General features: G+C 37.2%; 4 protein-coding genes across 6 annotated transcripts; 1 reads left to right on the top strand and 3 right to left on the bottom strand.

The window, feature by feature from the left end:
• Positions 1-5,760: 5,760 nt before the first annotated feature.
• LOC130047201 (uncharacterized) lies at positions 5,761-6,552 on the bottom strand. The gene has a single exon (XM_056141809.1). The coding sequence runs from the start codon at positions 6,550-6,552 to the stop codon at positions 5,761-5,763; it is 792 nt and encodes a 263-aa protein (XP_055997784.1).
• Positions 6,553-16,839: 10,287 nt separating this feature from the next.
• On the bottom strand, positions 16,840-22,571 carry LOC125645818 (asialoglycoprotein receptor 1-like). The gene is made up of 5 exons (XM_048871671.2): positions 22,499-22,571; positions 22,188-22,291; positions 21,838-21,934; positions 18,452-18,659; positions 16,840-16,963 (listed from the first exon to the last, which is right to left on the bottom strand). Exons 1-5 carry the CDS (start codon positions 22,530-22,532, stop codon positions 16,930-16,932), a joined length of 477 nt encoding a protein of 158 aa, XP_048727628.2. The 5' UTR covers positions 22,533-22,571; the 3' UTR covers positions 16,840-16,929.
• A 9,118-nt stretch (positions 22,572-31,689) lies between these two features.
• LOC125645819 (asialoglycoprotein receptor 1-like) lies at positions 31,690-40,083 on the bottom strand. The gene is made up of 5 exons (XM_048871672.2): positions 39,987-40,083; positions 39,676-39,779; positions 38,661-38,757; positions 33,417-33,624; positions 31,690-31,773 (listed from the first exon to the last, which is right to left on the bottom strand). The coding sequence occupies exons 1-5, from the start codon at positions 40,018-40,020 to the stop codon at positions 31,740-31,742; spliced, it is 477 nt and encodes a 158-aa protein (XP_048727629.1). The 5' UTR covers positions 40,021-40,083; the 3' UTR covers positions 31,690-31,739.
• On the top strand, positions 36,271-66,592 carry LOC125645813 (perlucin-like). Of its 3 annotated transcripts, XM_048871663.2 has the most exons (7): positions 36,271-36,416; positions 37,814-37,890; positions 44,692-44,735; positions 44,919-45,028; positions 52,183-52,279; positions 56,396-56,603; positions 66,506-66,592. In XM_048871663.2, the coding sequence occupies exons 3-7, from the start codon at positions 44,696-44,698 to the stop codon at positions 66,534-66,536; spliced, it is 486 nt and encodes a 161-aa protein (XP_048727620.2). In that variant the 5' UTR covers positions 36,271-36,416; positions 37,814-37,890; positions 44,692-44,695; the 3' UTR covers positions 66,537-66,592. The 3 variants fall into 3 exon arrangements, with proteins under 3 accessions (XP_048727620.2, XP_048727621.2, XP_048727619.2); XM_048871664.2 differs by lacking the exon at positions 37,814-37,890 and having other exon boundaries at positions 36,279-36,416; XM_048871662.2 differs by lacking the exons at positions 36,271-36,416; positions 37,814-37,890 and having other exon boundaries at positions 44,565-44,735.
• The last annotated feature ends 5,497 nt before the right edge of the window (positions 66,593-72,089 follow it).

The following is a 72,089-nucleotide window of genomic DNA, read 5'->3' as shown; positions in this document are numbered from 1 at the left end:
TCCACGGCTTTAATCGATGAAATCAATGAAGCCTTGTACAGAACATTCAAAAAGATATGGAAAACACTCGGCGATCCGCGAGAAGAGAATTCTATGAAATTAGTGTACTTCGAGAAATATGATCGAGTCATGTATCAGTTTCATGGTAGTTTACTTAAAAAAAAACAGCCTTAGCCATCCGTTTTCCCACTGGCTTAGCTTACAAACTCGGAATAGGGAGTGAGAAACTCATCATTCCCAATGAACCTATGACTACGTGGTTGAACGTGACTTACTTAGCTAACCATACCATGGATTTGTACGAAAATCTGAAATCCATGTACGTGTATTGCGATGTGGTGGATCCGCAGGTGGTGGGGTCCAACGAATTGAAATTATTAAGAGTGGTTCCTTGTACCTTTCATCAAGATGATAGACAACAAGCCAAATGGGAACCTATCCGAGCAGAATATTTGAAACTGAGTAAAAAACATTTCGATACCATCGATATTCACATCATGACCTCTCTCGAGACCCCCATGCCCTTTTTAAATGGAAGAACGATCGTGAAACTTCATTTCCGAAAAGTGTATTGAAGAGAAAAGTCGTGTGACGATGAAGTATCATCGCGGAGTCAGACGACAGAAAGGACACGGACTATTTTCCATTCTCCTTCCCATGCTGGTTACGGCCATAGCCGGCGCCGTTCAAGGAGGCAAAGGCATGAAAAGAAAAAAGAGGGGTCGCAAAAAGTATAAAAAGCGGGTAAGGCTCTGAAAGGGGTCAGTCTCGACAAAGATGCAGTATCAACGAGGTTTATTACACCAGCGGGGTCATGGGTGGGGTAGTCTCTTAGAAACAGTCGGTAAACTAGCGGCTCCCGTGATCGGTCAGGTCGTTGGGGGGTTACTGGGAGGGAGCCCCGCACCACAAACAGGCGATGGATATTTTGGAGATTGGTCCAAAAATTTCGCTCATGGGATTGTTAACACGGCCGGTAAACTCATCGGAGGATTTCTCACGGTGCCCAATGTAATACCGCCACCACAAGGGGGAAAAAGTTACATCGATTTCCTCAAAAAGGTTAACCCCACGCAATGGGGAAAAGGTTTATCCACCGATTTGCTCAAATCGGGAGCTAATAGTGCTTTATCAGCAGTCGCTAAAACGGGGTTAGATGTCTTAGAAAATAAACGGTCTCTCAAAGATGCCATCAAGACACACGGAGTACAAGCCATCAAAAATACGGGTCGTATGGCCATGCCGAGAATTCAACAAAAATTAAGATCCCGTCAAGGGGATAGTGTTTTAGCAGGGATGGTGAAACGAGGAGCACGACAATCCATGAAAGCCGGGTACCGGACGGGTTTAGATGTCTTAGAAAATAAACGATCTCTCAAACAAGCGCTCAGAACTCACGGAAGGCAGGCGTTAGCAACCACTATGAGGAGAAAGAAAAGAAGAAAACAGAAAGGAAAAGGCTTTTTTACCGATTTACTCAAAACGGGTGCTAAACAAGCTTTGACGGCCGCCGCAAAGACGGGGTTAGATGTTTTAGAAAATAAGAGATCTCTCAAAGACGCTCTTAAGACACATGGTATACGAGCCGCTAAGAATACAGCCGGTATGGCCAAACATCGTCTCTTAGCAAGAGGGGGACCCCGTAAAAGACAGGCCGGTGCACGAGGGCATCGTAAGAGACAGTCCAAAAACCCCTCTCAACAACGTCTCTTAGGAGGACCGCGTAAAAGAAAGCCCCATGCACCGGTCCGGGGTAAGAAGAAGCGATCTCTCGACATTTTCGACTGAACCTATAAAAAGGGGATGTGAGAGAGGGGTGAACCCATTTGATTACTAACAACGATCAGTAACACATCGTTCAAAAATGATGCACAGAGAATCCTGCGCGTGTGGGACCGACAGTTTGGAACTGTTTAAAGTTCCCCCGACAAACGTCACTTTAGAAGACTCTAAATGGATGGAATATTATCCTATTTCCAGTACGTTAAATTCGGATACGGCTCCCATTGAATTTGAAATCAAAGGCCAAGGAGATGAATATCTAGATTTATCTCAATCGTATCTCCAGATGGTCTGTAAATTCACCAAAGCAGACGGGACTCCCGGCTCTCACGGGAGCGGGTTCTACTTCCACCCCGGTCAATAACATCTTACATTCCTTATTCAGTGAAATCGATGTGAGTCTCAATGGCAAAGTCATTACCCCCGGAACGGATACTTATCTGTACAAAGCCTACTTGGAAAAATTACTGTCTTATGCCCCCAAAACTCAGAAAACTCAGATGAGAACCTGTACCTTGTGGGAAAAAGATACCGCCGGTCAAATGGAGGATCGAGAGTATTCTGGTCTGGTTCAACCTCCAAAGGAATTTAACGTAGTTGGTGATAAAGTCACCATCAATGCAATGCTACCGACCCCAATATATCCCGACGATTCTCAGAATGTGGGGTTGAGAAAACGTCACCACAAAATAAATAACAGTAAGGAAATTGTCTTGATGGACCGTTTACATCTGGATTTGTTTCAGCAAGAGAAATGTCTGCCGAACGGAGTAGACGTACGTCTCCGATTCAATCGTGCCAGACCGCAATTCTACATGATGACCGATGTCGGAAGTAGTGGGAAAGTAGTCACTCAAAGTATGATCTTGTGGGTGAGAAAAGTCAAACCGACTCCAACGATCATCAATCTGATCAATCAACAGCTGAGTACTCAAACAGCTAAATATCCATTGAGAAGAGTGGAAGTGAAAACGTTCACGATCCCCACCGGGACCCAATCGAAAATCACCTATTCCAAGACCAGATGCCCAAACTCATCCTCTTGGGGTTTGTGGAAAACGCCGCCTTTAACGGGGATGATGCTAAAAATCCGTTTAATTTCCAAAATCAGAAAATCAAAAAATTAGAAGTCAGTATCAATGGAGACATGATGGAAACTCGTCCCCTGGAACCGAATTTCACGGCCGATCAGTATCTGAGATCGTATTTAAGTCTGTACAAAGGATTGGGAAAATTAGGACAAGATTGGGCTCCCGACATTACTCTGGAAGAGTATAAAAACGGTTACACCCTATGGTGTATGGATTTCATCAAAGATCAAGAAGCTCAGGCGGATAAATTTCATCTCATACAGAGTAGAAGTGAGAGTAGAAGTACAATTTGCCGACAGCATAGCGACGACCTTAAACTGCGTGGTGTATGCCGTCTTTGACAATTTGCTAGAAATCAACAAACAACGAGAAGTCAGCATCGATTACTGATGGACACGTATCAATTGAGAGACGTCTTATCTCGAGATTTAGGCCCTGCGTTTGGAGGTGTGTATCCTAGAGATGTATTACCGGATATCTTACCCCACCAAAAAGCGATCGTGATCAATACAGACCCTCATCATCGCCCTGGAGCCCACTGGGTCTGTTTGTATTTGAACAGTCCCATCATAGAATATTTTGATTCTTACGGATTACCCCCGATGCATCAAGAAATCAAAGAGTTTATGCGACGCCACGGAGACACTTGGATTCATAACACAAATTGTTATCAAACTTTGAACACGGATGTCTGTGGACAATATTGTGTGTATTATCTACATCAACGTCATCGTAAAAGAAAAACGGTTCAAGATTGGTTACTTCCTTGGAAAGGCACGGCGTTACAACGAGATCGTTATGTAGCCCAATGGTTTAAAGAGACATTTCGTAAACCTAGAACCCATAAAGGACAAAGTTGTCAATGTCATGGTATTAACTTGTCACTGATGTAATTGTTCAAATGTTTAATTGTTTACAAAATAAAAATTAAAAAAAAAAAAATCTGTGTTGTGTGTACCTATATAAGACGGGTTTGCCACAATAAAAAATCAGTCTGCCAAAAGATGGAATACGTGCCAGTTTATAGAAGAGTCAAACTAGTGAAAGAAGTTTATAAAGGATATCCTAAAACTAGGAAATGGACTTTTATCTTAGACAATGCAGGACCAGAGGATATTGTTAAAATCGTTCAGAGTGAATACCAGTATTTGATCATGACCCGAGATCAACAAACGTTAAGAGGATTGATTCAAATGAAACACGAAAAAATATATCCTAACATGAGGTCTCTCGTTCATCCCCTACGATGTTGGAAAGTATGTGAGAATAGTCTCGCATCCGAAAGACTACGTTACATGACGGGAGACTATGAAGAACACGGCAAGTTATTAACTATCAAAACTAACTTTATCGAGTTTCTTAATAAAAAATAAAACTGCATCTGGTGTTAGTTTTTGTTTCTCTCAAGCATTGTCATATACAGCCTCTTTTCATAAGATGTGGGTGGCCCTGAAAAGGGCCGGGGTGTGTAAGAGGTAAACCCCTTATTTCTTTGCCTTCTTGTTTCGGTGGCGCCTCTTCAATGGCTTCTTGGGGGGCATCTGGCACTCCTTCATAGAAGAAGTGCCACTCAAACTCCCCATCTGGCCGGAACACAATGCGCCCCGGGGGCCGCTCCACCAGGCGAAGTTCTGCATCCCAGTCTTCCTTAAGGTGTTCTGGGATCACGTTGTGGTTCGTGATGGGTGGACTCGGTACTCGGCTCATCTTCTATCTTCAATTCTTCTTTCTTCAAAAATCTTCTACAACAGTGCTGGATCACCAGTGAAGCGAACTGGCGAGCGCGCCGGTATATATCAGAAAAGCGCGGACCTCCTCGAAAACATCCCTCGCTTCGGAGACGAAGCCAAGATGGTGGCCGTCAAAATGGCGGATTTGTGCTTTCGAGAAGAGAGTTTTTTCTCATTTTCTTTTTCTAGACATTCAATTTCTGTGCATGGTGGATTTAATCTGATAGATTCTGGGACGCGGAATTCGTTAAGCTTATTTTTATTTTGCTACGTCGCATGGTATATAAATAATCAAAGGTCAAAGAGGTCGAGTCGAGGGCAAACGCACTTTCCCGACCTCTTTAAAACTTCATTTCTCACGTCTGTGAGGCAGTAGAAACCTCAATGATAGTTAGATCGATAGAGAAAAACCTATTTCATCCTATTTTAATGCCACTTTGAATGGGGTGGTGAACCCTTATCAAAGAAACCCCATGATTGACACTCAACAAACACACCTCGTGAATGTGACTTATAAAAACGAAAGCTGCAGTCTCGACACGCATCATTCACAGCATGAGTGTGACTTATTTGCAGGGAGATTTACTCACTATGAAAGTCGATGTAATTGTTTAACGGTAAAACCTCATGGATTAAGTCAAAGTATTGTTGACAAATATCCGTGGGGTAACTTGTATGCTACTCGGAGACCCTTAGGCCATAGAAATCTAGCCATAGAAGTTGATCGAGGAATACCTGGCACGTTACGCATCTTATCAAATGCTACAGAGCCTGATGTGATTTGTTTCTTAGCCCAGTGGGATTACGGAAAAGAAACTCAACGTATTCCCCGTTATCGAGATACACCCGAACAGCGAGAACTATGGTTTCAACAATGTTTACGTGAATTGGGCACATTATCGTACAAGACTTTAGCCTTCCCTTATAAGATTGGGTGTGGCTTAGCGGGAAGAAATTGGACTCATTACAGACAATGTATTCATGATTTTGCTTGTAGGTATGATCAACAAGTGTATATTGTCATTAAAACATGTATTTGTTAATAAAGTGCAACTGGTGTATTTTTTGTTTCTCAATCATTGCCATAAATGCATCTTTTCGTAACATGTGGGGTGGCCCTAAAAAGGGCCGTTTGGTCCTAAGGACCGACTTTTTGATCAATGCCTGGCTCTGGTAAACCGACATAACGGGCACCGTCCTCGGGTCTGTCTCCTCTCTTCTATACGCTCCACACACATGCAGCAAGGTGGGCGCTGCCCACATCCCCCACACGTAATACCGGAGTGTACCCTGTCTTGCCAGCAGACAGGGCATTTAAACCAGATAGGAACCGCCCTATCTGCCCAGCCAGGGACAGTCATAGGGTGGTTCCTCGGGGGATGACTTGCCACAGGTGCGTGGGCTGGTCTCGATGGCGGAGTCCTCCCTGCAGACCGGATGGTAGGTGGTGGGGGTCTTGCCGGGGCTGCTGGTCTTGGTGGTGATGGTGGCGGCGTGTCTGGGACCAACAGCGACGGACTCTGGGCCGGGCTTGGAGGTGGTGCCGGGGACGGTGACCTCGGTGAATACTCCACCGGTGACGCTGGCGACTCGTTCATCGGCACCGGGCTGTATTCCTCCGGTGCCGATGGGATCGCTGGTGGTGGTGATGCAGGTGTCGCCGGGGAGTAAGGTGGGGGTGGTGATGGTGGCTGTGGGGCCCGTCGTCGTGGTCTTGTAGCCGTAGACATCCGAGCAGTGCGGCGGCGGCCCCTCCCTTCATACTCTTGCCGCACTCGGTCGATGATCTCACGGGCCCCATTGCGGTCGAAAGGGGAGAAGGTGCTCAGGTCGTTCTGAGAACGCACGACCCAATTCTCCCCTACCCGTTCCTCAGCCACCACTACCAGCCGGTATCGGAATCCAGGCAAGGTCTGGAAATTGTAGATCGGTTCTCTTCTTGCAGCCATCTTCAATAATCTTCTATAACTTCTTTCTTCTTAAATCTTCTAATCTTCACAAAAGCAGTGCTGGATCACCAGTGAAGCGAACTGGCGAGCGCGCCGGTATATATCAGGAAAGCACGGACCTCCTAGAAAACATCCCTCGCTTCGGAGACGAAGCCAAGATGGCGGCCGTCAAAATGGCGGATTTGTGCTTTCGAGAAGAGTTTTTTCTCATTTTCTTTTTCTAGACATACGATGTTTGTGCATGGTAGATTTAATCTGATAGATTCTAGGGCGCGGAATTCATTAAACTTATTTTTATTTTGCTACGTCGCATGGTATATAAATAATCGAAGATCAAAGAGGTCTAATCGAGACCCGATGTTTCTTCTTCCCCTCTTTAAAAATTTATTTCTCGACCATGTACATCCATAAAAACATCTCATAAGGTCTATTCGATAGAAAACACTTTATTTGATTCGATTTTCACTCTACCTTTAGGATTTTCTGGATTCCTCAGCAAATAAACCCTTCTCTGAGAGACTCAACTAAACACAACTTTCGTGTAAACAATTTTATTCATGTCACATATTTCAAATACATAACTCCCACACACAACACCAATACACATATCTTTTTAAAATAGGGTCCAACATTTTTTCCATTTCTCGAATCCTGCGTTGAAATCGATATCGATCAGCGGCTACAGTCATCCAGATACTTTTCCGGTTTTCTTCGGGTAACAGATACACTTCATTGTTGTCCATATTAAAGGTTACACATTTTCTTGTATTTTGTTGTACATATGGTGAAGATACTGCACTCGAAGGGTCTCGATCACTCCACTGATGTGCGGCTTTGTTCTCTTTAATTCCTCGGCTACTAAATGAATCAACACCAATGACTCGGTGTTGATACGATTCTCGATCAAATGTCTGCATATCCACCATTATTCGTCTAAAGTGATTGGAAATAATACCGAACGAAGATAGGATTTCAATTTTTGAAAATCTGGCAAGTTTTCTATTTCCTCAATACACTGTAGGACAAATGTTTTTTCGATGTTATCCCTGGCAGTCATGATCCCGCAATGAAAAAATCAAGCTGATGAAAGTTCTTTATCTTTTATGTACACTTCTCGAATACTTTCAATCTCGGCGGGTTTTTTCTGGCATGCGTTTCTTGAATTCCTCCCCCACGACATAAATTGACATCAACCCCGCAACGTTATAGAGATCGATGCACACCTGGTTCCGTAGATCTGTATATTGCTCCAGAGTCATTGGAAACACTCCCGATATCAGATTTTTTTTTTTTAGCAAATTGAAACACCACATCGTCTTGCATTTTCTCGACCCATTCTAATGCATACTTATGCGCTTTTTCTGCGATGTTGTCACTTTCATCCATGATTTGTAAATGACTAAAATGAATACAAGTATCCGCTTTTTCTACGATGTTGTCACTTTCACCCATGATTCGATAATGAAGGAAAACTAGTTAAAAGGGATCATTTCCATGAATCCTTCTTGTAAACATTCTCGTAGAATGATCTCGATGTCTCGGATTTGATCGGGGATGATTTTCTTCAGTTCCTCGGCATACAAATAGATCATGATCAATCGCCCGGGATTTGTGTCTTTAACTAACGAGCTACCAATCCTCTGAAAACTGTCAAGACTCCCCACCTCGTGTATCGCCGATTGTACATAGGCTTTAGCAGATTTATACCAAGACGAATTTTCAACAATCTTGACAAAATCTATAATACAAGTATGACCGTCTAACCTAGTGTTGGAAGTTCCACCCATAGTGAATAAAAAAGCTAAGAAAACAATCGTATTTATAGGGAAAAGGTCGTGGAGTGCAGAGAATATTCTAGATTTGATACAATAGGGTTTTTCAAGTTCAATTAGTGCACTAGCACGCGCTGGTCGCAAGATGTTCTAGATGAAACCGGTTTTTCCAGAAAAAGATGATGCAATAGAGCGTTGTACAGTAGCACGCGCTAACATTCTCGACCATTACACTGTTAGTCATGGACGACAACGTATGGGAAGAATTGAAAGAGAAACGTCGAATGAGCATTCGTAGGAGAAAATATAAAAATTGGTGTTTTGAATATGTCTTGCAAGAGAGGGAAACGGAACATGCCATTCTGATAGATTTGGAAGATTGCTACCGCGACAATACTGTAATACAGTTTATGATTGCCCAGTTTTACACGCTGTCTAACGGAACCAGAAAAGTATCGGAATTCATGCGTTTGAAAAAACGTCGTAACAGAGGCGGTGCATGGCGGCAGCTTTTTTGTGCAAACATTTATTGGCTGGAAACAATCAACGTGATGAATTTCCGAGGTAGCAGAGCTCAAAAAATAGAAAACGCCATTACTTCAGCAGATCACAGTTATAACTTTTATGATGTAGATTATCCCTACGAATTTGGCCTAAGAGATTATTAAAAACACACACACAAAACAGCCCTTTTCAGGGCTATTTTAAGCACCAATATAAGTTCCACTGCACTAAAGTCAATGTGTATCAATGTCCACTAGCACGCGCTGGTCGCGAGATGTTCTAGATGTTTCTATCACCGGTTTTTCAAGTTCAATTAGTGCACTAGCACGCGCTGGTCGCGAGATGTTCTAGATGAAACCGGTTTTTCCAGAAAAGATGCTGCAACCACGTGCTCCCACGAGACAGAATATTCTAGACATTTTGCTGGCTATAAAAGCGGAGCCCAAGTGTCAGTCTTCATTCGATCTTCAATCACCTTCCAGAAGACATGGCTCAGAAACAAATAGAATTTGTGGACAAAGCTCAGAAGAAAGTAGATCAGATGGTACAGAACCAGATAGCGCCACAGAAAGACTACATTGCTCTGAAGAAAGCTATGGCTGACGATCAGGAGCCCGAAATGGGGAAGACCTCGAGCTTCTATCTCCCGCCTCCGAAAGACTACATTGCTCAACAAGTGAAGATGGCCCAGACCTCGGATTTCCTACCTAGCCAGAATCCGACAGACCCGGGATTAGGCTTCTATTTTCCCGATTCACAGGACGCTACGGGACTAGAGTTGGGATTATACAATAAACCACCCTTTGGTGGAGAAGATTCCCGCATGACCAGGACCGATTTCGCCATCATTACGACCACACTGGACGGTATTGTTAACCGGATCAACGTGCTGGCCGACGAAATCACCAATCACACGGGGGTCTTGATGAAAAAAATCGAAGAATTAGCTGCAACCAGAACCCGTAAGGACTTCACCACCAGAGCTAGGAAGGACCCAGCCACTAACCCCTGTTTCACGTGTGGGGAAACGGGACATTGGTCGCCAGATTGCCCCCAGAAAGTCAAGAAAACTGTGGAAAAGGACCCTTGTTACAAGTGTGGGAAATTAGGCCACTGGATCAGCGACTGCCCAAGAGATGAAGACGAATTGATGACTATGATTGGTGAGGTACCCGGCACAAAACCTCCGGTCATAAGAGAGTACACCCCATCGGAGATGTGGAACCCACCACCCCCTAAGAAAACGAGTAAAGAGATGAGTGAAGGAGAACCCCCTAAAAAGAAGAGAAAGCTGAGCCGAAAGAATAAAGAATGAACGTGTGTGATAAAACTGGTGTGGACTTTATTCTGACAATTTTAATATTTAACTGTATAAAATTGTGTTCAATTGTTATTCAAATTGTTTATTTAATAAATGTGTAAACTTCACATCATGCGTTTTTTTATTCATACCACTGTGAATTTTAAAGGATTAACACACCGATAAAACACAGACCTCGTCGTCATAGCGACTTTACCCCTACTGTTACGTCATAGCGCTATCGACCCATTGTTGCGTCATAGCACGCGCTCCTGTCTCATAGCGCTCTAGATCATACCCACCCGGCCGTCCTAGCACGCGCTACCTCAGCACGCGCAACCCTAGCCCCCTCTCCAGTGCGTTCTAAAACTTGACCTTTTGACCTCAAAAGTGCACTCAGTTGAACTCCCTATCGGGGGGGGGGGGGGGGGGGGGGGGCGTTATACTACTGATGTATCTCTGCTGATGAATACTCTGTCCTCGAGGATACTTGTTGCTCGATATATGTTCCTCCATGAAAATAAACAATATGAGATTGATAACTGTTGGTTATCTTCACCTTTCATTTTAACATTTTATTAACATTAATACCAACTACCATTTCCAATAAAATTTATTTGTGTTGCCATATCTCTGAAGTTTTATATTTATTTTGACTGGCTTAGAAACCAGATTTCAAACAAGAGGTACTGTGAGCAATGCTCACTAAGAATACCCCCCGCTTACCCCAATCTCCCAAAGGGTGTTGGTAATTCACGCTTCCACGTCCCGCCCACCGATGACAACGAACGTCACATGTTTTCAGACTTCGTCAACTTGTGTAAACAACATGGCGGACGATTTAGATCTTATACAGGATACCTTTTCAATCGCCTCGTTTACTCGTGAATGTTCACAGAAAAGTCCGTCAAAGGGTCTGACATACTTCAGAGAAGGTTATGTTCACATAATTTCAGTGAGTAAAAACGCGGACGAAACAGTAATTATATTATAACTTATTTGTTAGCGATAGATGCTTTCGCTGCATTTCAAGTAAAGAATTCGAAACACCACATCGTCTAACCATCGAATAGCAGGATCGGCTGTCATCGATGCTTACTGTTCGTGCACAGCTAGGTTAATTACGAAACGTTTTCCGAGTTTTGAATAATTGTTTTGTTACGGAATTGACGATGTTTGTTGTCCGGTTGAAACTGATTAACTATATCATATATGCTGAGTTGACCGGTTCAATAAAATGTTTCATCTGCTTGCTTGCTTTTGCATCTATTATTTTACTATTATTTATGATTTACTTATTTACCTATTTTTGTACATTTCTTGCAAAGATAAAGATAAATTAAGTCTTTTCATTATATGGGTTAATATTTTTCATTAGATAATCAAATGTAATTTCATAAGTTTAATATATTTGGTTTGCTGAAACTGACCGAAATATCTTCAGTACCTACCAGAGGGTCACAGTTCTATAGCATAGCTTGACAATTTGAGACAGACCTATCAATACATGTACCTGGGCAGATTAAGAGTAAAGGGTAGCTGGACATTACCTGAGCACCGGAAGCAGAGTTGACAGGTGTTAATAAGCATAGGCTGGGACCAGAGATGACCAGTGTGCCTGTTATTGTTATGAAAACATCAACCAACCTCCTCAAATGTTTATTCAACAGTTAAAATGAAGATTAATGAAACAATATTTATAGGTAGTTCTTGTTAAACTAAGGAATTTGAACAGAAACTTTTACATCATCCCCAATTCAACAGTCATTGTATACATTATTTATTTAATATTATGACTTATAAGTATATGATAAACTGATAGTGCATGTTATGAATTACAGTATTTACCCAGGGACCTATATACTAACTAGTTAGTATATAGGTCCCTGATTTACCATAATGGTCACTTGAACATTTAAAATGAATAACACAGACTATAATGACCAAATAATTTTCAATCGACCAGTATTAACCACTATTGACCGGTTTTAACCAGTATTGACCACTGGCCCGGTCAATACTCATATTGACCACTTTTTTGCCAACCCTGCACCATCAGTTAACAAAGTAGTTTGTAAAATCCACTATTCTCAGTAACAGCGACATCTGAAATTGATCCAGTAAATAATTCACTAACAAATATGATAATAATAATAGCCTTTATTTATCCAGGATAACACAAATTATCATACAGCTGGTTTCCATTGTGTCCCCTAAAGGATCACAATCCACAAGTCCCCTTTAGGTTGTAACTGATTTGTAGTCAGAATGTATAATTTGTAACTGTAGTTTTAAAGAAGATGGTTTCTGTGATTTCCGTTCTGCACAATCAATGATAGCGATGGTTGTTGGGAAATGAGCTTTTATTCAGTTGTCATGCTGTTAATATCATTCCAATAGGGCTATATTGAAACACAATATAAGGTCAAATCAGGCACAGAATATATCACTGATACACTATGTTGAAATACAAAATCTTGATGCCAAGTCCTTGATTTCAAAATTATGTCTCAGCCTCATCAGTGTAACAACTGAGATTGTTTTGTCATATTTGTTATGTCCCTCCTTTTTTACACACTGGGGAATTTGCTCAGATGTATATATAAAAAAACCTCTTAACAAAGTACAAAATATGGCATGCCTCAAATTGATATAATATAAAAACAACCCTGGTTTATTTTTCTCTTGCTGTAGAGTACTGTTAATGTCAAAAGGGGTGGCCTGTTGGTGGAGTTAATCTTGGGCTTCCATTGATAACTGGAGTTGCAGATGATGATTAAGTATGCTCTGTTGATGAAAGACATTTTCTGCTGTTGTTAACTGGTCTTGTAAATTCTCTGACTCGTGCTGCTGTTACAAGTATATGCAAGGTGAAGATAACGAACAGTGATCAATCTCATAACTCCTACAAGCAATACAAAATAGATAGTTGGGCAAACACGGACCCCTGGACACACCAGAGGTGGGATCAGGTGCCTAGGAGGAGTAAGCATCCCCTGTTGACCGGTCACACCCGCCGTGAGCCCCATATCCTGATCAGGTAAACGGAGTTATCCGCAGTTAAAATCAGTGTGTCAAGAACGGCTTAACAATCGGTATGAAACACGTCAGACAGCATTTGACCCAATGCGAGGTTGTATTGACGAACTAGATCGTTATAGATACATATATCCAATGAATCTATAAAGAAACAATTTTTTTTTTAGCATTTGGAAGTAAAACATAGATGCTGAAAGGGGCCATGGAATTTTTAAAAGGTGACCTGACCTATTATATGAAAGTTCCTATGCACATATTACACCCAACAATTTATTAACTACTTATTTCAGTTTGCTCTAATTATTATGAAATCTACATTCTTATTTAAAACCATTTACATGTATTATAAAATATATATGGACATAAATTCTATTGATATTTAAAAACTTTGACCACTGAATCAGTCTGATTACTGAAACTTTAGAACTTTATTCCCTGGTATGATCTATTGTAGGAATCATGGAAAGAAAACCTTGAATATGGCGCTCTTACAGTCATGTTATGATATACATGGCTGAGCAAGGAAAATTTAAGACACCAGACCAGAAACTGCATATATATTGGTGTAAACATTAAATGAATTGACCCTAGATATGAAAATAGTTTAGATATGGGATTCTTTTTAATAGATAATATTATAGTAGAAAAAAAATAGTATTGTGTAGCTCTTAGCACAGGTGCTTGGGTTCATGACACCCCCCCCCTCCCTTGAATAACCTAGCTACACGAATTGTTATATCCAGTGGGGGTAATTTAAAAAAAAAGAAAAAAAAAGAGCTATTTTGGGGTATGCAAGACATTGTTGACATGCATTAGTTAGATTTTCAACAAGAAATAATTTAAATCAAGTCGTGCAGGTTATTCGGGAGAAGGGGGGTGTCTGTAAACCCAAGCACCTGTAGCTCTTAGTACATTTATACACATGACATGGGCATGTATTATTATCAGTCCCTGATTTAACTATTACTATTAACTAATACATAAGTGTCTGCTAAGACTAACTTTGTGTGCCGGTCCATTCTGCTCTTACTGTGGGGCCTACCGCACGCCTTTATCCAACGTAAACATTAATATTTTTGTGATTTTGGCTTTGGAAATGGGATAAACATCACTTTTAGTATCCTTTCTGGGTAACGTGAATCACTGTTGTATTTCCCCGACGCACAAAATTCCACCAATTTTATGAGAACTCGAAGTTAATCAGGCTAAAACATTTGTACCTCAAAACCTCCGTCATCACAAGTTTTGACGGATGTAATGGCGGACAATTCTTCCGCGATTCTGATTGGCTGTGCGGAGATGATAACCGCACCTCCCCTGACGACAGTGGAAGCGTGAATAGGTATAAACTACCTCTTTTCTGAGTGTAAAAAAGAAATGGCATGCCAAACCAAACCATATTGCTACTTCGATGTCCAGTGCATGTGACCTTTTACCTTTGGACCCCAAAATCGATAGGGAACACCTTCATCCCATGGGTAGTCCATATATATGATATGGTGACTGTAGGTGGAAAGGATAACGCTTTAGAGCCCGGAAACCATATAGCTACTTCGATGTCCAGTGCGCTAGACCTTTGACCTTTTGACCCTAAAATCGATAGGGAACATCTTCATTCCATGGGTAGTCCATATATATGATATGGTGACGGTAGGTGGAAAGGATAATGCTTTAGAGCCCGGAAACCATTGCGTCTACAGACAGACGGACAACCCGATTCCAGTATACCCCCCCCCCCTCTCACAACTTGTTGCGGGAGGTATAATAAGCCACGCCTTCTTGACGTTGAAACATCTTCTTCATCTTTATATTCAGAATCTTACAAGCAAATTCATTTTCACAGTCGACTTGTGAATGGAATATGGTGGTAATGTCATTGATCATATCTTCCACATCAGAATTTTTGCGTTTTGTTTCTCTTCTTCCAGCTTGTTCTTTACAGTTGGTATAAACACTTGTAACTGAATTGAAGTTTTGCTTATGTATTAATAATGATGGCAATTCATCAGTTCAAAGCTTGGGTTTTTGCGAGGATCGACACGTGTATGGATCTTGATATCACGGTACCCCCCCCCTTAAAAAAAAAACAACAACAAAAAAACCCAAATCAAATGAAGTAGGAAATCAACGCACTCACTGTTTCATCAGGGCTAAAATTATTCCATCACTACCAGCCGACTCTTTCAAAAACAAACCAGATTGCAATGTTTGGGCAACTCTCCAAAGTAACTGGACGTGTCCACGCTTTTTTTTTTTTTTTTTTTACAGATCATTTGTACATGTGCAACATGCAGTTGGGATTGTTTATCTGATATATTCAAAATGCAGAAAAATAGGTAACAAAATCAAAATGAATTTTCAGTTGTTAAATATTGCTCGATTGATATAAATTATTTTTCATAGACCGAGGGGGAGGGTCGTACGTGCAACTCTCAGATGTACTCTTTGGGGGATAAGTTTGAACCCCCGATAGAATGCTTTTGACTTCTCTGTAGCTTCTCTTTTCCTCATTTACTCGTTTTTGACTATGTAGGCACGTATCGTGTCATAACAGAAAATGCAATAACAGATTTAGAGGGAACACCCCCCCCCCCTTTTCGCCACAAATTTACAAAATGCGAGTAAAACTCCAAATATTTTACCTGAAATGGCTGTATTTACAGGTACATACTCTTGCCGACTTATTTAATGTATTACTACTAATTCAGGGGGTTCAAGTATAGTTATGTTATTTTCAAAACTGTCAGTTTAAAGATGGTTTGTGATGATAAATTTCTATATACTTGTATTTGAAATTGTATTTGTGAGTAGTCAGCTGGAAATCTGCCGTTGGCCTCTCATTTACAAGTACAGGCTAGGTTAAATTTTACTCGCCAATCGAAGGAGGTGAACATTTCCAGAATCCAGAAGTGACATTCCGACATACCTAGACGTACATCGTGACATTCCGACATACCTAGACGTACATCGTGACATACCTAGACGTACATCGTGACATTCCGACATACCTAGACGTACATCGTGACATTCCGACATACCTAGACGTACATCGTGACATTCCGACATACCTAGACGTACATCGTGACATTCCGACATACCTAGACGTACATCGTGTCATCTTCATCTGAAACTTTTATCGCTGAATGTACTACATTGACATTGAACAAGCAACCTCTGATATTATATCATAAATCTGCCTGTGTCAAAACACAGGGTTCTAAGTTAAAGTTCAGGGTAAAGATCCCGATGAAATATGCAATATTTTCAGTCATAAAACAAGTGAAATTCTGGAAAGTGGGGGAGGGGGGAATAAGAATATTCTAACTGTCTCGGGAAAATACATCACTTTAACGGTAGAACATTCTATCTGGGGGTGGGGGTCCTCCTCTACCTCATTAATTTATCATTATTGTACATGCAAAGTTGGCTATGTTCACGTGTATGAAGGAAACCTACGTGTATGCATTGTAAGTTTTTATTAGCGTTAACATATTTGTTGGCGTGATTGCTGTAAAATTATACAGCAATATCTTTGCGGCCTTTTGCACTGTTGATAATGACGCTTCTCGAATATACTACCCAGAAGACTTAAACTACTGTTACACAAGCGCACGAGTTCCGAATCAAGGAAAGATAAGTCATGTTTTCGGATTGGCCTATGGTGTCAAAAAGTTTAGTAATAATAAAATTTATATAGTGATAGATATTTTCCATGATTTGCAGTATGATTAGAGATCATCTTTATTTAGGTAGTTAAAGACATCATCCTACTACATCCACCGAATGCCCACCGCCCCTAAAAAGAAAAATAAAGTTTCTGTATTGAACAACATTAATACGAGATCGTACAACGCTGAAATGAAAAGCTCCCATTCTGTCTGAATGAATTTACTAAGATTTAATATCTAATTCTTTGATTTGTAAATCTTATTCAAGGGATATGGTGACGACTTTTCATCGATTGAAATTCAGTTGTTAAAGATATTTTAGAAATAAGTGGCTTAAAAATATTTCAGCACAAGGTATATTTTGTATTTACATGGAGTCTGTCTCCCAAAGTCGTGTTTGTCAATATGCATGTCATATCTACGTGAGAAATCATATTAAAAAAACACAACAACATCCCTAAACCACATTGTATATCAGTTAGAATGTTATTAGTTTCAAGAAACCATACCAAGCGTTCATTGATCATCCGTTCCATGGTTTTACATACACAGGTCGTTACATGTGTAAGGCTATTAATGTATAATTATTAAGATCTCAATTATCCTTTCCATGATTTGGAATAGAATTTAAAGGGAAAGGCAACCCTAACCACATAATTGCTTTTATGAATAGAGTATCACTTACTGATATCGTAATTGACAGTCTTTAACTATAAAAATCCTTGCTTAACAATTAAACCAATATTAATCTATCATGTATTTTAAATTACCCGCCACTAAGACAGTGGCCATTGGAGTTTAATTTATTACGTCGCACCGTCTATTCCGGTTTATTTCATCAGCAGCACTGTAAACATGACAAGTCACGAACAGTTAAGTTTGGAGCCGTATAGATTTGAGCCCGTTCTTTCGCAAGAAGAATCTGAGAAAAGAAGACTTTCAGTCGAGTCGCAGACCAGGCAGACGGTACACGTTCTTCACAAATGTCTCGAACCTCAACTCGTCATTACGCAAATGATGGATCCACAGTTTACGTATTCTTTTCTTTTCAAATGACTTGGTTGAGTCGGGAATTTCGAAGAAAAAAAAACAACAACCTTTTTTCACATCTGCTCTTCGCATTAGTGTAATTAACTGCTTGCCAGGAAGGCATCACCCTAATTATTCTGAAGATCTACCACATGCACATATTTGATGATCTCGCAGGTGCTTGGGTTCAGCCCCCACCCCCCACCCCACCCCCACCCCCGAATAAGCTACATGAGTTGATTTAATCAATTTTTTGTTGAAAATATTTCTAATGCATGTCAACAACGTCTTGCATACCCATAAAGTCCAAGAAAGTTAGGGGGCGTGTTGCATGAACCACCACCATGCCTTAAGTGCCTGTATATACATGTATATTAAAACTACCCCTATTGTGACCTCACCACTTGAGACTTCGGGGAAATATCGAGCCCGAAACGTACGATTAAAACTAAGTGATAAACTTTCTTCAGAAAAATTTTGGCGCGCTAAATACAACTAGCCTTAGTAATATCTGTGTTACAGAACTGATGACGACCTTCAGTAATCTCTGTGTTACAGAACTGATGACGACCTTTAGTGCTACTCACTCTTTTTCACAGATAAAGTAGAACGACCTGTCACACTGGTCGTCATTCCAATGATAATTTGCTTGATGGAACAAAACGGCACAGTCCTCATTATGACCATTGTCCGGCTGTCCTGGGGCCCAGTCCGTGAACCACGAAGTCTCGCCCGACGGCAACCATTTCCACTGGCCCTCCCTGGAATCGTCACTCAGACCAATCCAGAAGTCGGCTGCAAATATCAAACATGTTTAATGAAACACCACTGCCAGTCAAATGTTCCCAAGTTATTTGAGATCTTGCTGATCGTAACCTCTAACGTTTTTCATGTTCCTCGGATGGGACGTTAAAGGGTGCCCCGTGTCAAGGATGGTGTTATCGGTTCACGATCCCCTGGAATGTAACAAGATCGTTTCACTGATTTTTGAAAAAAGAGGCTCACTGGGGACCGTCAGGGAATCTTACTACCGAATATATTTCAATTATTTAACCACCGTAAAATGACTGAAGTATTGCCAACACGGCGTAAAACCACAATCATCTTCTCTTACAGTATGACCTAGACAAATATTTTTAATGGGTGGTCGTATGTTTGGTGAAATGACTTTGGTACATGGTCGTAACTGTGTTCCGTGGGGATCCCGGTTAGAATAGGTCCTCGGTACCCCCTTGCTTGTAGAAGGCGACTGAATGAGGCCGTCCTTCGGATGTGACCGCAAAAACCGAAGTCCCGTGTCACAGCAGGTGTGGCAAAATGAAGGCCATAAGCGCCGAGCATCTGTCCTAGCGGGACGAATACATGTATCCCCGCGTGGTACATTGGATGGTGGTAAACAGATAAAATACATATCATCTCGTGTATATAAACAGGTGCATTATAAAAGTATTCAAATTTTTCTCTAAACATCGCATTCTTGTAATTATTGTAAAATAAAATGATTGCTAGTCTCGTTGAAAGTCAGCATTTCGCAAATTCTATGGTTGTTATGAAGATCTAGTTTGCCAATACAACTTATCATTGAGTCAAGTGTTTCATATCGATTGTTAGGCCGTTCTTGACACTGAGTTTGACTACCGATTAAGATACAGGGCTCACCGCAGGTGTGACCGGTCGACAAGGAATACTTATTCCTCCTAGGCACCTGATCCCACCTCTGATATATCCAGGGGTTCATGTTTGCCCAACTCTGTGTTTTGTATTCCTTATAAGAGTTATGAGGTTGATCACTGTTCGTTATCTTCACCTTTCATTTGTAAAAAAAAAAAAAAAAAAAGTTCTTGCATTCGAAAAACTCGTGAATCTCAATCTAATTAAAATTAGAGATTTTGATCCGCTCACGCTACACAAGGATCTAACGAAATCGCATACCGAGGTCAAATCTAGTGACCTTTTAATCATGCATATTCATCGATACGTTCATCCAATCACAGAACTCTTAATATTTACATTTTGTAACCAAAAAATTCGGAATAACAACAAATATATACCGAATATTGGCGAACGTTTTGAGTTTTGAATGATTGCAAGATTCAATCTTTAAACGAGGAACAAGAAAGATGTGTTGATAGCTGTGCTGAATAATGACATGTATGGCAGTTTTTCCTACCCTCCGCGTGCTGCGGTAAATTAATCACCTGTCGAATCACATTAACCTTTTCCTTTGTTAGTTTTAATTTTAATTTATATAACATCTTGATTTTGAAGTTCCATTCATCGTCGGTCTCTCTTAAAACAAATGAAATATTTGTCAAACTACACACTCTTTGAGGTGTCCTCGGCGTGTCTGGCACGTTGCTATTACCGGAATACTTTGGCAGCTATTAGTAAGATTTCAGTGATTCGAATGACATGCGTTTATACCGTCGATTTCATAGCCAATGCGCTGATTGGTTAGACTAGAAGGTCACTAGATTTGAACTCCTTATGCGGTTTCGTTAGATCCTTGTGTAGCGATATACGTGAGCGGATCAAAGGATCTAATTTTAATTAGATTGATGAAATAGCGTCTAGCAGTGATCAAATAAGATATATAAAAAAAAAATTAAGGAATATCTCTCCCACGCATAGCTCTTATCATTAGACGAATTTGACTGCACTTTTTTGGCACACTGTTTTTCCCTATAATAGCTCTAAAACTTCATTGTTATTTCGGATTTCAAACATTTCGGTTCAGCATCACTGAAGAGACATTATTTGTCGAAATTCGCATCTGGTGCATCAAAATTGGTACCGTATAAGTTTTACATTGAAGATGTACAAAGTGCTTCTGTTTAAAAAAAAAAAACAATCTACGTTTAAAATTTCATCTTTAGCATGTATTCTACTGCTATCTCCATGACAGATAACAAACATATTTTAAAGCAACCCGGCCAATTATGTTTTAATTGATTTTTCCGAATTCATTTTTGGAAATCTTGGGAAGTATAATGTATACGAAATTTCGGGATGAACTTTGGTAGTGACGTAGATTGATTATGTATGAATATATTAGAATGCAGAGTAGAATTTTATAGCATCTGAAATATTGTTTTACCCCGGCAAACTTAGGAACCCTATATCTACGAGTTCTATAAACCTTTAAATTCGAACCCAAAGAATATAATACGGAAGTTCCGAGTTCCCCAAGAGTTATTTCCCTTTGTCGAACTCTTCCGTAAATTATGACATAAAATATGATGACAGTGGGTACATTTGCTAATTACTATCGTTGTATTATTTCTTAAAAGTTGATATCCAGAGTTTCTGAGACCATCCTATCTCAGGGGAAAGGCAACTTTAGTGAGTTTATGAGTATTGGATAACAAAATGGCTCAAACAAATATTGTTAATTGCCATCTTTCTTTGATAAAAGCGTCACTCATGTAGAAGAGGAAACGAATAATGATTCAGTAGCCATTTTGATGATCTTATTCAAACAAATTATGCTTGATATGGCCAGAATATGCATACCAGTACTTGATATAAACAAAAGTTACGCTTTTATTACATTAATCGTACGTAATCGTTATGTACAATGCCAGTCTACGATACAATGTATACATTGTGTACCCACCATACGTCATAAAATGCGAAAGAGTTCGACGAAGGGAAATAACTTTTGGGTAACTCGGAACTTGCGTATTGTCTGTGGTCTCAATATGAGTGTAAAATTCTCGACGGGTTCGAACTCACAACTTCGCTGTCACGGATACTTAAACCACTCAGCTTACACGGGCTGTAATTTCTCTTCTAATGCTGGTGATTGACGTAGAAACAGTCACTAGCAGGCTACATACATGGAACCCGGAACTTCTCCATTAGGAAACAAGCGTCCTAACCAACTAAACTATCGCGAATAATAAATATTCATTTCAAAACGACATCATGTGATAATACATGCTTGACTTTATATACATGATATTATACCTACAGTGGATACCCATATCAATCAGGTGCATGCGAAGAAAGTTGTTCTCTGTCGCCGACTGTATCTTCACTAGACTGGCACCATGGAGGCTGCAATGATACTGAACCCAAAAAACCGAACTTAGTTTTTAAATTAGAAACACACGCTGGTCTTTAATTGGGTAATCATTAGCTTTTTTTATTCGTAAACTTTTATATGTTCTCTATGCAAGAGGGGAATAAAAAAGAAGTTTTACGCTTTTGCTATATACATGTATTGTCCGGTATGTATACGGCCAATGTACATGTAACGGGGAACACGAAGCTCTAGAAGTTAATCAAAGAAAAATGATCCATTAAAAGAACAATAGGTACCGAACTCAATGTCCAGTGCTCTCTTGATGACGTCACAAATAAGTAGCATGATGATGCTCCCTGTACCCAACCGGAAGGGCACTGAGCTGCATAGATGGCCACAACTTAAAACAGGAAGGAGATATTAAAATATTATAAACTACAAACTCCCTCATTATTATACCTTATATACCTACATAAAACCAAATTGAATTAGTTAAATTAGTTATTGATATCAACAGACTCAATGATACATAATTATGATAAATTTCTTTTTTCTAAAGCAAGCGTACTATTTGATATGACCAGAAATGTGTCCAAAATAATCTTACCCTCGCAGGTGATTAAAAGCAGAAAGAAATTCATTTTTGCTCGATAGTAGTACAGTGTATAAAGTGTACAGGTCGTGATACCTTATATAGAAGCCGAATTCTTATCAAACCTCTGTGATGACATCATTGAATTCATATATTACCGGGAAACAGCGTAGTTCCTAGAATTAAAGGTAGAGATAACGAACAGCGATCAATCTCATAACTCCCTTAAAGCTGACATGAATTAATAAATACGTACACCTTTCTCATCTTATCCGCCATATTTCTCTCAGGTAGCCTAATTTAAATAGTCGTCCGCATTCGATGCGTTTTCATGGCGAGCATACATGTAAGTACAGTAGTATTTATTTATTTGCATTTTGCTTGAAGTAAGTGTGAATAGTATAGATTTTATACCCTTTGCTTATTCCATTTTATCAATAGATAATAGATGAAATATTTCTCCGCGTTTTTGTATAATTTTAACATATTTACTGCAAATATGCTTACAATCACGTAAAGAAAAGGCATTCTATATTTATTAACCCAAATCTTTTAGAAAGATTCACTACTGTATGGTATGTTTACTGTAATATTTTGAGCACTGCGTGGTGTTCCAAAACGTGATTTCATTTCTTCTTGATGTCCTATAATCACTGTTCGTTATCTTCACCTTGCATAAATTAGAATCGGATATGTACGTGCTACCTGTCGAAGCTACCTGCACAGGTAAATCGAAGACACTGATGTGAAGTGAAGCGTAGCAAAACTCGTCCCCTTATATACCATGCGAACCCTGATACATAAAACAATAGAATATCCAACTAACATGGCGGATTAGCAGAGAAATATGGCGGATATATAGAATTATACTATATTTATCAATTCATGTCAGCTTTAAGCAATACAAAACAGAGTGTTGGGCAAGGGTCCCTGGACTCACCAGAGATGGGATCAGGTGCCTAGGACGAGTAAGCATCCGTTGTCCAAAGGTCACACCTACCGTGAGCTCTCTATATCTTGGTCAAGTAAACGGAGTTATCCGTAGTCAAAATCGATATACCAACAGTCGGTATGAAACTCAGACAGCATTTGACCCAATGGTAGATTGTATTGGCAAACTAAATGGTTATATCGAGCATAGAATTTGCGAAGTGCTGACTTGACACTCTATGGAGACGTCACCATGGTCGGTAAAGGGCTGCAGAATTGAGGTCAATGCTCGGAGCAGGTAGGGATCTTTTTTGTGCCACACCAGCTGTGACAAGGGTCCTTGGTTTGTGCAGTCTCATCCGAAGGACCGCCCCATTTAGTAGTCACTTACGACAAGCAAGGGTTATTGAAGACCTATTTAACCCGGATCCCCATGGGATCAATTGTGTTGCAATATGAACTGATTATGTATTTCTCTGAGAGGTAGGTTGTGACAAAATTTCAGGGCAATACCTAAGACAATACCCCAAAAAATCTGGAAAGCTATTTGACGTACTTCTACCTATAAAGTAGGTCATGGTGCACCAATCTAGCTAAAATGCCAACTGCAATTTTATTCCTCTGAAAGGAAGTTTGCGTCTCGGAAACAGTCACTAAATTTGAGGACAAGATCTGTATCTCTGACTAAAAAAGACCAGAAAACTGTGTGATGTATTTTTAGCCCGAAAATAGGTCAAGGACGGACAATGAAAATTCAAATCCAGCTGAAATGCAAACTGAACTTGTATTCTTCCAAGAGAATGACTGTAATTAAATTTCAGGGCAATATCTGTATCAGTAATGAAAAACTCTATTTTTAACCCGAAATTAGATCGGACGGATCAATCCAGCTGAAATGAAAGCTTAACATGCAAGGTAAAGATAACGAACTGTGATCAAACTCATAACTGCTATAAGCAATACAAAATAAATAGTTGGGCGAACACGGACCCCTGGACACACCAGAGGTTGGATCAGGTGCCTAGGAGGAGTAAGCATCCCCTGTCGACCGGTTACACATCTTAGTTGTTAACGGACGCAGCCCAATAGCAATAGGTCACCTGAGTGACTCAGGTGACCTTAAAAATGAAAAACAAATAAATTTTTATATCAATTTCGTGTATATTAACAGTTGTATTATAAAATATTCAGAATTTGCTGTAAAATACAAATGGAAAATATACAATACAAACGAAAAAGTTGAAAATGAGTTGTGGGGTTTGATCGCTAATCGTTATGTTCACCTTGCATACAATAGAAATGGAAACGATCAAATATTGCAACGTTTGACATGCAATACCTCAATTCAGATATAGCCATTGGAGATAAGATTTTCCAACAGTCTGCTAGAATTTCCATGACCTCAAACTGTGCTGATAAAGCTGATCTGTTTTTGTATTATGAGAATCCTTTCCAGAAAGAAGACATATTGTTTTAGTGCGAATTTTTCTTCCGCTTTTCGGACCCGGGTTAGAATAGGTCCTAAGTACTCCTTGCTTGTCATAGGAGGCGACTAAATGGGGCAGTCCTTTGATGAGACCACAAAAAAACTAGGCTCCGTGTCACAGCAAGTGTGGCACTCTCAAGGTCTCTTTCTGCTCAAAGCCCGTAAGTGCCGACTATAGGCCTAGATTTTGCAGTCCTTCAACGGTAATAGTGACGTCTCCATGTGAGTAAAAATTATTGAGAGGGATTTTAAACAATATATAATCTTCCGCTTCTCATACAAAGTTTTTCGGGCCCATGGTTTTTTTTTTAATCTTTTGACAAAGACCTTTGATATGTTGGTATACCATAATAGCATGTCGCGTGCCATTTTTGATTACCTTCTATGTAAAGGTCTTATAATAGCATTTCTTTTGCCCGGACCATAATTGTTTATGCCCCGCCAAGAATAGGACCGTCTTCCATCGTTCTGATACACTTTTGAGTTTAGCTCAGTTTCTAAAAAACAACTCTCAAGATATTTTATTAAACCTCATATGCTGATACATATTGTTGAAAGCAGTTTAACTGCATCAATATTTGTTTTACCTCGACCTTGACCTCACTTTTTCTTATTTAATGTTTAGACCAGTTTAAAAGCAACTACTGACAAGATTGTTATGAACACCCTACCAGACATGTCGAACGTCGATAATTACCAGACCATTTATATGTTTCATTCACGAAGGAATAAAAACACCAATTTAACATCGATAAAAATGTTTGAAAATAATATATAAAATTAAAACAACAAAGCATTTTTTTAAAGAAAGGAAATGTAAATTCCTAAATCAATATAAGTAGGAGTATGTAGAAAATACAAAAATAACAGCAGTGTTTTCTCAATAGTGAATTGACTTTGTTGTGTTAGTACCAGAGTGAGCTTAATAGGGTGTGGTGCTTTTATACAGGTAAATCCTAATTGTGTTCAAGTCATATCACAAAAGTCATAACACAAATGTCATATCACAAAAGTCATAACACAAAAGTTTACAAAATAAAGAGAACTTTGACAACATTCTTCCCCATTGTTATTCATTCTAGAAGCTTGAATACAGTTGCATAATAAAAATAAAAGACTAGAAACTGATTACGTAAAAAAGCACTAAAATTAAAAAAGGAAGAACACGGGGTAAGTTGTGAGCGAGTTTAAAATAAGGTCAATAACAAAAAAATCATGTAACTCTAAACAATTACATTTAAACGCACCTAAATGACTACACAAAAATAAAATAAAAAAATAAATTGGAACTTAATTAAAGATGTTTTCCAAGTTAACACAAATAATGATAATCTGCATATACAATTTATTACCGATAATGGTATCAATATGGTAGCATTTTCAGATACAGGAAAAAAAATAGAAGTATTGAATAAATATTATTCTCCAATATCAACTATCGATGACACAGGTCAAAATCTACCAAACTTAAAAGACAGTCTTAATGATATTCTTATTGGTTAACAAGAAGTCATAGATATAATTTACACTCTCCCTGTAAACAAGACTATTGGACCCGATATTATAAGTCATAGAATGCTGAAGTCAACAATGCACACTATTTCTATACCACTCTGCATGCTTTTCAATAAATCTCGGCGTGAAAAATCCTTTCCCAGATACTGGAAAGTGACTCATGTTTTACCTCTTTATGGAAAGGAAAATTTTTGTCATGCAATAGGACACTTTTGAGATAAGAGCTCATCTGTGTAGGAGGTATATTTCATGTAACTTTGAATGGCTAAGTGGGACAGAGTAGACCTACATGTGTAGTCAGTAAGGAATACGATAAACTATTTTTAAAACGGCTTATCTTTAAATATATAAATGTTGAAAATACAATATACTATCGAAACATTTTACTAAAGAGGAAACATAAAATCAATGTCATATTTACATGTAATATCCTGGATATGATACGTACGAGCAACACAATAACGTAATATAATAAGAATTCTGTGTAATCAATCAATAATTACCCCTGAATACTTATCATTTACTTAGTTTGTGTATCAGTCGAATTTTGGGGGGTGACACTGCGTATGAGAAACTTACTGAGCACATTCATTTATTCAGTGATGAATATTTGTCCCTCTCCCGCATGTAAACAAATTGTTTCGCTTCTTATTATGTACGAAAGTTCTCTAAAGGGAAATAACTTGCACATGTCTCGAAAACGGCGTATTGTAGACCAGTGTCCATTTTAAGTTGTAGAAAGAATTTTTAAACATAAGAAAGGCGAAGATAACGAACAGTGATCAATCTCATAACTCCTATAAGTAATACAAAACAGAGAGTTGAGCAAATATACCAGAGGTGGGATCAGGTGCGTAGGAGGAGTAAACATCCCCTCTAGACCGGTCACACCGGTCGTGAGCCCTATATCTTGATCAGGTAAATAGATTCATCCGTAGTCAAAATTAGTGTAGCAAGAACGGCCTAACAATGGACATGAAACACGTCAGACAGCATTTGACCTAACGATAGGTTGTATTGGCAAACTTCATCGTTATAACGACCATAGAATTTGCGAAATGCTGATTTCAAACGAGACTGCTGGAACCCCTGCACCATCATCTTGTTTGTTAGTAACCTGCTACGATTTAAAAACTGACCATACGCAGAACAAGCTCTTGCGTATCGAATCAGCTGAGAGATGCAGGTGATAATGAAATATTGCTACATAAATATGGGAATGTGACGATGGAGAAGTTAAAATCATCCCGTTTGTCATAAAGTTGAGTTGTTAGTTTGCTGTTAATATTTACTTTCAATAAGATATCTAAGTATGAAGCAGAAGTGGACGACTCTGTGGTGTCTTTTATTTCGAGTTCACTGGGATATATAGAATCGACATATGAAATTTTTTATTGTTGACAGATAATATATCGTCAATATATCTAAATGTCGAATTAAAAGCCACAGCGAGATATTTTTTTCTTCTCACGTAGAAGTTTGTGAGTAAATTCTGTTTCATAGAAATATAAAAACATTACCTGACAAAGGAGCACAATTCATGCCCATGGGAATTTCAACAATCTGTTGGAAGACCTTAGCACCAAAGACCTCGAAGACATTGTCAATGAGGAACTCCAGCATATATTGAGTAAACTCAGGTGACTTATTGCAATATTGCCAATATTTGTCATTCCTTTCCCCTATTTCAAACATAGGTGGGACAAGACTCGTTTACGTCCATTTTGACTTCCGGTGTACATAAAATTTATGAGAAAGTGCAAGTTTTTGTTGTGCATACAAGGGGCGGGGGTAAGCTTCCTGAGAAATGAAGCTTTAAAAAAACAAGAGGTTCATCAAATGTAACAGCGACAACGAATGTCTCCAGTTCCATGCAGCGTCGTGCGCCAGAAACACCAGTCTTCAGTCCGACTTCACAGATGACGACTTTGTTGCAGAAAGTATTTACGGTGGAATAAATATTTGCTCTGTAGATCGGAATATTCTGCAATGATGTTTTATGCTGAAATTTTAGTTGTTTCTAGTGATACATTAATCAATGATCTTATAATTCTATGACTTGAACCCCCCCCCCCCCCCCCCCCCCTTATAGACTAGATCTAATCGCACAGGGGAAAATTGAAGCATCAATATATCAACGAAATATGGTACAGAAATATAGTTAACATTTCATTTAGAAATTAATTTTAGAATTAACCAAGATCTTCAAACAGTCTCAGTCATTAATTATTGAATCGTTATCTCGCGCTAACCCTTGGCATCAATGACTATCAAAAAGTTCTGATTGTTTCCTCAAAAGACTGGGAACCAATGAGAATGCGGTTGTATTTATAACAACGCAAAGCGAGAAATTCAAATAAAAACACGTGTATGGATACCTACAGTTATGGCTTTTTCAATTGTTTAAGGAATATTGTCTTAAGCAAAAAGGTTTCCAAACTTGATCAACTATCACACTGTTTCCCTATAACAGCTCTAAAACTTCATTGTTATTTCGGATTTCAAACATTTTGGTTGAGCATCACTGAAGAGACATTACTTGTCGAAATGTGCATCTGGTGCATCAAAATTGGTACCGTACAAGTTTTACATCAATAAACGTAGTTAGTGGTGTAAATATTACAACTGCGCGTGTTTATCAATACAGTAGTATGAGATCGTGTCATTTGTATACATGTACATCATTACAGGGTTGGTGCAGGGTAATGAATCAATAACCCTTGACTTGTGAAGATGGCTCTTGGACAGGTTCAAATTAGTCATATCATGTTAATGTTACAAACATGTATATTATGTAAAGTCTTTCTGATATTAGTATGGTTACCTTTGGGGGCATTTGAGATTTAAAATTGTATGGTCCGAATTACAACAATTATTTTTCCATCTTGTAAAAACGCTATTAAATCATCGCACGTATGACATGCCATACATTATTTCACCTGTTTTAACCAAACTTATTTGATCTTAAATTGGTATATACCAACAACCGTGTCACTCTGCCATTTCAAGGACAGTCATATGACCAGTTCAAATTTCAGATCATCGGTGGTCTTATCTGTATTTTACCTGATCCCACCTCTGGTATATCAAGGGGTCCGTATTCGCCAAACTCTCTATTTTATATTATTTATAGGAGTTATGAGATTGATCACTGTTCGTTATTTTTACCTTTCATTATTATTATCATAAACCATTCAGTCTTGTTATTCCATCATATTTTAAGTGTAAGTATGAGATCACTTATATTAAATGATCCTAATGCCCGAGGGCAGTTTTTAAATCGAGGAAGGGTACCAACAAATAAGTTGATTTTACACAGGTTTCAAGTCAGCATCTTGCAAATTCTGTGATCCTCTAATGTAAGTCACAATTCCGACCTGTCATTTGATCGAATGCTGTCCAACATGTTTAATTCCAGTACGCAATTTCCGAGTTACCCAATAGTTCTTTCCCTTCGTGGAACTCTTACGCACAGCGAGACGCAAAATATACTATCGTTCACACGCGGTGGTTACAAATGCTTATCGCTTCCTTCATATTTTGCCTTTAATAAGCCCGATTATCAGACATCATGCAACCACCCAATCTGCAGGGACACACAATACTAGTAAGTTTATAAGAACTTAATAATAAATTAGCTCAAACAAAAATCGATAGGCACCATTTTCCTTTGATTAAAATATCACTCGTGCAGAGGAGAAAGTAAAAAAAAAATAACTTCATATTTAATTTAATGGCCTAATTCAAACAAATATTATTCTTGATATGGTTAGTTTAATGTAGACCAATGGCTGATATAAACAAAATTTACACATTCATTACTTTTATCTGTATTTACATAGCTAGTCTATAGTATATGTATACATCTTGTACCCACCCAAGCGTTCAACAGATTACTGAACGTACCTCCATCACAGAAGAGCTGATATCTCGGACGTTGCGTATTGTCACGCCGTACTTATCACACAATAACTCACTTCGTTTACCTGATCAAAATAGTAATCACGGCGGGTGTGATGATTCAACAAGGGGTAGTTACTCATCCTATGTACCTGACGCAACCTCTGGTGTTTCCAGGGGCTCCTGTTCTCGATATTGTATTTTTTACAGGATTTACAACAGTTCATAGGATAAAATACTATCTGACGTGTTTCACACCAATTGAGGCTGTTCTTTACACACTGACTATGACCAGTTGACGAGATGCTTGTTCCTCCTTAGCACACCTGATCCCACCCCTGGTATGTCCAGGGGTCCGTGTTAGCCTTTAAGGGACATGGACATGATTTGAGCTGAAAATTTTCAAATTTTATTTTTCCATTTTTAATGTTTAGAATGCTAAATTAAGGTATTTCTAGTAGTCAGCAAAACTTTGAATGTCAGTTGTCGAGGTATTTGGGAGATATAGAGCTCACAATTCTTTGGTATGTAAACAAGTATCCTGCCATGTTTTTGTTCACATATGTTACACATATACTAGTAAATATTCGTTCAAAGCAGATTTTTCAATTTACAAATTACATCTGAACACTAGTGTTTAGCATATCTCATTTTCTTTTAAACATGCTACTTTCTATAAAGCCATCTATATGTAAACAAAAACATGGCACGAGCCTTGTTTACATAACAAAAAATTGTGAGTGTTGTATCTCACGTGTAACTCCAAAACTGATATTCAAGTGTTTTCAAGGTTGACCATTAGAAATACTTTAGTTAAACATTGTAAACAATAAATATAGAAAAATGAAATTTTCAGCTCAAATCGTGTCCATGCCCCTTTAAGACTTGATTTTGTATTCTTGATAAAGAGCCATGAGATCAAGAGTTTGTTATCTTCACCTTTGTCATTAAAACACTTAATTGAGTAACCATGTCAAGTACCACTCAGATAATAGGATGACATTGAAACCCTCCGTTAATCATCTTAAGTCATAAACACAACACAATCAGGCTTCGTAATTACTTCGCATCGCGCTCAAAAATCACACGGCCTCTCACCTGTGGTCGGCGTGGGTTCGAATCGAAGTGAGAAAGTTTCCCAGTTTACTTTTTAAAGGTCGGTGGTCTCTTCCCAGGTACATTATATCTGGGTTCTCTCTTCCACCAATAAAAACTGGGCGCCACCAGATAACTGAAAAATTGTTGAGTGTGGCGGAAAACATCAATCAATCAATCAATCGTAATTACTTATCCATTGGCATTGATTGAGGATCAAGACTTCTCATTGAGTATCCATAATGGAAACAATACACACTACACGCACAAGACTATTTGGTTTACAGTACGAGTTAATATTATCTATACTTTGTATATTTCCTTGAGACATCACCCTATTACAATCATTGAGTCCCCACTGACCCTATAAAGAAAAACAAAGTATATATTGAATTAAACATTAATATGGGATCGAACAAGGGTAAAATGAAATGCATGAAAATCTCTCACTCTGTATGAATGGATTTCCTAATATTTGATATCTAATTTCTCTGATATGTAAATCTTATTCAAGGGACATGGTTACGATTTTTCATCGATTGAATTTTTCGGGTGGTTCGTTTCGAAAGTAAATTTTTCTAATAAGTGGATGCATTTTGTATTTACATAGTCTGGCTTCCGAAATCGTGTTTGTCAACACGCTTGTCATAGCAAGTAAACCACTTCTGGAGGACGAGAACACCAGCTTTCTAAATCATTCAACATTTCGTCATACGTTAAATTATAAATGATCAATAGATTTAGGGAACAAGCAAACTTAAGACAGAACAGAACATGTTCGTATTAAAAAAAAAATCACCCAAGCCAACAACTGATAGTTGAGTCACGTGACATGTAAACATATGCAGGGTTCGTGTCTTGTTGTTTTAAATGCATCTTTGCGTCAGTTTTTATACTCCTGTTAAAGACGGGACGTATTATGGTATGACATCGTAGGTATGTCTGGAATTTGTAGGCAAATGAATCGCAAGTTCCAGGGTTTTACAACTTGGTATGTTTAGTCACCATGATGAGCGTAAGATGCCTAATGTTTTTCAAGGTTAATCTCGTGGTATCTTATGATAGAAAACCTTGTAGGCAGGATACAGACCGAAACTTAGGCAGGATACAGACCGAAACTTAGGCAGGATACAGACCGAAACTTAGGCAGGATACAGACCGAAACTTAGGCAGGATACAGACCGAAACTTAGGCAGGATACAAACCGAAACTTAGGTAGGATACAGACCGAAACGTAGGTAGGATACAGACCGAAACTTAGGCAGGATACAGACCGAAACTTAGGCAGGATACAGACCGAAACTTAGGCAGGATACAGACCGAAACTTAAGCAGGATACAGACCGAAACTTAGGCAGGATACAGACCGAAACTTAGGCAGGATACGGACCGAAACTTAGGCAGGATACAGACCGAAACTTAGGCAGGATACAGACCGAACTTGGGGCTAGGAACGTTAAACTTGGTACACGTACTCCTCATGCTAAGTGGAAGACGCCTTTTGAAATTTAGTCACAAGCTTCCTCTCTGAGGATTATAAGATTAGTGCACTATGACCTACCATATTTATTTACGCTATATGAATACATGCACATGTATTACCCTGAAAATTTGTCACAACCATCCTATCAGGGATATTATAATCAGTTAACAATTGATAGGTGGATCATGGCCTACTTTAGTGCTTAAAGTAGGTCAAAGGTTTTTCTGGACCTTTTCACATCATGGATACAAATATTGCACTTACGGTAAAACTTGTATGTGTTGTACCGTTTGCAGTACTTTTGTTGAAAAGGTTTCTTGTTGTTTTACACGAATCAAATACCATCACATTTTTGATAAATATCTAAATATTTTTTATACCAAAATCGTGTCCATGTCCCTTTATTCTACAATTAAAATGAAATGTAGTTACACAAACGTTTCATTTCGTGTTATTCTGATTGTACCATTTACTAGTATTCCCTTTGCTTCAGAATGACAACCTTTTGTTGGACGAGCTACTCACTCTTTCTCACAGATAAAGTAATGCGAGTTGTCACACTGGTCGTCATTCCAATGGTAATCCGAATGATGGGACAAAACGGCACAATCCTCATTATGACCATTGTCTGGCTGTCCCGGGGCCCAGTCCGTGAACCCTGACGTCTCTGCCGACGGCAACCATTCCCATTGGCCCTCCAGAGAATCGTCTGTCAGACCAATCCAGAAGTCGGCTGTAAATATCAAACCGGTGTAATGAAACATGAATGTGACTCCGTTTACCCGATCAGGACATAGGGCCCACGGCGGGTGTGACCGGTCGATAGGGGATGCTTACTCCTCCTAAGCACCTGATCCCACCTCTGGTATATACAGGAGTTCGTGTTTACCCAACTCTGCTTTGTATTACTTATGGGAGTTGTGGATTGATCATTTTTCGTTATCTTCGCCTTTCAACTGCTAGCCAAGTGTTCCCAAGTTATTTGGGATCTTGATGATCATAACTTCTAACGTTTTCCCGTCATATGGGACGTTAAAGGGTGCCCCGTGTCAAGGATCACCATCCCCTTGGCACATAAAACATTCCCGATTTTCTAAAATGCGTAGCCTCACAAGGGGCCGTCAAGGAAACTCCAAAACTCACTACAGAATACATTTCAGTTAGTTTACCGTCGTGAAATATTGCCAAAACGGAGTAAAAACATAAACAATCAATTTTTCTTACAGTACGACCTAGACATGAGTGATTCAATGATTTTAATACATGGTCGTAACTGTCTAGACGTTGACTAAACTCCCCGTGTGAAACATTGGATGATGGTAAATGATGAATTTTGTGCTGGTTGAAGGACAAATGGTTTCTATGATATACTTTGTACAATGATAAAACATCCATAATGATAAAAAAAATATTTCTAACTTTCTTCGATTTAAAAACAAAGCCATTTAAAATAGAACGTGCACAACTTTGTTATTCATATAAGACATCTATATACAACACTGTACAGATATCTATATACAACACTGTACAGACATCTATATACAACACTGTACAGATATATATATATATATATATATATATATATATATATATATATATATATATATATATATATATATATATATATATATATATACAACACTGTACAGACATCTATATACAACACTGTACAGACATCTATATACAACACTGTATAGACATCTATATACAACACTGTACAGACATCTATATACAACACTGTACAGACATCTATATACAACACTGTACAGACATCTATATACAACACTGTACAGACATCTATATACAACACTGTACAGACATCTATATACAACACTGGACAGACATCTATATACAACACTGTACAGACATCTATATACAACACTGTACAGATATATATATATATATATACAACACTGTACAGACATCTATATACAACACTGTACAGACATCTATATACAACACTGTATAGACATCTATATACAACACTGTACAGACATCTATATACAACACTGTACAGACATCTATATACAACACTGTACAGACATCTATATACAACACTGTACAGACATCTATATACAACACTGTACAGACATCTATATACAACACTGGACAGACATCTATATACAACACTGTACAGACATCTATATACAACACTGTACAGATATATATATATATATATATACAACACTGTACAGACATCTATATACAACACTGTACAGACATCTATACACAACACTGTACAGACATCTATATACAACACTGTACAGACATCTATATACAACACTGTACAGATATATATATATACAACACTGCACAGACATCTATATACAACACTGTACAGACATCTATATACAACACTGTACAGATATATATATACAACACTGCACAGACATCTATATACAACACTGTACAGACATCTATATACAACACTGTACAGACATCTATATACAACACTGTACAGATATATATATACAACACTGTACAGATATATATATACAACACTGTACAGACATCTATACACAACACTGTACAGACATCTATATACAACACTGTACAGACATCTATACACAACACTGTACAGACATCTATATACAACACTGTACAGACATCTATATACAACACTGTACAGACATCTATATACAACACTGTACAGACATCTATATACAACACTGTACATGTTTACAGTTTTCATCAAACTCTGATAAAATTGTGTTACGGACGAACAGAGGAATTTCAATATACCGCATTAATTTCATTTGCAGTAGGTATGATAATTCAAAAGTTTTGAAGCAAAGATTTTACCTTTGACCTTTATTAGGGTCATGACGTAATGCACTGAAATCACAGCTGAACGGCTATACAGTGTTATGGAGTAGACATTGGATAAGAAGGGAGGGAGGAAGAATACAAACGGACGTTATGAAAAACGTTTGATGATAACTATGCAAGTTTGTGTGCTACTCAATCAAAAGCATATTTTTCAAGGACACAAATAGTGTTTAGTACATGAACCATATATTTATTACGTGTACGTGTAGTTTTCTAACCCTGACCCATAGATCACAAGTTCGTAGTCTTGATAAAGATAAGTAATTATCATGTGACTATGCCGTCATCTTTGTTTGCTGTGTTTTCAGATTTTTGTATTTGTCGTCTTAAGTACTACCACCTGGGGTTCATTAAGTACTACGTCCTGGGGTTTTTAATCACAATCCTAGGAGATACACATGAACTTTAACCTTTTTGTACTTAAAAGTATAATGTAATGTTTGCGAATGTGTGAAACGTATATTTTTATGCCATTTAAGAAGTTTTCACTTCTAAAGATAGGTTACCAGTTGTTGATTTGCCACAAAATGTGCACGGTGCTCAAGGCCTTATCAGTGAGAGTTCCTATTCAAAGCCACGCCCACTATTTCATTGGACTTCCGTTTATCAGATCATACTCGTGTTAAGACATTTTCTTCTTTGTTTTACACCCCCCTTGAGAACTATTCTCCCACATTGAGACGTCACCAGCTGTACGTGAGTATATACCTACCCTTAAGATAGGGTTCTTTATTTGTACATGTACGAACACCTGCTGCGACACGGGGTTTCCGGTTTAAAGGCTCGAGAATCTCGCTTACATATGTCAAGCATTCTACTTGCTTGGATAAATGTCTCTCATTTGTCGAAGGAATAATCGCTACCTATGTTTGTCGCGGTAGCTCTGCGGTAGAGCGTTCGCTTCGTAACCGAGAGGTCGTGAGTTCGAGTTCCCCATTACCAGGACGTAAACATACGTATTGATTGCTCCTTTGCCAAATGTTCGGCATTTAGAATTGAGGATCACGGGTCTCTCGAATCGAAACTTTAAAACGGAGGTCGCGGCAGGCATTGGCATGTTATAACCACCCCCACTGCTAAGGCCGTAAGAGCTAAGCACACATCGGAAGAAGTAGGTACAGTTTTTACGATCACCTGACCCAGAAAGTGGATGGTTTCAGTAGGAGTCCCAAAATCTGGCATCAAAATAAGGACTACATATATAAGGAAATTCAAACTACGTTCAATTTGATCCAAACTTGATTTGTATTATACGACAGGAGCATGAAGTTGGCATAAAATCGAATAAATTTCAAAATCAATGAAAAAATTCATAAATTCAGGGAAGTGGGGGGGGGGGGGGGGGGTCCTTTCAGAAAACATACAGCCCATGCATCGTGCAAATTCCTGTTCAAATGCCTTTTTCATTTTCTATTAATACACAATACATGTACTGTATATATTAATTACATTTTCCCCGACAGTTGCGCACACCTTTTCCTATGCAATAATCTGAATGAAATTTAACAGTTATTAAGCTCTTTTTTAACAAAGGCGGAGGGGGGGGGGTCTTATTCATGACGTATTAATGCAATTAAGCAATAATTTTGATTGAAGTTGATATAGTGTACATGGCATATATTTAACATACTCAAAACACAGACCAAGGTAAATCCATGACTCATTTAAAACAGAGAATGTTTGGGCCTTTATGTACACAACCGTACCTTGTTCTTTGAGGCACTTCACCTACAACTAGTGATATCTCAATATGAGTGAAAAATAATCTACGGGATGTTAAGCAACCAAACAACGTCTAAGGTTTGACGCGGTCATGGCACGAGAGGGTTTCGAACTCACAACCTCGCTGTCACGAAGCGAACGCTCAAACCAACACGCATAATTACGCAGCCGGTAGTTTCTTTTCTAATAGGTCGGAAAAACTTCCCCTTTAGTGAGATCTTCTCGCTAAAACACGATTATCCCTCTTTAGCGAGAAAGTGAACATTACCATAAACAGGTGGTTTGATGGTTTAATTGAAAATAATGACAAATTCCGTGCAACGCTGAATAAGTGCGACACATACTCAACATGATGCGAACTGTCTTTATAGAATTGACAAAACAGTCAAGACATTTCATATCATCGTTGCTGCGTTAGAGGGAAGAAGTCTGGAATCCAATGCACATCGTGAGTGGTTTTGTTTTGATTTATATATTAGCAGAAATATCAGACATTTTAGCACCATTTCTTCTTTTCACGTGAAACACGAAGCAGGGACGAATCCAGGATATGCGGTTACGGGGGACACCACTTTATGAGACAGGGGTCTGGGGGCCGCCTTTAGCTCCTGGATTTTACAGGTTTTATAGAGCTTGAAATATGTCTCCTATTTAGTCATTTGTACCATTTTCTATAATTTTTTATACGGTGAAATTAATAAAATGACGCAAATATTAAGGGTTTTTGGAAAAAATTAAGTTATCCCATCAAAGTAATTCAAGAAATCAAAGGATTTTGTCATTTATTTCTCCAAGAGTGGAAGAAATTATTACTTCTTATATCGTTTAATACATTTTTCTAAACACGATACCACGATTTACCTTAAATTTGACAAATTTAGGGGGGGGGGGGTGCGTCGGCTGCGCCCCCTTAAATCCGCCACTGCGAAAAGATGTAATCCACATGTGTTTTTCTCAGTTGTACAGGATATATTTACTCTCGCTTAAGAGGGATTATCGCGTTTTAGCGAGATCTCGCTATATAGGGGAAGTGTTCCCAACCTGTCTAATGCTGGGCGCGTGAGGTAGGGACAGCCACTGCCAGGCTACAGACATGGTACCCGGAACTTCTCCGCTACGAAGCAAGCGTCCTAACTAACTAGAATAACGCAAGTAATAAAATATTTTAGCTTTCAAAACAACATCATGTGATAATACATAATTTTATATTATACCTACTGTGGACACCTAGATCGGTCAAATGTTTGCGAAGAAAGTCGTTCTCTTTCGCCGAGTCTATCTCCACCAGACTAGCACCATGGAGGCTACAATGAAACTGATGAAAAACAAACTCAGTTTGTGAACTAGAAGTAAACGTCGATCTGTAATAGGGTAATCATTACCTTTGTTTATTCGTAAAATTCCATATATTCTCTATGCAAGAGGGGAATAAAAGACTGATGCGGAGAAGTTTTACGCTTTTGCTATATTGTCTTTTATATAATTTATGTAAGACTCCAAAGTGCGATGGGACTCCAACGTGCGATGGTCTGCGCCAAACCCCGATGGTGTGGCACGCCAAAGTACGATGGTCCTCACTCATGCGCCAAAGTGCGATGGTCAGACACGCCAAAGTGCGATGGTGTGACACGCCGAAATCCTTTGGTTTGTAAACGACACAGTGTACGTTTTAGTAGTGACTGAACCAACCGTGTGTTGTTTCACCAAAATATCAGTGCAAAATCCATGTACAAAAAAACAACAACCAAGAATAAGAACTTATTTCATTACCATCTCGTTGTGTTAAAAACACAAAATTTTCCAACGCGAAATCATATAGAATGTTTTGTATTATAGAACACCCCCAGGAATTCAATACGTGTACGTCAAACTAATGATAATGAATTATAGAATGTTTGGGCGAAGGAGATAGTTCGACAACAAATGTACTTTGCCGTTCTCACTATCCTCAACGAGGTAAATCTTGCCGTTGCTGTCATCCATGTAAGATTTCTTCAGTTTTATTTTGAAAGACTTTAAGAATGACGTCACAATGACGTGACGCCACAAACGTTACTGAACTCCTCACTATCGGACTTTGGCGTCACCATCACACTTTGGCATCCGTAACGTTAACAAACCATCGCACTTTGGCGCAGACGATCGCACTTTAGAGTCTTACATATACACGGCCAATGTAACAAGGAGCACGAAGCTCTAGAAGTGAATGACCCATTAATAGAACAATAGGTACCGAACTCGTTGTCCAGTGCTCTCTTGATGACGTCACAAATAAGTAGCATGATGACGCCTCCTGTACCCAACCGGAAGGGCACTGAGCTGCATAGATGGACACAACTTAAAACAGAAAGGAGATATTTAAAAATATTATAAACTACAGACTCCCTCATTGTAATATCTTATACATCTATAACCAGATCAAATTGAGCAACGAATTAGCATACGAAATGTATTGATATTATCAGAATCATTGATTGATACATAATTATTTGAAGATGACCACTATTTTAAAAATGACCAGTAATTTTTACAAAATAATCTTACCCTCGCAGAAGATTAAAAGCAGAAAGAAATTCATTTTTGCTCGATATTAGTACACGTGTAGATAACAGATCGTGACCCCTTTATATCTACATAGAAGTCGAACTCTTATCAAACCTCTGTGTTGACTGATAGTCAACACCATTCTAATTCATCAGTGAATTTATATAATATCGGAAATCAGCATTGTTCCAAGCAAAAAAGTGATATAGTATTTAAATGCACACTAGTTGTGCCACAAGTTAGTGACATGAAAGGTGAAGATAACGAATAGTGATGAATCTCATAACTTCTTTTAGGAATACAAATTAAAGAGTTGGAAAAACAAGGACGCAATGGTATGCCAGAGTTGGGACTAGGTGCATAGGAGGAGTAGCATCCCCTATCGACCAGTCACATCCGCCGTGTGCCCAATATCTTGATCAGGTAAATGGAGTAATCCGTAGTCAAAATCATTGTGCTAAGAACGGTCTAACTAACCGTTGAAATTACCTGTACGAGTGACCACATTGAAGTATTCACAATACAATAGTTAATTACGCCCACCCATCTACTACTACACCAAGGGACCACAAACGATAAAACACACATCTCTTGGACCGGTCGACAGGGGTCCTTACTTCTCCTGGGCGCCTGATCCCATCTCTTATGTGTCCAGAGTTCCTTTTTTGCCCAACTATCTATTTCGTATTGTTTATAGGAGTTACGAGATTGATCACTGCTCGTTATCTTCACCTTTCATAATGTAGATAGTATAAATTGAGGCCCTTTAACGGTATCGGTGACGTCTCGATAGGAAAATTCTTGAGAGAGGCGTTAAAAGAGTAACAGGGATTGAAATTAACTTTTTTCACCACTAGCAAATTTTAGCTAGTGGATTATTTTCCAACTAGCAAAATTGAGCTTTTACTAGCATTTTTCAACCGATTACTGTTTTACATGAATTTAAGAAAACAAGCATGTCTCTTTATCAAAATTTTGGGAAAATCTTTTAAAATCTCCTTTAAAGTGCAATAATAAAAATAAGATTGCGAATTCTTTCATTTAAAATTGAATTAATTATCAGACAACATACATGGTGCGGGTCATATGGTACACTTGTGCGGCGTACTCGCTGTCCAGAGATCTACCACCTATTTACAGCATCATGTGGATTGAAATCTTGAAGACTGTTTGTGCCAATTTAAACTATATGTTCAAAACTTTTGGAAATTTCATCTAAAAAAAATTCTAGTTGAAAAGAAAACCCCTCGAACTCGAAGTGTTTGACTATAGAGTATAGAAGGACACCGCGTGAAACGGTGATACACTGTCATGTGTTGTTTTATGTAGACACGGACGAGATCAATATGCTTGCTATTTAAATCAGACGTCTCTGAGACGTCCGAAGTGTGTATGAAGTAGGCCATCTTCGACATCACTGACTGAGATGACCTTGGCCTTAGTTATTTATTCGATCCACGTTTACTTTTTCAATACTTGTATATTCATTCTGTAAAGCGTTTCTATGCACAAGACAAAATTATTGTAAACTTCAAAGTACAGCCAATAAACCGAGGAAATCCGGGAAAAAGATCGGGGTTTTTTCACTCGCAAAAAGTTGCGATCACTTATGAGTTTTTACTCGCAAATTCAATTTTTAACTCGCATTTAGCGAGTATTTCCCCATAATTTCGTTGCCTGTAGAGATACATGGTCGTTATAAAGATCTAGTTCGTCAATACAACCTATCATTAGGTTAAATGCTGTCTGACGTGTTTCATACCGATTGTTAAGCCGTTCTTGGTACACTGATTTTGACTGCGGTTAACTCCGTTTACTTGATCATGATATAGGGCTCACGGCGGGTGTGACCAGTCAACAGGGGATGCTTACTCCTCTTAGGCACCTGATCCCACGTCTGGTGTGCCCAGGGGTCTGTGTTTGCCTAACTATCTATTTGTGTTGCTTATAGGAGTTATGAAATTGATCACTGTTCGTTATCTTCACCTTGCATACAATCATTTAAGTGACATGACTAAATTCAGGTCACTTATTGCAATTGATTGCAAAGTTTGACCCGGATGCCCACGAGACGATAGGAGTTTTGATATGAGGGAGAGGCCAAAATGGTCAGTTATTAAATATGTTATTGAACAAATGAACATTTTAACTTCTTGATAACTATCATTGTAATTCTTATCAAAATTGGTTCCGTGAGGATCCGGGTTAGAATATGTCCTCAGCTTGTTGTAACAGGCATTATATTATACTCGTATTGTGAGGGATAGTATTCTGTTGTGTTCCAGTATTTAAAAAAAATAGGCGGAGCTCAAACTAGGGAATATTACGAAGTTTATTCATCTGTTCTGTTTACGCAATGCATACAGTCACGCAAATATAATATTGCACGCATCTACATTTTTAACTTCCATGACTTTATAAATTACATGTGAAACTGTAATAAATAAACGTTTGCCTTAATTTGTATCAAAAATGGTTCAAATTAAATTTATTAATGCTAGTAGTTAAAGAAAAAATATTTGTTGCATAATAAACTTAATAAACCTCCTGAAACTGAATAGTGTGGCCTAAATCTAATTTGCTTGTTTCTATTACGAGATTTTATCAATTAAACACTCTAAGTTAAAGGTTTATGGAGGTCATCCATTATTTCACAGTATGCGTCTGTGCTCTGACGTAGATAAGACACATTGCTGTTGACAGGGTCACTGTTATACAGCAGAAAAGGTTTATGGATTCATATTAGAATTGATGGATAAGGTTTTGGAGTAAAAAGAATTGAAATCAAATCTAATTACAATGCATTAAAAAAAAAGAAGAAAACACTCGGAGTCTCCCACAAAATATTTCCAGCTCCTCCAACTTCTGAACTTACTCAGAACACTGTAATGTTTCAAGTTTCCAAATCAATTAATTTCATTAAATTTTAAAATATTAAGGTGACTGTGTCATAAAAGTACTGCAATATAGGCATGTAACTTATATATTTTATAACAATTTATGTACATGGACCACAGATACATTTTGGAGATTCAATTTACAATAATATTCTTTATTTACATTTTAAAAAATACTTATTTACTAATATTTAGAATTTGTATCAGAGTCTGATGTTTTAAGAAATCTTTCATAATTGCAGTGCTCTTTAGGAAATGCCCTCTTAATTTATGTCACAAGAAATGAGGTTAAAACTACTCTGACCCCCCACCCCCCACCCCACCCCCAAGAGGCTGACCGCGTTTGACCTAGTTGATAAACTGTCTGTAGGCCATAAATCTTGATAGCATGTCTGCAACAGAATTGTTACTGTATTCTATCACATGTGTTGGAAATGTTTACACACAAATGCCATGTTGTGTTAAGATTTTAATACATGTGAATACAGAAGGTATCATTTTCGTGTTTTTCTTACTTGTTTAACAAGTTGTTATCCAGGTCCTATGAGACCCTTCCTCTCTGGATACATAAATCCATGGATAAATGTAAGCTGTATCAGTTATAACAGGACTTTGACACACAGTGTTAAAATATGGATGTAGAGAACTGCACTTTAGGTGTAGATCTATGTAATCTAGCTGACACAAAATATTCAAACTCATGACAACAAAGACACCCCTTGAATGTACATAGTTACATTGTACAATTTCCACAAGCACACCAATCAAGGAAAATTTCTCTCTCATTAAAATCAACTGCTGGTGAAGAAGCATTATTCTGAGAAACAATTTCTTCCTCTGTAACATCAGGTTCAACCTGATATCCCATATCTAATTCACTCTTTGCTGATGACATTTTAACGTTGATGCTTACAATGTGCCAAACATACACACAATATGTCCTACTGATGTCAGCATCAGTGCTGCCCTCTAGTGGATGCTAAGAGATAACCCAGCAGGGAGGTAATTTTTTTTTTTTAAATATGGCAGCTCCCAAGGATTGAAAAGATTAGTTAATCTTTATGAAATATCTCCCTACTGAAGAAAGCTACATCTTAGTGATTTTCAGAATTCATTATATACATCAAAATGACAAATCTAAACCCTTTGTCACATTTTCATGTTCACTTCCTTTCACAATTTCACATGTAAATAGTACACATACATCCTTGCGCCCATATATCACACGAACAGTCGTGAACACACCAAAACACTTCTTCAACGCATTTCTCGCAAATTTACCTCTCAAAACAGAAGAGTCGCAGATTCATAGCTAATTCGTTCATAAAATATTTCACGTAGGTTATTACAAACTTATCACTGCAGTAACACGTATTGATTAAAATTTAGTATTTCGTTTCTTTTCAAAAATTATTTTAAAGCACCAAGCATAGGTAGCCCCTTCACCGGCAAAGGTGACGTCTCCATATGAGTGAAAAGGGTTGGACGTGAAACAATATTCAATCTATCAATCAATTGTTTAACGATTTTATGTTCCATGTACCTTTACTCTTCGATTACTTATATATTGTTATTAATAGAAATAATCTCATTTCTATGGGGGGTCTATGAAACAAAGTTGATATTTACGGAGAGTAAGAGTAATGTTAAAAATGATCTCCTGTGACATCAAGGATTGTGATTTCTTATTGTTCACGATTAGAATGCCCAAGTCTTGTACATCTACTGTATAACTGTAAACGATAAGACATGTCATTTAAAAGCACTACGTACAATAAAACTGACCTCATATCGGAGTTTCATTTCAGAACAATGGATATTTTGGTTGTCACGTTATTTGTGGTCCTTACCAGTAGGTCACTTTGTATTCCATTCATTTTCTCATATGTCTTAAAACAGAGCGTGGTTTTATATGAAATGATTTACCTGTTACAAACTCATGATGTTTACCTTAATAGTATTTCACATTTATATATGTATATTATATTGATTTAAATTCAATATTTCGGGGTTTTTTCCAAACATTATTTTGAAGCACTTTGCACCTCTGCCCAACCTACCCAATGTCCGAGTGGTTGGAAACATCGAGGGAACTCGTGCTACGCCTTCTTTCTTGATGTACCTGACGGATGGACAGAAGCAATGGTGATTATCATTAAGTGTTAGCAAAATCTCTAAAATATCCATAGTGTATATACTATATACACTATAACGTCATGATATAAAACCACCCAATTTCAATAAACATGACCTCCATTACATCGAGCAAAATCGAGAGTTTCCATCTTTCTCCGTCGTGATCAGTTTTACAAGAGTAGACACTTTGTTCAAAATGCTTCATTTGATCATAGAACTGTACCTCTCCGGGACATAGACCACAGAGCTAGAATTCAACCCCTTATACATACGTTTGATTTACAACACAGCACATTTTCGAAGTTTGAAGATGAGAGAAGTGAGAAAATATGTCAGTAAGTTTTCAACACAACATGTTTGAGGCGGCTATTTAAAATACAGAGGTGTAAGGCCTGAACTGTGCTTGAAAATAGTTGTGTTGTAAATCAAGGGTTTCGATTTGTAGCACTCTGATCTATCTCATTGTTTTCATAGACCAACTGTTTTGTAACTAACCCGAACATCAAAGCCTTTATTACAGTTCTCAAACTTTAAGTTTAGTTTTGTACGGACAGTATATTTCTTAGGATTAATTTTATTGGACTCGTTCGAAAGCTGGGTAAGCTCATTTTTGAAAAAGGTAAAAAAAAAAAAAAAAAAAAAAAAAACAACAACAAAAAACAAGATTTAAAAAAACAACTCGTTATAATGGGTAAGTATATAGTATATATTATAGGAGTTATGAGATTGATCACGGTTCGTTATCTTCACATTTCATCTCGTTATAACGAGTTAGTATCACGGTATAACGCGTTAATTATTTTGTTATAAAGAGAAGTGAAGATATCGAACAGTGATCAATATCATGATTGGTATAAGGAATACAAAAGAGAGAGTTAAGCAAACACGGATCCCTAAATATACCAGAGGTGGGATCAGGTGCCTAGGAAGAGTAAGCATCCCCTGTTGGTCGGTCACACCCACCGTGAGTCCTATATCTTGATCTCGTAAACGAGTTAGTTATCTTGTTATAATGAATTGGTGATCTCCTTATAACGAGTTCGTATCTATGGAAACGTTAAATCATCGTTTCAAAAACTCAACATAACGATTAGATTTTATTATACCCCCGCAAACGAGGTTTGGGGGTATATTGGAATCACAATGTCTGCCTGTAGACATGATTTTGTCCGGACATGTCCTAAGAAACTAGTGCATGGATTTTTGTACACTCATTACTCACCAAATGAAGATGTGACCTAGTATTTTCGCATTGATTGGACAAGTCTTCTATAAGTAATGCAGTTTTTTTTCTACTTACGGACTTAGTCATTTTTAAAGCTAAAAAGCATCTTTCAAATTTTTTTGAAGAGATTTGATTTAAATGTAACGGTTGTAAATACATTCGTTTTGGACTGAAGTTATGCATTTCTTATTTTGAATTAGAATATTTAAAGTATTAGAAATTCATGCTAATTTCTATTTTATTTAAGAATGTTGTTTGAGAATATTTGAAAATAATTAAAACGTTTGAAACAGACCTTTAAAATACATTTTTATTATACTAAAATAACATTTATGTACCATACAGTTTGACTTGTAGTGAAAGTAAGAATATTTCCAGTTTTTATTAATCCATTCTCAGTTGACGGGGAGGGGGGGGGGGTGGTGTTCATACTCTTGCGAATTTACAAATCAAGATTACATGTGTTGGATGATTGTCCTCCCAAACGATTTTGATAGTAATAATGAGTGATTTAAGATGTGTTTGTGAAACACAAATGCCCCCCCCCCCCCCATAATGGCCAATTCCAAAGATGGCGAAGGTCACAAGAACAAATATCTTGGTACCAGTAGAAAGATATTGTCAAAAGAAATGCTCATGTGCAATATGAAAGCTCTAATGTTTACCATTTAGAAGTTATTACCAATGTTAATTTTTTTTAAAAGTAGGTGAAATGTTCAAAAGGGTTAGTACCCATTGAAAGGTCTTGTCACAAGGAAGACTCATGTGAAATATCAAAGCTCTATCACTTACTGTTCAAAAGTTATTAGCAAAGTTAAAGTTTTAGACAGGATGACAGAATTACAGAATGACAGACAGGACAAAAATAATATGCCCCCGATCTTCGATCTCGGGGGCATAAAATTAGATATCTAACAGCCGTGACGGATGAATGGTTCTCCATAGTAAGATATCTAACACTCCTTTCACAATCGGCTGTACGAAGAAAGTCACATAGAACACAAGATTTTGACACAATCTGAGCAAACTCATATACATAGTAAATAGTGAAAAGGAGCTAACAAAACAGCCAAAAATTATCGGGTGCTCGCTTTAAGCTCTCAAAACTTCGGTATTAATCGTGATAAATTAAATGCATAAAAAGGTTTCCCAGTTGAAAGCCAGAATATTGTTCTGTTTTGAAATACATAAATCGTTTACCTGATGTCCCAGAAACTTTGAAAAAATAAGTCCAACTTCTGAGAATTAGGTCGCCGTCGTTAACCCTACACTATTTTCTTCATTACGTTAGATTTTATGCACCCGTCATCCGTTGTAGTCCAACTTAGAATTACCATTTAAAATATAGTTACTTGTGGTCACCCTCACGATGTTTGAATGAATGTTGATCGTCCTTTTGTGCAGATCGGATTCGTTTAAAGTAATTCCACCCTCTTGTGATGTCATCAGATTTTGAACAATCAATTATTTATTTAGATTTATACATGATAGGAGGATAAATCTTCTTGGAGTCTTTTCCGATAGTTATTGTAAAAATTCTTATTAAACATAAACTATTTCAGAAGTCTAAGTAATCAATGACACCTTTCAAAATATTGAATCCAAGGGCAATAACTCTGTTTTTAATGATCTCTTTATCAAGTCTATTATGCGATTGATTTCCTTTTTTCCCAGACATTTTGTATATTTTTGTGAAGATAAAGTTTCATGAAATTGTTATGAATAATATTGCCTCTTTTCGTAATGTTTGCATGTAGGAGTTATCGTTCGTGTGGGACGGTATCTGTAAACTTCCAGTAAAGTGTATACAAAGCACCCGAATACAAATATTTACATTTTGGATTCGCTTATTAATGCATTACAGCCTAGCCATTAACTCCAAACACTGCCGTTGAATACATAACAGATTTCAAAAAATTGCAAATACAAATATTTCCTCGAGTGAGTCATTTAAAGTAAAAGGCAACCCAAAGGATTTTTACATAATATATGATAGGATTAATCATATGATAAAAATTTGTCATATAATTCTGTTGATATATGGCCCTGATAAGCTTCAGGACTAATTTGAAAAGGTCAAAAATTGAAATTCCCGCGATCTATAGAGGCTGCCATGATGTGTAACTCTTTTTGTATCAAGACCACAAAAATCAATAATTTTGACATCACACCGTCTGTTCTGGTTTTGATGAGAGTCTAAGATCATCCACAAGTGCTTGGGTTCGGACCACCCCCCCCCCCCCTTTCTGAATAAGCTACATGAGTTGATTTAATTTTAATTTTCTTGAAAATATTTCTAGTACATGTCAACAACATATTGCATACCCATAAAGTCCAAAATGATTCAAAATAAGCCCTTAAAAAATACCATCACTGGTTATTATAACAGAACTTATAATAACCAGGGAAGGTATTTTTTTAAAGGGCTTATTTTGAATTAGATGTATTTCGGACTTTATGGTATGCAAGACGTTGACATGCATTAAGAATATTTTCAACAACAAAAAAATAATTAGGGTAGGGTGGTCTAATTTCGACCGATTATGTTTACCACGTGAATTAGAAACGAATATATCGATACATGACAGAGTTAATGTTAAACTGGTTTTTAGATATCCTGATTGCTCTCATCTTGTCATAATTTTTCAGTGTTAAATATCTTTAAAGAAAAAAGAAAAAAAGGAAATACAACGTTTTTAGTAGCATTGTCAACATCAGGGTAACTTCGACCATGTATGGGGTAAATTCGATCACATATCTATGTTATACCGTTTTATTGACTTGGTGTGTCAGTGAAGGGGGATACAAGCGGAGCAGACTTTTTTTTTCAGTTTCGTCCTTATTGTATGAACATTGTGGATCCAGAAATTAATCTATGGTTCTAAATAAAAGACTTTGATGCGTTTCTTTGCGTTTCGATACATACGTTTATTGTTCACTAGTAGTGCTTGATGATAACTATATAACATTAAAAAGACTAAAAATATAAGAGAATGGTCTGAATTTGTTTCCAAATAATAGATATAATTAAAACGCTGGGTATCTGTGGTACCTATCGGGTGAATGAATATTGTGAAAATATTTTGTATGGAATGAAAGGGGGGGGGGGCTGTGACATGCACAGCAAGAATTTACCAAATATTAAAGAATATAACTGTTAAGAAATAATCATTCAACCAAACTATGATACAAATTTGTCCAAAGAAATTGAACTATCCACAAAAGGCATAGGCGTAGCTTGGGTTCGAATATTACCGAGGCAGGGGGTCTGGAGGGCTGTGCCCCCCAGAAGCTATCGACATTTTAACAACGTAAAAGGTTTTTTTGTTGTTTTTTTTACCGAGGCAGCTGCCTCGGTTGCCTCAATGGAAGCTACGCCACTGACAGGTAGGGAAGGATTTAACCATGGTGATAACCTGTTACCCCCCCCACCCCCCGTATATCGATGATTTGGACGAGACCATTGCTACAGCACGTGTAGATTATTCGGAAGGGGGTGGGGGGTCCTGAACCCAAGCACCAAACTTAACTCTTCGTGACTTGTTCATGTGCACAACTCGGCGATCGGCTCCATTCTAACAGATAACACATCAGACATTAAAGATTTTAAAGAATTTGTATTCAGGTTGGCTCAGGAAATTGAATGCATTTCCTAAATAAAATCCACCTCTTATGATAGCCTTCGATTTACGGCGCGGGATTATTTTGCGTACAGTTGGAGTCTTATTAGGCCTAATTATCGATCGCTGAAGATTGCATCGGAGGTCAAATTCTACAATAATGTAATATACACAGTATAGTAGACAACTGTATGACAAACGGGATGATTTCAGCTTCTCCATCGTCAACTTCCCATATTTATGTAGCAATATTCCATTATCACCTGCATATGGTGTTTATATATCTCAACTGATTCGATATGCTAGAGCTTGTTCTGCGTATGGTCAGTTTTTAAATCGAGGTAAGCTACTGCCAAACAAGTTGATGGTACAGGGATTTCAACAGTCTCGATTGAAGTCAGCATTTCGCAAATTCTATGGTCGTTATAACGATCTACTTCGTCAGTACAACCTCGCATTGGGGCAAATGCTGTCTGACGTGTTTCATACCGATTGTTAAGCCGTTCTTGGCACACTGATTTTGACTGCGGATAACTCCGTTTACTTGATCAGGATATAGGGCTCACGGCGGGTGTGACCGGTCAACAGGGGATGCTTACTCCTCCTAGGCACCTGATCCCACCTCTGGTGTGTCCAGAGGTTCGTGTTTGCCCAACTATCTATTTTGTATTGGTTATAGGAGTTATGAGATTGATCACTGTTCATTATCTTCACCTTACATCAAAAAATGAAATAAACTGTAAAAATATAATAAAAATCACAACTTATTCTGCACTAATGCAGACTTCTCCTCTATAGCCTCCTACCCTTCCCAATAAACATTGTACGCTGTATGATAAAGTAACTGTCGATTCTATAAAGACGGACCCCTGGACACACCAGAGGTGCAAGCACTGAAGATCTTGTTTGTGAACACAGCAGTAATATTTAGTTAGTAGGGATGATAATGGATGGAAATTTGGTAACCAATTAGTCATAAATTCTTTTTACCGATTACAAGTAATTAACCAGTTAAAACTTAAAATTCTCAATTATTGTATTATTTTATTTTATTTTATTTTAGCTTCAGTTTTTTTTTTAATTCACTAAAAAAAAAAACACCACAGTATGATGAGTGCTTCGATAAATAAAGACGTGAACAAAAACCGCATGCTAGCAAGAATATTTGTAAAAAATTCAAAATGTTCACTTTTTTTAACGCCACACCAGAACGGTGCATCACATGATTATTTTCATTACAATATTTGGCTTCGAGTTTATGTTAAAGAAATAGTTCTATTGTCTTGAAGTTTGTTTACAAGAATTGCAAAGGTAGCAAAAATCTTTTTGGACGGCACACAGCACTAAAGTTACTCAGGACGTGCGAGTCCGTTCTCCATCACACAGCTGACATTTCATCTCTTTCTCATTTAAGTATTACTATGCGTGAAACATTGGGAAGTAACTCCGAAATATGATTTAGTCTGACCTCCATGATTTTTAGGCGTATCTTGTCCTCTCGGTGGAATTTTCCTATCCCACACTCGTACTAATGAAGGATTCTATTAGTCTCGTACTGCTGTGACGTCATTTGATTCTGACGTCATATATTTTCTATGAATTACGTTACACGGTGAAAATAATCCTCGCAAAAACTAGATAGGTAGAAAGAGCATATCCGAAAATGGTTTACACTGTAAGTGTAAATTAAAAAACCCAAGGTTGTCCACCAGAAAGCTATACTATATTAAAATTTAAAGAAAACAATGCAAAACATTTTACTTTGCCGTGTCACTGGTATTATCTTCTAGGTTGTCATTTTAAAAAGGAAAAGAAAACTGGCTTAGATCCGCCACTTTACTTTCAATTTTGTAATTTCACGGTAGTTTATCGAAAACGGAAGTATGTTTTTAATTAATTTTACGATATCTTCTAATTAGATAAGATTATATTATAGCTTATGAAAACCACCTCGCATATGAAGCAATATTAAAAGTGCAAGCAGTATCTCTGGAGCAAACGTTTTGGAGTTTATATGCAAAAATTGTTAATATATAATGTTGACACTGAAGTCACAATTAAAATTCATGGATTAAAGATCCCGCAATTATTTTTTTAATAGAGTTATCTCGCTTGTGCCATTAAAATTATCTTCAAAAGGGAGACACAGTTGTCACCATGCACGTGAGGGAGACATCACAAATTTTCTTTCACGTGACCAACCCTCGACCAATAAAATTTACTATTATTCTGAAGGATGATATTGCTAATTATGATAACATCATGATAGTAATGATAAATGCTTTCGAAGTAATTCTATAATATATTTTTTCCTGCAGCTGTATTGCAGAGCACTGAATGCAAAATTGGTGGAAATAGAAACGGAAATGGAAAACGAATTTCTGCGTATTTACTTGATGGATCATGGATATACGAGTATGTTCTATTGCTTGACTAAAGGATCTAGAAGTGTTCATAGTGGAGCCTTTCAACGGGCGATGCGAGATGTCAAAAATAGATGTCGCAGCTCATAACCTTTCTTTGATACGTACAGTAGGGTGTCAACTTTTCTTATTTTAGCAGTTCCTACGCTTGATTTGGATTACAGCGGACTTTTTTTGTACCAATGCACGTTTTTTTTTACTTCGTTTTGTGAAGATTGGTGTGACCTTAACCTTTGTTACTGAGGAATCCAGTATTAGCGTTAATATTGGGATCATCACAATAACATAGGACGAGAAACAGTCCAGTTTTCCCAAGTCTTTGAGAAAAGAATGACGTCACAGAAATGTTTTAATTACAAATATAGAATCAGTCATTTGAAATATATACCAGTAAGAATACGTCCAAATCGACACGGACATTTATAGATATATCCTTTTTAATGTATTACTTTTTAACTCACCTGAGCCGAAGGCTCAATTGAATCGAAAGTCTGTTCTCCGCCGTTGTCGTCGTCGTCGTCGTCAACTTTTCATTTCCATCTTCTTTTCCAGAACCACTGGGCCAATTTTAATCAAACTTGGAACAAAGCATCCTTGGGTAAAGGGAATTCAAGTTTGTTCAAATGAAGGGATACGCCCTTCTCGAAGGGGAGATAATAACAGAATAGTGAAAATACATTCAACTTTTTAAAAATCTTCTCCAGAACCACTGGACCAATTTCAACCAAATTTGTCACAAAGTATCATTGGGTAAAGGGGATTCAAATTTGTTCAAGGGGAGATAATAGTGAAAATACATTGGCCACTTTTAAAAATCTTCTCCAGAACCACTGGGCCCATTTCATCCAAACTTCGCACAAAGTATCCTTGGGTGAAGGGGATTCAAGTTTCTTCAAATGAAGGGCCATGTCCCTTTCAAAGGGGAGATAATTATAAAAATGTAAAAATATGGTGGGGTTATTAAAAATCTTCTCAAGAACCACTTGGCCAGAAGAGGTGAAATTTATGTGAAATGAAAGCTTTCATACATAGTGCAGATTCGGGTTTTGTTGGGGCCACAATAGGAGATCAAAATTTTACATGCGAATATATAGGTAAATCTTTGAAAATTTTCTTAAGAACCACTGTGCCAGGAAAGTACCAATTTACATGAAAGCATCCTGACAGAGTGCAGATTCAGGTTTATTGAAATCATGCCATCCCTGACCGGGGGGGGGGGGGGGGGGGGGGTAAGGATGTGGTCACAGTAGGGGAATAAAGTTTTACATACAAAAATATAAGGAAAATCTTCTCAAAAACCACCGGACCAGGAAAGTAAAAATTTACATGAAAGTTTCCTGACATAATGCAAATTCAAGTTTATAAAATCATGGCCCCTGGGGGTAGGATGGGGCCACATTAGGGGATCAAAATTTTACAAACAAATATACATGGAAAATCTTTAAAAATCTTCTTCTCAATGTCCAACCCGGCCAAAACAATTTACATTTACACGAAAACTTCCTAACATAGTGCAGATTGAAGTTTGTTAAAATCACCCCCCAGGGAAAGGGTGGAGCCACAGTAGAGGATCCAAGTTTTATATACAAATATATTGGAAGATTCTTTAAAAATCTTCTGAAGAATCACTGGGGCAGAAAGGTTTACATTTCCATGAAAGCTTCCTGACACAGATTCAAGTTTGTAAAAATCATGGCTCCTGGGGGTAGGTTGGGGTTACAATAGGGATCAAAGCTCTACCTGCAAATATATAAGAAAAATCTTTAAATATGGTCACGTTAACTCAGGTGAGCGATGTGGTCCATGGGCCTCTTGTTTCTTTATTTTTTCCGTTGGATATGCATTCAGTACAGTAATTTGTTTGTTTGTTTTGATGTTTTCTGCCACACTCAACAATTTTTCAGTTATATGGTGGCGCCCAGTTTTTATTGGTGGAAGAGAGATCCCAGATACAATGTACCTGGGAAGAGACCACCGACCTTCCGAAAGTAAACTGGGAAACTTTCTCACTTACCGGCGCGAGCGGGATTCGAACCCGCGCCGACAGAGGTGAGAGGCCGTGTGATTTTGAGCGCAATGCTCTAATGTTCTAACCACTCGGCCACGGAGGCCCCCAGTACAGTAACTTAATAGCAATCGGTATAATGTTATCATTAAGTGTTATATTATCATTTGCGTCGACAGACTAATTGAATATACAATTGCATAGTCAGGTTTTGTATGCTTATCTCGTTGCCTCGTTTTAATGAAAAAGAAACACGTTTTTCCAGAATAATAGTTTGATCAATAGAATTAATTGCACAAAAGAGTTTTCATTATAAATCACACAATTGTAAAACTTGCACATCAACAGCATTGACCCATGAATTGAACTTAGAAGGCCAGTATAACCATTTCACAAAATATTGTATATTGCGCTATGCCCTTTGGTTCTTACTATCTTCTCTAGTCTTAACACATGTTTTTACCCGTATATGTTTGAAAGAACTGATTATTGGACGTAAGGACGCGGGTGATTATATGTTATGCTTTTAACCTAGGCGACCGTGATTTACTGCGGGCCTACATAATGAAATAATAAAACTTAGTAATACACATCTAAAAACATCATTATCATTTTATTATTCAATCAAAAAGGTTTGCACTCAAGGTTTGGAGTAATTTTTTGGGAAGTGTATTTTTGATTTCTACATTGAAGAAGGATTAGGAAATTACAAAGAAAAACTGGGGTCACAACGCTTGCTATTGGGCTAAAATGTTCTAAACATAACCTTTTTGCAATTGAAATTTATTCAATTAAACTTGATTTGTCTGTTGGTATGAACACAACTTAAACAACACAAATCAATCATTACATAATCATGTCTTCTAACACTACAGGGGTTCCAACAGTTGTCTTTAAAGTCAGGATTTCACAAATTATATGGTCGTTATAACGATATAGTTTGCCAATACAATCTATCATTAGGTCAAATGCTGTCTGACGTGTTTCATGCCGATTGTTAGGCCGTTCTTGGGACACTGATTTTGACTATGGATAACTCCGTTTACCTGATCAAGATATAGGGCTCACGGCGGGTGTGACCGGTCGACAGGGGATTCTTACTCCTCCTAGGCACCTGATCCCACCTCTGGTGTACCCAGGGGTTCGTGTTTGCCCAACTTTCTATTTTGTATTGCTTATAGGAGTTATGAGATTGATCACTGTTCGTTATCTTCGCCTTTTATTGATCACTGTTCGTTATATTCGTCTTTCATACAAAAAAGATTAATTCTATTAATGGAAATAGATAATGACCTTTTTACACTTGAGATACGAAAAAAAGTTCGTGATATCATTGAGATTTTGAAAGGACATATAAGGAGTAATGTCAATTTCTAAAATTTCACATAATTTTCAAGGTCTTGTCTTAAAATTTAAAATGACTACTGAAGTATGCTATGGTATAGTTTAAAAGTTATTAGCAGTAATGTTTTAAAACGTGGACCTCTAGGGTGAGTTTTAAATTGAACTATATTTTAGTGAGAGCTTTGATCTCGACCTTTCCGTTACCAAGTATAAAGTCAATTCTAAAAGTTAATACAAATGTCAACGTTATGGACAGACACATCAAATATGACCAATCACATGTTAACATCCGGGCAAAAAGTAATTTTTTGAGAGTTCACATAGTGTCCTTGTTATCTGAATACTTTCCTATCATTTCAGACAATGTCACAAAAACGCGTTTAGATAAATAAAAATGAGGTACATGTGTAATACTAGTATTCAAATGAAATTTATCATAAATGATTCTTTGATGATGAATTATTCAAATATATTACTAAATTATATTAAATATTATCAAATATATTATTGAATTATCATTACCTTAACACAATATACAGGAAAGACATGTATTCTACATGTAGTATATCAAGGACTGAACAATATAAGAAAATTATTATTCAATGTCGTCGAATTGATACATGTGTCAATATTGAACATTGGTATAGAGAACTTCTGGAATTTATAAGTGTTCAACGTCCGTATTAATGTAGGGAACGTTTGGATTTCATAAGTGTTCCTGTATTAATGTAGTTAACTTTTTTTGGGTATTATATGTAGAGTATTTCTGGATTGGACTTACTGATGCCTTAGTGGAAGGACGTTGGGTGTGGGAGACGACCCAAACTACCCCAACCTACACTAATTGGGGTCCTGGCGAACCGAATGATTCGGAACATCATGAGGACTGTGTCCATATGTATCCGTCTAGTTTCCACTGGAATGATGCTCCTTGCAACAACAAATACAGTTTTATCTGTGAAAAAGAGTAAGTTTCATTCTTATTGTGACTAAGGGAAAACATGGATAGATAGACATAATTTATAAAGTTAATTTCGCAAGACTTGCGAACATACATGTATGCAATGAACTAGCATGTAGTGTTGACAGACCATTACCTGTTTTAAAAAGAGCAGTATGAGAAACAGGACTGAGAAATACCTTTAAGTAATTAATTAACGAATAGTTGACTACAGTGTACATATTACAGTATTTTTGGATGATAGATTGCGTCATATGAATGTTTTCGAGTTCCAATGAATTGAAGAAGCAGCTGTCTATGATTCATTGTGAAGAGTGGTGGTGTAAAGTGTTGAAAAGTCAAATATTCTGATGGTGTTGATTTCGGAGAAGTTTGCTTGTGATTTCAAATTTGTTAAAAGTTCTTTCGAAATTGGAATGTCTGAGAATCCACTTTTGATTTACACTTCTCACATTTGTTGAGGCACATTACATCTGAAGCTTCTTCACAACGGTTAATATTTTCGCGAGGAGTAAAGATAGGGCTTCATAGAACATTTCGTGGCTCCTGCAATATATCTCTATAAGTGTTTTTGTAAAGTTTTGGAATTCATTAGAGGCACGGTACATGTAACTATGTTCATTTGTTTCATTTACTGGAATTTTAGATATGTTTTAAATTGAAATATTCCGTCCCCTGATAGGGAATTTTAGATGTGTTTTAAATTGAAATATTCCGTCCCCTGATAGGGAATTTTAGATATGTTTTAAATTGAAATATCCGTCCCCTGATATGGAATTTTAAATATGTTTTAAATTGAAATAGTCCGTCCCCTGATAGGGAATTTTAGATATGTTTTAAATTGAAATATTCCGTCCCCTGACAGGGAATTTTGAATATAAGCTTGATTACCAAAATATGGAATTGCAGCCATATAAACAATAAAATGCTTTCTTTGTTGTTTCATCGGGTGATGAAGGTACATGTACATGTACATGTAGCTAGTATTGCAGATAAAATGCATAGCCCGCGTAAGCTATCTTCATTACCCGATGAAACAACAAAGAAAGCATTTTATTATTCAAATGGCTGTAATTACTGTTCGTTATCTTCACCTTTCATTGTTTATATTTATATATATGGGGTGCATTATTTAAATATATAAACTAGAATTAAGATCTAAAATATCATATGGTAGACAGCCAATGCACCTTTTAACCTTGATGACATTCCATATTTGGTGATGATTGTTCAGACAGGTGGTACTAGAAAATACGATCGAACTAGTTTGTAACAAACATGTAGTTATTGCATGATGAAAGCAATGTCAATTTCGAAAGAAATATAAGAGAAAAGATTCAGCGAATGTAAATATGTTCTTTGAAAATGCAGATGTACTTATGAACCATCCGATACTTTAATTATTAGCTCTCAGGAACTTGGGTTACATCTAGTGGTGCTACATTTCCCCTAATTCTAGACCAATCATTTCTGTTCAGGATAACGTGATTGACTGTATATTGTTTAACGTCCCTCTCGAAAATAATTCCCTCATATGGAGACGTCACCATTGCCGGTGAAGGGCTGAAAAATTTAGGCCTATGCTCGGCGCTTATGGCCTTTGAGCAGGGAGGAATCTTTATCGTGCCACACCTGCTGTGACAGGGGGCTTGGTTTTTGCAGTCTCATCCGAAGGGCCGCTCCATTTAGTCGCCTCTTACGAGTACTGAGGATCAGGATTACAAGTAGACCAAAAACTATAAATGGTAAATACAATTACATGTATCTACAGAATTGACCAGAAACCTAGTGTGATTACGTAATCAAGCGAACTGTCAGTTTGATTTTAGCTTTAGTAAATGTTTGAAAATATGTAAGAAATTTTTAAATATTAAATTTATGAGACGACGATGCAAGAATATAGCAATATAAGGTTTCAAATGTGCGCATGTTTTTGTTTGCCGTAAATTGAAAGTTTTTACATATGTACAAGGGGTGGATCTGTAGCTCTCTGATCTGTCCTGATATTTATTAAGAGAACTCTACTGTTCTGCAGTTAGATTGAGACCTGTTACCTACATTTTCTGGATCTTTGGTATTTGTCGATAAGTGTTACTTTAGTAGAAAGATGACGTAACACTGATTACTTAACTGTCTTTCATGAATGTTCCAGAGACTTCATTTTTAGCATGAATACACTATAAATATTATGATATTTAAGCTCTGGTAGACAAGCATCCTGAGAACTGGTTATTAAACGCATTTTGGATATATCTGGGGAACTATAGGAATGAGTTTTTATTGGGGAAAAACCCAGCCGATTTGTGATAGTTTTGTGTGTGAATTCAGATTAGCATTCAAACTCGCAGCGGACATAATTATTGTATATGTAAAACTTATACGGTACCAATTTTGATGCACCAGATGCGCATTTTGACAAATAATGTCTCTTCAGTGATGCTCAACCGAAATGTTTGAAATGTATATCTATCGTAAGTTAGTTTTTTGATAGTGTTATATTTTGCTTTCAATAATTGTATATAATTTAATTCTTATTGTATCCTTGTCTCTGATTGGTCAAATTCCAATTGAGGAACGCAAGTTATTTTTGTATAACCTGGTTTGGTATGGGGACACACCCCCTTGACAACCAGATGTCGGAACTATTTTTCTCTCTCTCTAAATTTACATCGCAGCACTGTTTTCAGCTTTCTATGGAATAGAAAGTCAACGTGCACAATAAGATACTTCGGTTTGATACACATGTTGTTTTCTCGTTGTCAATAGTAGCATCTACTTGTACGCAAATCACTGTTGTAAAATATCGTTCTCTGTATGTATGGTCGAATAATAGATTAAAACAAAGATATTATATTCGAATTAATGATTTGCCAACTAAACATTACCCTGTTCATTTTGAAATATATTTCTCACTGGGGAAAGGGGGGGGGGGGGGGTGAGAGTTGTTTCATTGCTTGATCCGTCTTTCAACAAAGCAAACAGAAATTCATACGTCACATTTTATTATATGACGTCAGACACGTTGACATATACACTGGATCGTGATTTGTCATTTGCTTACATATTTTCTTGTGTCGGACTTACTATTAGCGACAACATTGCATACAAGGGTAAGTTTTCATTTAGTATAAGTTTTCACAGAGTTGAAAGCCGCAAATTATTGCATTTTCTGATATTTGAATACTACACTATTTATTTTGGGTAGGCCTAAACAATGCAGTTTCCCGTATTTTCTCAGCCTGTCGGAGATGAGCAACTTCAAAGTCGATCTCTAAGGGGCAGCGAAATATGCACTGCATGGATAGTCTACACATATTTTCTATCATGACAAACTTTACTTTCGATACAATATTTTGATAAATGGCTAGACTCCGTAAAACTAAGATTAAAGATGGCGATCTTCACAGCTAGACGTTTCGTGTCGTTGTTGCTAAGTGAATCATTGCGCGGCTCAGTTGACTTGTATTTTTTCTGGGTTTATGTACATTTTGATAAACGAAGGTTAGCATCTTTGTCTCTTGCATTAAATTATAAGAAATGACTTTAATTCTGGGGCAAGTTATACGAGTATAACCTGGTTTGGGTCAGTTTACGCTTTTTTATAATCCGCTTCAAACTTTGTACAGTGCTTCATTCCCATTTTAGATGTACATATTGAAGGAATAGGAGGTTCCAATTATTTTTCAAAAAATTATAGTGGATCTAAGAGGGGTGGAGGATGTAAAATAGCTTGTGAACAATTCTCATTTATGGCTTATCTGATAGATTTGAAACTTTGTACAATGCTTCATTGCCAATTGTGCATATTGTTGGGAAAGGAGGAACCAATTATTTTCCTAAAAGTTACAGTGGATCTAAGAGGGGTGGAGGATTTTAAAATAGCTTATGAACACTTCTCATTTATGGCTTATCTGATAGACTTGGCACTTTCTACAATACTTTAATGCCTTTGCAGATGTGCATATTATAGGGACAGGAGGATCCAATCGTTATCCTTAAAGTTATAGTGGATCTAAAAGGGTTGGGCGGTGTAAAATAATTTGTGAACGCTTCTCCTATATGGCTTATCGAAGTTCATAATGGCTATGTTCCTGCCTATGTTTTCTCCTCCGTACCATGCAGTACATCAAGGGGAGGTTTCATTTGGTACATTTCCAATTTGTGGGTCTACGGAGACATTTTTTGTCATAAAAGCAATCTCTTGTTTTTAATTGTCTTCGGTATTAAATTCTGTTGAGTTAAAAAGGGATATCCTTACCCATAATATAATTAAAACATATTTTCCCACTATAATAGTGTGAAGACATATTGTCAAACATTTATTAAAGCCCAAATCAAACTGACAATTTGCTTGTTTAGGGCTATAAGTAGGTCAAACAGTTTTCCGGACTTTTTTTCGTTACAGATACAGATATTGCCCTGGAATTTACACATAAGATTCCTTTCAGAAGAAATACAAGCTCAGTTTGCATTTCAGCTGGATTGATCTGTCCGTCCGTGACCTACATTAGGACTAAAAGTAGGTCAAACAGTTTTCCGGGCTTTTTTTCATTATGGATACAGTTATTGCCACGAAATTTAGTCAAAGGCGTCCTCTTGGAGGAGTACAAGTTCAATTTGCATTTCAGGTAGATTGGTCCATCCATGACCTAGTTTTCAGCTAAAAATAGGTCAAACAGTTTTCCGGACTTTTTTCATTACGGATGCAGATTTTGCACTGATATTTAGTCATAGGCTTCCTCCAGGAGGAATACAAGTTCAGTTTGCCTTTCAACTGGATTGGTCCATCCTTGACCTATTTTTGGACTAAAAATAGGTCAAACAGTTTTCCGGGCTGGTTTTCAATACGGATACATATATTTCCCTGATATTTAGTCAAAGGCTTCCACTCAGAGGAATACAAGTTCAGTTTGCATTTCAGCTGGATTGGTCCATCCTTGACCTACTTTTGGATGAAAAATCGTTCAGACATTTTCCCGGGATTTTTTCATTATGGATGCAGATTTTGCACTGATATTTAGTCACAGGCTTCCTCTCGGAGGAATATAAGTCCAGTTTGCATTTCAGCTGGATTGGTCCATCCTTGACCTACTTTTGGACTAAAAATAGGTCAAACAGTTTTCCGGACTGTTTTTCATTACGGATACAGATATTGCCCTGATATTTAGTCAAAGGCTTCCTCTCAGAGGAATACAAGTTCAGTTAACATTTCAGCTGGATTGGCGAACTATGACCTACAGTACTTTAGGGGTAGAAGTAGGTCAAAATTTGGTCACAATATCCCTATCAAGAATTGTAAGAGTGAGTTTGCATTTCAGTTGGATTGGTCCATCCTTGACCTACCTTAGGACTATAAGTAGGTGAAACAGTTTTCCGGACTTTTTTTCGTTACCGATACAAATATTGCCCTGAAATTTACAAATAAGCTTCCTTTCAGAGGAATACAAGTTCAGTTTGTATTTCAGCTGGATTGGTCTGTCCGTCTGTGACTTATATTAAGACTAAAAGTAGGTCAAACAGTTTTCCGGACTTTTCTTCGTTACGGATACAGATATTGCCCTAATATTTAGTCATAGGCTTTCTCTCAGAGGAATACAAGTTCAGTTTGCATTTTAGCTAGATTGGTCCATCTATGTCCTACTTTTCACCTAAAAATAGGTCAAACAGTTTCCCGGATTTTTTTTCCATTACGGATACAGATATTGCCCTTATATTGCCCTTATATTTAGTCATAGGCTTTCTCTCGGAGGAATACAAGTTCAGTTTGCCTTTCAACTGGATTGGTCCATCCTTGACTTACTTTTTGGAAAAAATAGGTCAAACAGTTTTCCGGACTTTTTTCATTACGGATACAGATATTGCCCTGAAATTTAGTCATAGGCTTCCTTTTAGAGGAATACAAGTTCAGTTTGCATTTCAGCTGGATTGGTTCATCCTTGACCTACTTTTGGACTATAAATAGGTCAGACAGTTTTCCGGGCTTTTTCATTATGGATACAGATATTGTCCTGATATTTAGTCAAAGGCTTCCTCTCGGAGAAAGACAAGTGCAGTTACATGTAACATTTCAGCTGGATTGGCGCACAATGTTGGGTGAAAGCACGATAAAGAATAATTTTAATCATTAATTTGACTACTCCATGCTCATACATTACATATATAACAATATTATGCGTGAAATATCGCTTTTTCTGACGTTTTTTTTTTTTAACTCTACACAGTGGGCAATGGTACACCCCCTTTGCATGACAATTCCCGCCCAATGTTCCACTGAATTTCTTATGCACAAAATGATAGCAATTGAAGCGTTTCTTAAGACTACTTCTTAAGATACCTGCTTTCGTGCAAAGGAGTCAAAATTGGTAAAATATTAGTATTATCGTCATTTATGAGTGTTCTTTTATTATGCACAGTGTATTGAAATCCAGTTGTTTAAGTATTAGTAATTCCTATTTCTCTGTCTTGAATCAGAATCATTCAATGTATGGAATTATCATAGGCTTACTCAAGTCTCTATATTCTTTTTATTACTGTATCATTTCGTCCAAATTTTACTGTGTTTCAGAAATCTAAATATCTGCTCTCTACCATACTTAGATAGTTGTCACCAAACTATTTCAGATCAGGTTTTTAGTGCCGTCTGTCCGAATGTGAAATGCACATCCCAGGAACTTCGCGACCTAATTCGCCTCATTGTTGAAACTTGGAAAATATTTTTCTTGTGTATTTCTTATATTTTATTTGAAATTAGAGTAATAGAGAAAACATACCTATATTATGCGATGGTTTATCTTGTAAGTTTAGAGTTTGCCCTTTTGAACTATTTCCCTTTATCATCGTCCAAATATGGAAATCTTTACCAAATGTAGAGACAAGTCAAGGTCAAGTAATTTTCAACTGTTACGTTCAAATAACTTGCACGTCAATACTTTTTACGAACTTGAAAGTATTTACATTAAAATATAAGATTACAGGGGAAAATATATAGAGATACATAACTAGAAAACTGACACGGTCAGCAAGGGCCCCACTGAGGGTTATTAGAAGAAAGTGACATCTGTGTTTGATTTAGCAATGTTTGGGGTTGGTATATATGTTAGAATTAATAATATTCAAAGATACTGTAAATTGGAATGAAAAATTGTGAAAAAGGAATCATGAAGCATAAAGCATATTTATGAGGGATTGATGCAAATGTAAATTACTTCTACTTCTGTTTGGCACACATCCACTCAAACACAACAGAGTGCAACTAAATCCCATTGTTAAGGGATTCAAAATGCATAACTGGTACAAAATGTGGTACATACCATTCGAAAAGGATTATCAATTTGACATATTGATGTCTAGAAAAAGGAAATTCTGACATCTGGGGTCTAAGCGTTTTCAAACACATTTGATAAAAGTGTTCTACATTTTTAAAGATAGAAATCTATATAGAATCTGTCTTTACATACAAGGGTGAGACATTTTTAGCTCACCTGAGCCGAAGGCTCAAGTGAGCTTTTCTGATCAAAATTTGTCTGTCGTCGGCGTTGGCGTCGTTGTAAACTTTTCACATTTTCATCTTCTTCTCAAGAACCAATGGGCCAATTATAACAAAACTTGGCCAAATGCATCCTTGGGTAAAGGGCTTTCAAGTTTGTTCAAATGAAGGGCCATACCCCCTTCAAAGGGGAGATAATAACAAAAATGCAAAAATAGGGTGGGGGTCATTTAAAAATCTTCTTCTCAAGACCCAATGAGCCAGAAGAGCTGAAATTTATCTGACATAGTGCAGATTCAAGTTTGTTCAAATCATGGCCCCCGGGGGTAGATTGGGGCCACAATAGGAGATCAACGTTTTACATAGAAATATATAGTGGAAATCTTTAAAATCATCTTCTCAAGAACCAATGAGCCAGAAGAGCTGAAATTTATATGAAAGCTTCCTGACAGCGCAGATTCAAGTTTGTTCAAATCATGGCCTCCAGAGGTAGGTTGGGGCCACAATACGGACTAAGGTTTTACACGCAAATATATACGGAAAGTCTTCAGATATGGGCCAAGGTAACTCAGGTGAGCGATGAGGCCCTTGGGCCTCTTGTTCCTTATTTCTAGCAAAAACATACCATGCATGCACTAACATATTCCATATGCAAATATTAAAATACTTACGTAGAAAATGTGGACTTTTCCGCCAACAAGCAGTAAAACACGCCATTTCGAGATTTTCACCGATGAAAGTTCGGTAACAGTAATGAATAAGGTACACTAATTTTGTATTTCTTTTGTGACTTTGTTTATCAAAAGGAACAGTTCTCTAAGGTATAATGTGCAATTAGTACATAATTCAATGAAGCAGTTACGTTTGAGCATACCCCCACTTTGCAACAGGATGTCAGAAATTTAATTTCGTGTTCCCGATCGAGTTGTTGACTGGGAATGACGTACATTTAATTCAATATACATGTAACACCAAGAATTTTTATATCACATTAAAAACATTACACATGCACAATGTGTAGACTTTTTGGGGGTAAATTTTCTACATGTATATCATTATAATATATCATAATTCAAATTGAATGATCTCCCTTAGACAGTGGTAAATAGATGCACTCATAATACATGTAACAAATATGATGCCCTACATACAGACAGACAAAGTGACATGACCCAAAAATCTTTCTCTTATTGTAAAGTATTTCTGTACAAAATTTGAAAACTGTTTGAGTTATCGTGTCACAAAGAAAGTGTTGACGGACAGACGAACGGACAATGTGATTACTATAGGGCTCCCGCATTTCATGCGGGGTCATGCGGGCCCCTAATAAAATGCACTTCTTTGGTTTGTTATACGGGTTATAATTGGAACGAGCTCCTTGCGTCGCTTCGCGAACTTTGCTTGCTACAATACATTATATATCAATACATGGAGGTAGATATAATATGTAATGGTATTATACAGTATCATTCTAACAGAACCAGTGGGAACTGTACTATGCTTAACTCATGCATGTATATCTCAGCTTTGGATAATGGAATCCCCTCGCAAGTGTGCAGATAGAGGTTTGTTATGTGTTGGTAACAGTATGTTCTCCGTTTCCACAGAACCCCATGTCTGTTTAACACACACACGACTGGTAAAGTTTGACAGTCCAAGCCCCATATGTACACCAGCGTGGTTAGGAATTAGCAATGATTCGGGAATTTGAACAAATGATGAGCATTTGAAAATTCTCTTTTGTGCCGAAGTATACTCCCTCTTGCAATTTTCACCAAAACTTTGTTACCTTACCTAAAGGAGAGAGTTCCACAGGGGGAGATAATTTAAAATTTTCCGAATTTTATCACCAGTATAAATGACTTTCTATTCATTTGGAATCAAAATTCCTTTTCAGTGAAAATAATTTATGTATTAGTTTGTGTCTAAATAAAAGTATGTCGTACTATATTTCTTTTAGTACTTTGAACTTTACTGAACATTTCCTCAGATTGAACAGCTTGACCTACTTTCATTCTTTCGTGCGACTTTGTACACCAAATTTAGGGTAGTGAGGACACTGATCACTTATAAATGAAATGATTGATTGATTGAATGATTTTTTACGTCGTTTTGGCAATACTTCAGCCATTTTACCGCGGTTAACTAATTGAATGATGTTTGGTTGTGAGTGTTTGAGTTTCCCTGACGGCCCCCAATGAGTCTACTCTTCTTGACAAACCTCCACCGGATTTGTACATATTTGTATTAAGGGCCCCATATCCTAAAAGTTTATCAAGTATTAGAAAAAAATCATTGACCAATGATTTTTTTTTTCAGCCACTGCTCCCTTCCAAAAAATTGGAATGGAAGATCTCGGAATTATTATTATTATTCATTGAAAGAAAATTCCATCAGTAATACTCACTCTCTTTCATTTCAGTGAAAACGAGGACATCGGTATCGTTGGCTGATTGTGGTTTTGAGACATCTCATTTCATGATGAAGAATAAAAGGAAATTCAAAGAAACGCTTTGTTGACAACATTTATTGGGCATTGTAAAATGTCCCTGATAGAAGATATCTTCTGTATATTTAAGGGTTGATTTGTTGGAATCCAAGCAGAGTGGCATAAGGAGAAATATTTCATTGGGTTGTATGTAGATTTGTATGTGTGATTGTTAATTTACCTGATTTTACTTGTCATTTGAGAATTTTTCACTCATATAAGGAAGTCACCAGCTGTAGGCGAAATGTCACATATTTGATCTATGTATGGTGCTCAAGGTTGTAGCCGTGAACTTTAAGTCTTTTATCTATCCAATACCTAGTGTGACACGGGATCTTCGATATTTACGTCACAGCCGTAAAAATCCGAGACTTCCGGTTGTAATACCGGACGCTTGGCGAAGAATCAGTCAATACCTTTGTTGAGATTTGTCGCGGTCGATGGGATCGAAAACCAAACCTGAAACCTGAAATCAGCGTCCTAACCATTGGACTGTCGGTATCGGTGAGACAATCTAGAATCGGACACTGGATATTTAAATATATGTATACATGTATAGAGATGTTTATGGTATGGAATTACGATATGATTTGCGGTACAACGAATGTCGAGTAGCATAAATACTTTTGTCTTGCGGGACAAGTTGATTTTAAAGTACACACATGTGGAACGAAGGTCGAAGGTAAGACGAATAATAAACTAATTGTATACGGTATCTATGTCACAGTTGTTATATATAAAGGCCTAGTTCGATCATCAGCTATAGTAACTAGAGTTGAACCAAAGTTCGATCGAACTGCCTTTGGTTAAAACCGGAAGAAGTGATACTGCGCATGTCTGGTCTATCACACAGCAACCTATGCTTACAGAATGGTTAAACTTTAGTAACCAGACATGCACGCTAAAGCTAGCCTTGCGGAATTACGTTCCGGGTGTCAACTAGACAACTACTATGGTTGATGATCGATTGATTGGTTGATTTATTGTATATTGTTTAACATCCCACTCGAGAATTTCTCATATGGAGATCGAACTAAGCCAAAGTGTATTGCAGCGAACGCTTATCTAAATACTGTTCGCTCGCATAGTATGGATGAATGGGTGTGAGTTTGTTTAGTCACGTGGTGTATGTCGACCTTTCAATCAAATGACAATCAAGTAATTAATATACATACTATGTGTAATTAATCTCACTCATATATAAAGACAAGTTCCTGCCTTTTTCATTTACTCCCATGACATATTACTGAAGTGCAACCTTCGCGGTCACTCCAGAAACGTGGGAAAATATGAACTTCATTTTATATATTAATTAACACTTAACCGGTATCTCTTTTTCTCTTGATAAGTAATTAATTTTATTGGCGGCATAACCTAAAATATTGTGTTCTGTTAATGTAATGTACATGTTTAGTACTCTGTATGTTGTAATAAGTTTTCCAACAAAATTGATCTCCTCATAGACAGTTGGTATGAACCGTAGGGTTCTAACATACGAACCATGATTTATGTAGGTCTAAATAATATGCGATATATTCAACACCAGAAGAAAATGCACAAGCATACATGGACATTTGACATTCAGATAGTTTATATTTTGGTTAATAATTTTTATTAATGATTTATTTAAAGAACAACTGCCCATAAAACATACTCCTTAATATCATGGAACTCGCTCAAACATCTTAGAAATACAAAATCGTATACGTGTTTGCCCTACTCTCTATTTTGTATTCCTTATAGGAGTTATGAGATTCATCACTGTTCGTTATCTTTACATTTCATGAAGTTATCTTTCGTCGCAAAATGAAATTTTTCAGTTCGGTTTGCATTAACCCCTTCTCTACCGTACCGGTCAATTTGACCGATGGCGCGTAAAAACAGGGCAATGCAAAAGGAGTGCCTCTAAATCTTTGAAATTACGGTCATAAGATATATGATCTATATATCATATTTTTGGAAATTTCTTCTATTTTTTGACTATGCAAAAATCAATAAAGTAAGTAAAGCCATTAAATTAAAGAAAGCATTTAAAGTGAAAGAATGGCTTCGTCTAAATATGGGGGGGGGGGGGGGGGGGGGGGGGGGACGTAACATCAAAGTCTGATTATGACAGGCTAATGAAAAATCATATACATTTCTCTTTTATCCAAATGCATGTATTTTATAAACATGTACACTTAGTAGCTTATGACCATAAATTACATGTGATCCATACATGCTGGTACTTGTATGCTATGAGCTATGATCTTGCCTAGATTTTCTCTAATTTCGACTAAATCCACACCTCATCTGAGTACCATGCAAGGGGATTTAGACACTGTGTACCATGAAGAACCAATTCAATTCTACTTTTATATCTGGGGTCACATACTTTCCCTCAGAGTTGCAGTATTTTCGCTGGACCCTGTAGGTTTTAACCTGAATTTCTTCAGTATCCCCCCCCCCCATTGTATATGCTAGGCATAATGCTGACACCTACATCATGCATATCTTTTATTCCATTACGTACTTGCAATGTATAATAAAATATTCCATCATTTCTAACACATGTACGTACGCAATCCCCTACCAAATGTCACTTCAAATACAGGACATCTCTATCTTTAAATAAATTTGAGCTGTACTTAAGTGCGAAACTGTCCCTTGCTACCATGAAACTTATATGCTTTAAAACATAAACCAACAATTCTTAATTGTAATTTCTTTTCATCTTTAAAAAGGGTATTGACATCCCAATATTTAGTGGGAAGTTCCCAGGTATCGTCCGCTAGTGACAGTCTGCTGGCAAATCCAGGCATGCGATGGAAGGATGCTGATGTGAAGGACACAGGGACACCTGATCCAAGAACTGTGGTATTTCATTCAGAATGACAACCTGACACTCAGTTGGTATGACTCTTTGAGGTTGAATATAGGGTTAAATCTGTATACATTTGGTTAACAATAAATAATAATAAATAAATCCAGATAATACATTCACAAATGGAATCATGGCGTCATGATACACTGAAATGCGTGTTTTACTGGTTTTTTTTTTTTTACTGCATTACTAAGTATCACATACATACAAAAAGAGACAAAAAATGTAAAATCATTATTCTGTTTCTAATTATAAGGTATGACAAGTTATCTAAATGCTGACAAAAAAGGTATGGTGGCCAATACTGATTTTATTTGCAATTTCCTTTCAGATATGGGACCCGATTATTCAGAGAACTGCAGATTTTAGGAAGCTGTTTTTGACAGAAGATTTGGTTTTCTCCATCTGTATTGCCACCAACCATTATGCTGAGATGGTCATATCTAGGGGGAAGGATTGTCATTATGCTTCCCAAGGAAGTTCACATCCTCTCACTGAAGAGGAATTGTACAGGTATTACTAGTTTTAAAGTACCGATATTGTGGCAGTGATTTTCAGTTTAAAACGAATAATAAAATGCATAATAAAAAGATTATCTTTACCAAAATTAATCTTGCTGTGCGTCTAACACATTTATTAGATGTGTACTACAATTACCTCTGATAAAATTTCATAAGTAATTAATGCATACTAGTAATTTTCAGAGGGCCTTGACTATAGAAAACATTTACAGAGCCAATTGAGCATTCAAAAGCTCTGACAATACATGTACATTAGTATTTAGGACTAAGTATTAAGAAATTCTTTTTTTCCAGATTTTTGTGCATTATCTTATACATGTTTGCTGTGAAGTTCCAGTCGATAGACAGATATTGGTCAATGCATGCCCCTATCGGAACAACCCAGTACAGTGTATCAGGAATGATGTCTAGAAATAAGTTTTAAGAGGTTGAATATAAGAACATTTTTGTTAAATATGATGCAAGTACATTTAAATCTAGTGATTGAAAGTAAGTACTTGAACATTCGTGTATGTTGAACTTGCAGAGGAAAAACGGGTAGACAGTCTAAATAGTATTTTTTGATAACATTTGATAAGGTGCTGTAACTTCTGTTGCTTAGCAACCAAATATATTTGAATGCAAAAAATTAAATTATTTTAGATTAACAATAAAGATCTTTGTTTTAATGTTGCAATATTTATTCTATTTAGTGGAACATAATAGAATGGCAAAACGTCATATTATTAGAAAATGATGGATATTCACAATGTATATAAAGTACAAAGTTTCCATTTTATGACTTTTGACCTTAATTCTCCTCATCATATATTTTGTTAAAAACCTTTTTAAATGATTAAGATTTATTTAAAGATTATATTTTTAAAATAATGTGACATTTACTAATCATCATTCAATGTAATTGTGTTTAAATTGTGTCAAATGTATGTAGAAAGGCAAATTATGGTCAAAATTGTACTACAAGTGTTGTTACTTAGCAACCAAAATTATTTGTTTGTCAATAAAATTGATTAATTTGATTGTGATTCGTTTGTAGTATTTTCAAAGACACATCAGCTCATACATTTAGAATTTCCTATTTTTGACTCTAATTTAGTGAGAGGGGTCGTAATATATATATTTCAGAGAGAAAAAATTGCAAAAATGTGCACATATATGACCTTTGACCCCGTATATCTCTTTGAGGTCATGGGATACCTTGACAAACTTTATAAGAAATTATTCCCTGTCCAATTCCTAACAAAATTATATGTCATATGCCTATCCCAAATCGTGATACATGCAGATTTTATTCGATGTAAAAATATTGTCATTTAGTCTTTAAAAACCTCTAAAATGTGCCGGTAGAGAAAGGGTTAAAACACTGTTTCCTTTCATACCATCTTTGGGGGGGGGGGGGGGGGGGGGCTTCCACATTAATTGCAACAACGAAGTCTAAACACCACTGAAAATGGAGGAATATTAGAAATCATGCCCCCTTTTAACATTTACAATTCTGCGCCTCGTGGGGATTTTTCATACAACTTGAATTTTGTGCAAACTTTTGACGGGAATAAAGTTCACTTAATAGTGTAATTTAGATTTAGCAGAAGAAGTCTTTCTTTAATCTTTCATTCTAGAGATAAGCAACATTAAGGAGGTATGCTACACCAGAGAAATTTGATGTAGATGAAAAGTGTAGGACATGTACAAAAATATTTTGAATTTTCAAATTTTCAAATTTACTTTATTTTGTCAAAAAATACAGTTTTAGTAGAAGGTAATCTGAAAAAAATTTAAAACCCCTGCTGGACTCGAACCTGCGACCTACAGTTCAGCAGTCGGTATTCTAACCTACTGAGCTACTCGGCTAGGTATTTAAATGGAAAAGGAAAAGTCAAATATTGCTGATATCGATTTTGTCATCCATGTTTTTAAAGGAAGTCAGCCATTATGACGATGTAGAGTACTACCTTAATAATTATACTTCACCGGTGATAATAAATACATGTAATCAATGTTGTTTTAGTTTTTTATCATTGATTTAAGAGAAACAAATTGAGAGGAATACTTTCCTCTCGCCTCAAGAATGATTCGGCAGCTATGAATCGCTTTCTAACGTAAGAATTTTGCACATACCAATCTGCAGTTATAG

The sequence above is a fragment of the Ostrea edulis genome, chromosome 6, assembly GCF_947568905.1.
Source record: "Ostrea edulis chromosome 6, xbOstEdul1.1, whole genome shotgun sequence".
Taxonomy (NCBI): Eukaryota; Metazoa; Mollusca; class Bivalvia; order Ostreida; family Ostreidae; genus Ostrea; species Ostrea edulis.
The sequence above is the reverse complement of the archived record's forward strand: the minus strand, read 5'-3'. Positions and strand labels throughout refer to the sequence as shown.

Bases quoted from the DNA above. Each gene is read 5' to 3' on its own strand.
- LOC130047201 (XM_056141809.1), bottom strand. From the start codon at position 6,552: ATGGCTGCAAGAAGAGAACCGATCTACAATTTCCAGACCTTGCCTGGA.
- LOC125645818 (XM_048871671.2), bottom strand. From the start codon at position 22,532: ATGAATTTCTTTCTGCTTTTAATCACCTGCGAGG. The intron at 21,935-22,187 runs GTACCTATTGTT...TTTTGGGTTCAG, and splicing joins AGCACTGGACATTGAGTTCG to TATCATTGCAGCCTCCATGG. The intron at 18,660-21,837 runs GTAGGTATAATA...TGATATTTGCAG, and splicing joins GATTGATATGGGTATCCACT to CCGACTTCTGGATTGGTCTG.
- LOC125645819 (XM_048871672.2), bottom strand. From the start codon at position 40,020: ATGAATTTCTTTCTGCTTTTAATCTTCTGCGAGG. The intron at 38,758-39,675 runs GTACCTATTGTT...GTTTTTCATCAG, and splicing joins AGCACTGGACAACGAGTTCG to TTTCATTGTAGCCTCCATGG. The intron at 31,774-33,416 runs GTGAGTAGCTCG...TTTTCTTTATAG, and splicing joins TACTTTATCTGTGAGAAAGA to GGTCAGTGGGGACTCAATGA.
- LOC125645813 (XM_048871662.2), top strand. From the start codon at position 44,633: ATGTCATTTAAAAGCACTACGTACAATAAAACTGACCTCATATCGGAG. The intron at 44,736-44,918 runs GTAGGTCACTTT...ATTATTTTGAAG, and splicing joins GTTATTTGTGGTCCTTACCA to CACTTTGCACCTCTGCCCAA. The intron at 52,280-56,395 runs GTATGTTCTATT...TATTATATGTAG, and splicing joins GATGGATCATGGATATACGA to AGTATTTCTGGATTGGACTT.